At 37.9% G+C, this 72,089-nt stretch overlaps 2 pseudogenes; both read right to left on the minus strand.

Annotated features, from left to right (window-relative positions):
* Nucleotides 1-4,493: 4,493 nt before the first annotated feature.
* On the minus strand, nucleotides 4,494-32,374 carry LOC127673766 (formyl peptide receptor 2-like; annotated as a pseudogene).
* A 1,028-nt stretch (nucleotides 32,375-33,402) lies between these two features.
* On the minus strand, nucleotides 33,403-34,382 carry LOC127674007 (vomeronasal type-1 receptor 4-like; annotated as a pseudogene).
* Nucleotides 34,383-72,089: the final 37,707 nt, after the last annotated feature.

Genomic DNA, 72,089 nt, shown 5'->3' on the forward strand with positions numbered 1-72,089 from the left:
GTAGTACTATATATGTTTTCTGTTGACAAAAATTATAGTCATTAACCTCCATATATGCCTCTATAGCATGAGCTTGTAGGCAAATTTATAGACCATGTTTTTGATTTTATATTGATGTGAGAGGACACATCTCACTGTGGTCAGTGCCACTCCTGTATTGATACTCCTAAGTGATATAAGAAATCAGGCTCAGTAAGCAATGGAGAAAAAGCTAGAATGAAGCACTCATCCAATTCTTCAGCTTCAATTCCTGCAATATTTGAGTTCCTTCCCTGACTTCTCTCAATGATGGCCTTTTATCTACAAGTGTAAGACAACACAAGCCCTTTCTCTCTTGAGAATCTTATGGTCTTGGTATTTTACCACATCAACAGAACCCTATAGGACAAGGCCTCAAACACTTCATAAAAGTGTATTACTAATAGTTAAATCCACAGATTTTTCTCTATATTCATAAGATCCACTCACAACTGATTGGTTCTGGTACAACCAAACCATTAAAAACAGTTTTCTTTAAGTCCAATTGATAGGGTTGATAGAAATGAAAGAATGTAAAGATCTCAGATAATATTTGCTCATTTACTATATTCTAGAAGACTGACACAAAGGTCAAACCATTCCCATCTACCCTTGTCAATTTGATATCTATATACATCTCTGTAAATCATATTTTAATATGATTTATATTTTACATATTTAAAATTTTGAATTTATTTTAAAAGATAATATCCATGCATCCCTCCACCTCCATACAATCAAATGAATCCACTGTCTTTTATCCAGAAGTGAATACAGAGTCCTATTGACAATCACAATTGCCCTTGATATTCTCAAATATAAATGCATGTAAAATTGCCTATTATCTATGTTGTTCTCCTTCCAACATTTATTGTAGTAAGGAGACAAAATAAGAAAGAAAATAAAAATATTTCACATACATAAATATGTCTGCAAGATTGAAAGAAGAAATATTTCTTTAAAATTAGAGATAAATGTAACTAGTTACATGTTAAAGGTCCTTATTTATAATTGTTATGCTGTTTTTCAAATTTCACATATCACTTTCCCTCAGATATTTATAAGTTTGGCCCAGGATGGCTGAGAAAAACCTGAATTATTGAAAAATCTGAGCAACTAGCAGATCTGTCTGACTTGAGTTCTTACACATTTATTGCATATAAATGAAAATATACATTCTTCATAACGTGCCCTAGGAGGTATCCTACATTTTAAAAATGATCTTCCTTCTCCACTATATAGTACCATTTCAGTGTAATCAGGATAAATTACCCTAGCTAGTTCAGTAACTCTGACTCTACCTCCAGATTCAGACAAAAGTGTAGTCTGGAGTTGTGTGCTCTCACTGGGAAAGGTAGATTACTCCTGTAGTCCCTCTGAGGGAAGTTTATCCAGGAAAATGGCTGGATCACAGGAGTTCAGAGCCAAAAGAGGAAGCACAGAAAGACCATATTGAAAAAGACTTAAAGAGAAAAACAATGCAAGAAAATATGGTATACTGCTTGAAATAACTAAATGATAAAAAGTGGTAATATAGGAAGAAGGAATGAGAGATTTCTTTCATAAGAACAAAGACCACTACACCAACAGAGAATGAATTCATGGATGTGGGAAGTGGATATTTTACTAGTGAATACAAAGGGCTAATGGTAAGCTTTGGCTCCTTCATTTCTGGGCCTATGAATAGTTCAAAAAGTAGAGGCAGTACCACAGAGTCGAGCTGTAGCAAAGAATAAACAACTTCTCAAAGGACATTTCTCTAGCTCAGAGAAGTACTGATATCTATGTGATGCCATAACTGATTCTCCAAAATACCAAGCCACCTGACTCATTGATTGTGAAAAATAGCTGAGGTTTGATGTGATTCTCCTGACTCTATCTACTAACTCCTGAGATTACACCCTGGTATTGCACAGTAATTAAACTCAATGCAACATACATGCTAAGCACTCTTTCAACTGAGCTACACATCCAAGCCCCAGAACCAGATATTTTTAATCACATCCCCCATACTTTAGTATCCTCATCAATGGTTGAAAAAAGTTTAAGATAGAAAAGGGAAAAGGCCTGCCCCATGGTTGTGTTTTCCCTGAAGCATCTGTTGTACATCAGCCTCTGAGAAACTAGAACTCTGGTGGAATATGGAGTTGGGCAAGAGACAGAAGAGTTAGATGTGTGAGGGAATCCCAGCAGAGGTTCAAGATGATGCATCTCTGGGAATGTTTTTTTTTAAAAAAAAAAAAAAAAAGAAATACAGAATAGTGCATGGCTTGGGGTGAGTGAAACAAGAAGCCAACCCCAAAAGTACCTCCTGAAGAGATGGGGGGTCCTGGTTTAATCAGCAACAAAGGGGTTGAAAAAAAAAGCAGTTCTAAGATCTGGGCAGAAAGGCCGACTTGTTTTCATGCTTTGTGTCTCGACAACCACAAGATGGTACACAGAATCCAGTAAATTGCTTTACATCTACTTGTGAAACAAATTAAAACACCCAGAGGCATTAGTTTTCTGCCTTTGATACCTCCATCTCCTTCTAGATTCAAGATTGGAAAACATCTGCTTCTATATGAAGGGGTTTTCTTTATTAAAGTACCCTGATTCCAGGCAAATGAAATGAAAATCAAGTTTAATGCTCCTATTTTAAAAACAAAAACAAAAAACAAAATGTATGCTTAGTTATTCAGCGCATGGTCATGTACCCAAAAGACTCCATAGCCTATCATAGACAACTGCTCATACATGTTTATTGCTGCTGTATTCACAATAGCAAGTAAATTAATTTGTCCTACATATATGTAACAACAATTAATAAAAAAAAAAAATAAAAAGACACCATGGATTTGAAAAAGACAAGAAAGAGTATATGGAAATTTTGGAAAAAGGAAAAGCAAGAATGAAATGATGTGACTCTATTATAATCTCAAAATAAAGATAGAGAAGAAAATGTGGCAAAGGGACATGTGGAGAGATAGAAGGGTCAAGGTGATGATTGTCCAATGAATTTAATCAGCATATACATATATACTGGCAATGATTAAAGAAAATTCTAAAATTTTCTTTTTTTTTAGAATTTTTTTATTCGATATATTTTTATTTACATTTCAAATGATTTCCCTTTTTCTAGCCCCCCACTCCCCAAAAGTCCCATAAGCCCCCTTCTCTCTCCCTGTCCTCCCACACACCCCTTCCCATTTCCCTGTTCTGGTTTTGCCCTAAACTGCTTCACTGAGTCTTTTTAGAACAAGGGGCCACGCCTCCTTTCTTCTTGTACCTCATTTGATGTGTGGATTATGTTTTGGGTGTTCCAGTTTTCTAGGTTAATATCCACTTATTAGTGAGTGCATACCATGATTCACCTTTTGAGTCTGGGTTACCTCACTTAGGATGATGTTCTCTAGCTCCATCCATTTGCCTAAGAATTTCATGAATTCATTGTTTCTAATAGCTGAACAGTACTCCATTGTGTATATATACCACATTTTTTGCATCCACTCTTCTGTTGAAGGATACCTGGGTTCTTTCCAGCTTCTGGCAATTATAAATCGGGCTGCTATGAACATAGTGGAACATGTATCCTTATTACATGCTGGGGAATCTTCTGGGTATATGCCCAGGAGTGGTATAGCAGGATCTTCTGGAAGTGAGGTGCCCAGTTTTTGGAGGAACCGCCAGACTGATTTCCAGAGTGGTTGTACCAATTTGCAACCCCACCAGCAGTGGAGGAGTGGTCCTCTTTCTCCACATCCTCGCCAACATCTGCTGTCTCCTGAATTTTTAATCTTAGCCATTCTGACTGGTGTAAGGTGAAATCTCAGGGTTGTTTTGATTTGCATTTTTCTTTTTATTGACTCTTTTTCACTATCAAAGAAATATTTTAAACCCATTTAATTTTTGGTATTTTAGAAATCTTTCCTATAGCAGTCCCCTTAAACTGACTTATACAATATTTCTTATTAGTTATGAAATATTGGATAGTTCCATATCTCAGCCTCTCTTTTACCTTTGTTGCTAAAATTGCTTCCCAGGGGGCAAGATAAGCAATTTCTACCTTTTCTCTTCAGGTCCCACAGAAAACCCAGTATTTGACTCATCATTTTGGAGAACTAATGAATTTTGTGTCAAATTCATTTTTGAGCTACTTAATAGACCATAGATGATGAGGCCCTTACAGTAATATCATCACTCCTTGTACAACCAACAACACACACACACACACACACACACACACACACACACACACACACACATACAAAACTAACCTAGAAAGTCTAAGGCCTTCCCCTATGCTGTATATATAGAGCCCACATTCTAGGTTTTCCCATGCTCTGTATATTCTAGGCCCCTTTTACTTTACTTCTTTTCCCAAATTCAGGAGACACAGAAGCACTTTTTCAGAATAATAATGCTCTCTGCACAGCATAAGGTAAAACAAAACTGGAATGGAACTAAGGTGGGACAAAAAGCACCCACAGCCCCCCTCATATTGCCTTCATCTCGATGTCTGCCGGAAGTGAAGCCAAATTGGTGTGTGCACCACTGATCTGGCCAGAGTTCTCACTCAGGGCTCTCTCCAGACTAGAAGACAGGGAATGAATCAGTCTTTCTTGAAAGTCCTGGCCCATGAAAACATAGAGAATTGGATTGATGCAGCTATTGAAAAAGGCCAGTGAGCTGGTTGGATTAACCAACCTATCAAGAATTTTATAATCAGCACTAAACAGCATCTCTTTGAGCCAGACTATGCCTAAAAGGGCCACCAATTGAAAAGGAAACCAACAGATAAAGAAGGAAGCCACAACTGCTGTAAGAACTCGGAAGGGACGGCTGGAACAAACAATGGCTTTTTTGTGGATCTAGGTAGTGATGAGTCCATAGCATATCGCAATGATGGACATGGGCATGCTGAAGCCAATAATAAACCTGATGATCCCTCTAGTTGTTAAAAACGTGAAAACTGTGTTCAACTTTTCTACATCAGTTTTAGCCCAGGATCCAAAGTTGAATGTACAGTACACATCCACTCCAGGAACTCTGACTGTAGTCATGAAAATAAAAATGGGCAGAGTGAGAATCAGAGCTATAATCCAGGGCCCAACAACCACCTTCCTAGCCAGACTCACAGTGCGGTGGTTCTGAGCCCAAACTGGATGCAGGACACAAATACACCGGTCCAAGGCAATGACAGCAATCAGGAAGACACTTCCAAATAGATTTATGTCTACCACAATGTGCACTAATTTACACAGGAGCCAGCCAAAAGGCCATTTATCTTTCATAGCCATTTTGACAAGGAGGAATGGTAGAGTCACTGTGAAAGAGAAGTCAACCAAAGCTAGATTCAGATAACAGACAGTGGTGACAGTGTGTGGCATCTGAAATCCAGCTACCCAGATCACTAGTCCATTGCCCAGCACACCAAGGAAAAAGGTGATGGAGACAACCACCATCGAGAGGATCCACAGAACTCTGGAGATTGTAGAATCATACACGACCAGTTCTGATCCATGCAGAGGGATGGAGTAGTTGGTTTCAATTTTGTCTGCACCTGAAAATTTTCAAAAACAACCATTTCTCAGATGTGGTTCCCTCTGACATGACCCCTATTTTGAATGTTCACCATATTCTCCCAGAGGAAAACCATTTTACCAGTAATATTCCAAAACTACCTTTTTACTGGATGCCTTTCTCAGATAGCATAGCTCTCCAGATCCTGTTTATTCCTAAAAAATTCAAGCTTGCAGATTGATTATCAAACACTAATAAGCCCTCATGTCCCAAGAGTGATACTGAACTGAGGGTGAACAGAAAGCAAAATACTTCAAGGAAAGTGGTGTGATCAATAGACTATACTTTGGTGAAGACTTTTTTTCAGTTCTCATGTTCACAAGAGAAATAATTCAGAGGAGATATGCCAAAAGTTCAATCAAAAATTTGTTTAGTAAAGCAATGAACTGTAAACTCCAAAGATAGAGGAAAAGACACAGACAGACAGACAGACAGACAAGAGATATTCAGTGGTATGACCCAAAGCAGTACATTATACTCTGCACTCTAGATTTCAAAGGCATTTTTGTGAAGATTTATGAGGTGAGTGATATACATAAGGAAATAAGGTGATCCTTTATTCTTCAAACTTGTAGTAGACCACATGCTGTTTTTGAGTATTGATTACTATGATCCTCTTGAAATTTTATAAGGATAAGAGGTTAAAACTACCACAGATAGTGGTAGGATGTTATAACAAAACTAGGGTCACATGCAGAATTTTTGATAATGTATAAATATCATTATTAGTGATGCCTCTTGGTGTCTTGGTTTCTTGTATAACACAAAGACTCTAACTGCATCATAAAGAATGTTTAAACATGAAGGAAATTTCTGGAAACAGCTGGACACAGTGACAGGTAGGTACCATCTCTATATTCAATCCAGTGCCATCCATTTTCCCTGCTTGAGAAGAAGTTCCTCACACCTTGGTTTACAAAAGTATACATGTCTGCACAGTTTAGTGTTATGTGGGTTAGAGGGTGATGTCTAATGTAGACTTCACCAAAAGTCTACAAACATGCATTCTGTAATTATTATATATGGAACTTATATTGAACTATAAATATAACTCTAAAAGGTTCATTATTTCTCATTTTTGTAAGACTAGAATAAGGTTAATAGAAAATACGTCCCAGAAAGCTACCTAAATCGTGGATAGACTTTTACTTGGCTGCATCTGAGTCTTTCTACCATACCAAATGTGACACATGTTGCTAAATATGCCCTGCGACCTCCCCCAAGAATCTGATCACTTGCTCTCTGCTAGGCAAACCACAGTTTTATTGATGTATGTTGTCTCTCCATCTATTTTTTAGTATAATTCCTAATCAGACTAGAGAGTATCTTGAATTTTCTTTGCTTCTTAAGGTATTAATGGAGTCATGCATATAACACAATTTTGGATGATAACACTAGAAGTAGAATTTCTCAGGGAGCTTCTATGATTACTTTTTTAGCTTCTTGAGAATAAGACTCACTTTTACTGTGTTTCCTGGTTTAGAGTTAGCTCATAACTGCATCTAGTGTAGCAAGTTAAACCAAGAAGTCTTTGTGAACAACCCAGGATAAAGAAACTTGAAACATTTTCTTATGCTATAATGTGTGGCCTATATCAACTGCATACAGGCTATCTTTTTGGAATTTATTCATAGGCCTGATGTTGTTAATAATAATTATGTTAATAATAATAATGTTGTTAATAATTAATAATAGAGTGTGTGTCTAAAATCCTGTGAGGGGATGGGAAATGGGTCAAAGGTAAAACATATACTAGCCTATAATACACTTGTAAGCAGACAGGGCTGCCATACAAAAAATACTAAAAGGAAAACTGTAACCCAACAAGGATAACTACTCACTTCACTCTCACCAAAAAACAACATAGAAAATAAATAATTCCATAAGAACAAAAACAAGTCACTCAAACACACACAAAGTAATACTGCCAACATCAAAATAATGGGAAATAGCAACCACTGTTCATTAATATATTTCAAAATCAATGGACTCAATTCTCCCAATTAAAACTCTCAGGATAAAAGAATGGATGCAAAAACAACATTCATCATTCTGCTGCATACAAGAAACATATATTAGCAATAAAAATAGACATTACCTCAGAGTAAAGTGCTAGATAAAGGATTTCCAAGCAAATGATCCCAAGAAGCAAACTGGAGTAGCCATAGGAATATCCAATAAAATACACTTTCAACCAAAATTAATGAAAAGAGACAGAGAGTGTTACTTCATACTCATCAAAGGAACAATCTGCAAAGATGACAGCTTCGTTCTCAGTAACTACACCCCAAACATATGAACACCAATATTGGTAAAAGAAATGTTGCCAAGGGAGACAACCACGAAGATGGAAGACCTAAGAAAGAGATCGGTAGACACAGCATAACCAACAGAATACAAGAGATCGAAGAGGGAATTTCAGGTATAGAAGATACCATAGAAGATATTGACACAACAGTCAAAGAAAAAAACTACAAAAAGCTCCTAACCCAAAATGTCCAAGAAATTCAGGACTCAGTGAAAAGATCAAACCTAAGAATAACAGGTATATAATGGAGTGAAGATTCTCAATTCAGATGGCCAGTAAACATCTTCAATAAAATCATAGAAGAAAACATCCCTAACCTAAAGAAAGAGCTTCCCATAAATGTTCAGGAAGATTAGAGTACACCAACTAGATTGGCACAGAAAAGAAATTCCTTCAATCACATAATAATCAAAACACCAAATTAACAGAACAAAGAAAGAATATCAAAAGCAGCAAGGGAAAATGGTCAAGGAACAAATAAAGGCAGACTTATCAGAATTACAACAGATTACTCAAAACAGAAACTCTAAAAGTCAGAAAATCTTGAGCAGATGTCATACAGACCCTAAGAGAACAAAAATGTCAGCCCAGACAAACTCTCAATTCCCATAGATGGAGAAACCAAGATATTCCATAACAAAACCAAAGTTAAACAATATATTTCCAGTATAGAGGATAATAGAAGGGTAACTCCAACACAAGAAAAGAAACTACACCCAAGAAAAAAGCCAAGAAATTAATGTTCTTACAATAAACCCAAGAAAACAGCACAAACATAATTCTACCTGTAACAACAAAAATAACAGGAAGCAACAACCACTGGTCTTTAATATCTCTCAACATCAGTGCATTCAAATCCCCAATAAAAAGACATAGGATAACAGACAAGATACATATACAGGACCCAGTATTTTGCTGCACAGAGGAAACACACTGCAATTACATAGACATACACTACCTCAGAGTAAAAGACTGGGAAAAAACTTTCCAAACAAATAGTTCCAAGAAACAAGCATGAGTAGCCATTCTAATTACCAATCAAATAGACTTTCAAATAAAAGTTACTAAAAAAATTTGGGGAAGAACACTTCATACTCATCAAAGAAAAATCCACCAAGATGAACTCTCAGTTTTGAATATCAATGTCCCAAATGCAAAAGCACCCACATTTGTAAAAGAAACATTACTGAAGCTCAAATCTCACACAATAATAGAGGGACACTTCAACACCCCATTCTCATTAATGGACAGATTCATTTAGTTTCTGGAAACAGAAACTAAACAGAGACACAATGAAGCTAACAGAAGTTATGAACCAAATGGATTTAGTAAATATCTACAGAACATTTCACCCTAAAACAAGAATATACCTTGTTCTCAGCAACTCATGGTACCCTCTCCAAAATTGATCATGTAATCAGTCACAAACAAGCTTCAACAGACAGAAGAATACTGAACTAATTCCATGCACTCTATCAGAACACGATGGACTAAAGCTGGTCTTCAATAACAAGAACAACAGAAACCCCACATACTCATGGATAGTCAACAGCTCGCAATTCAATGGTAACTTTGTCAGAAAAGAATTAAAGAAAGAAAATAAAGACTTTTTAGAATTTAATGAAAATGAAGGCATAGCACACAAAATACATGGGACACAACAAAAGCAGTCAGAAGGAAAACACAAAGCTCTGAGTGTTATCATAAAGAAATTGGTGAGGGACTAAAGAGATGGCACAGTGGTTAAGAACACTGACTGTTCTTCCAGAGGTCCTGAGTTCAAATCCCAACAATCACATGGTGATTCATAGCCATCTTCATTCAGTGCACTCTTCTGAAGGCAGCTAAAGTATACTCATATACATAAAATAAATAAAATATTAAAAAATAAATAAATAAATTGGTGAGATCCCACATTAGAAGCTTAACAGAACTTATGAAAACTCTAGAACAAAAAAAGCAAATACACCCAAGAGGAGTAGAAAAAAAGAAATACTCAAACTCAGGACTGAAATCAATGAAATAAAAATAAGCAGAAGTGTACAAAGAATCAAAACTAAGAGCTGGTTTTCTAAGAAAATCAACAAGATAGATAAACTATTAGCCAAACTAACTAGAGGGCTCAGAGACAGTACCCAAATCAACAAAATCAGAAATGAAAAGACATAACAATAGAATATGCGGGAATTAAAAAAAAATGCCAGATCCTATTACCATAGCCGATATTCAACAAAATGAGAAAATCTAGATTAAATGGATAATTTTCTGGAAAGATACAAGGTACCAAAATTAAGTCAGGATCAGATATGAATTTAAACAGAATCATATCCCCTAAGGAATTAGAAGCAGTCATTAAAAGCCTCTCAACAACAACAACAAAAAAATCCCAGGGCCAGATAATTTTTGTGGAGAATTCTATCAGACCTTCAAAGAAGACCTAATACGAATACTTCTGAAACTATTCCACAAAATACAAACAGGGGTCACACTATCTAATTTATTCTATGAAGCCACAGGTAAGTTGATACACCAAGACCCAACAAAGAAAGAAAACTTAAGACCAATTTCCTTATGAATATTGATGCAAAAATACTCAATAAAACTCTGACAAACAGAATCCAAGAACACATCAAAATGATCATTCACCATAATCAAGTAGACTTCATCCACAGGATACAGGATTAGTTCAGTATATGGAAATCCACCTATATAATCTATTACACAAAAAACTCAAAAAATACCACAGTATTATTTCATCAGATACTGAAAATGACTATGATAAAATGCAAAACCCCATCATGTTGAAAGTCTTGGAAATATCAGAAAGCTAAGGCATATAACTAAACATAATAAAAGCAATATACAGCAACACCCTTCACAATAGTTAGCAATAACATAAAATAACTTACTGTAACTCTTACCAAGCAAGTTGAAGATGTTTATGAAAAGAACTTCAAGTCTCTGGAGAAAGAAAATAAAGAAGACTTCAGAAAATGCAAAAATCTACCTTGCTCATGGATTGGTAAGATTAATGTAGGAAAAATGACTAATAAGCAGCTTCAACAATATAGATGAATATAAAATTACCTCTAACAAATCAGTAGCCTTCTTCTACCCAAAGGATCAATGTCCCTTCCCCCACAGCATTGAGCTGGACTTCTCAGCACATTCAAGCTACAAAATTCCTGGCTGGCAGCCTCCACCCTTCCACTGGTGTTATCTCAGGCCCTAGTTCCTTTGAGAACAATACAGCTGCTTTCACCTTGACAACCAAGGCTGCCTCAGGGCAGTCTCACCTGGAGACCAGCAGAGACCTGCAAGACTTGAAGCAGGAGACCCTCTGAGAAGAGGAGCCAAGGAATAGGAGCCAAGGAATTCGCAGCTGCCTTCTCCTTGATCTGGGGGGAGGGCAGGGTTGTTTTCTAAAGACTATATTTATTGGCTAAATAATAGTAAAATCAGTCTCCATTGGCAAAATGTCATCCTGACTCATTTCCCTTTCATCCCCTTCCCGTTTATTCCCAGAATTCTCTTCCAGGTCTCCAGTTCTCATGTGGCCACAGGCGGCTACAGATCAATGGATGAGAAAGAAAATACAGAAACAATACCCTTCACAATAAACACAATAAATACATAATATCTTTGGGTAACTCTAACCAAACATGTAAAAGATCTGTATGACAAGAATTTTAAGTCTCACAAGAAAGAAATCTCAGAAAATGGCGAGATCTCCCATGCTCACGGATTGGCAAGATTAGCATAGTAAAAATGCCCATCCTACCAAAAGCAATCTTTAGATTTAACACAATCCCTATCAAAATCCCAACACAATTCTTCAAAGGCATGGAAAAAGCAATATCTTTCCCAAAATCCAGCCCTACAAAGGATAATAGATGGAACATTTCAAAGAAAGTAATGTTTTTTTAAGAAACCCAAAAGAAGATAGCCACACAAACATAACTTTACCTCTAACAACAAAAATAACAGGAAGCAACAATCATTTTTCCTTAATAACTCTTAACATCAATGGACTCAGTTCAGCAATTGAAAAACATAGACTAAGAGACTGGATATGTAACATTCAACATTTTGCTCCATAAAGCAAACGGCACTGAGTGACAAAGACAGACACTACCTCAGAGCAAAAGGCTGGAAAAAAAATTCCAAACAAGAGGACCCAAGAAATAAAGTGAAGTAGCTATTCTAACATTAAATAAGCCAGAAGTTATCAAAAACATAAAGAAGGACACTTCATAATCATCAAAGGAAAAAAATCTACCAAGATGAACTCTCAATTCTGAACATCTATGCTCCAACTGCAAGGGCAACCACATTCATAAAAGAAACTTTAATAAAGCTCAAAGCACACATTGCACCTCACACAATAATAGTGGAAGACTTTAATACCCAACACTTAGCAATGGACAGATCATGAAAACAAAAACTAAAGGGAGATGCAGTGAAATTAATAGAAGGTATGAAACAAATTGTGTGTGTGTGTGTGTGTGTGTGTATGTGTGTGTGTGTATCACTTCATCGTAAAGCAAAAGAACATACTATCTTCTCAGTGCCTCATAGTACCTTCTCCAGAACTGACCATATAATTAATTAATCACAAACCAGTCCTCAGCAGATACAAGAACATTTAAATAATCCCATGCACCCTAAAAGATCACCAAGGACTAAGGCTGGTCTTCAATAACAACAGAAAGCCCACATACACTGGGAAGCTGAACTATTCTCTACTCAATGATAACTTGGTCAAGAAAGAAATTAAGAAATTAAAGACTTTTTAGAATTTAATGAAAATGAAGGTAGAACATGCCCAAACCTATGGGACACAAAGAAAGCAGTGCTAAGAGGAAAACTCATAGCTCTAAGTGGCTCCAAAAAGAAACTGCAAAGAGCATACACTAGCAGTTTGACAGTACACATGAATGGTCTAGAAAAAAAGAAGCAAATACACCCAAGAGGAGCAGACGGTAGGAAATAATCAAACTCAGAACTGAAATCAACCAAGTAGAAACAAAAAGGAGTATACAATGAATCAAGAAAACTAGGAGCTTGGTTTTTGAGAAAATTCATCAAAATAGATAAACACTTAGCCAGCCTAAGCAGAGGGCACAGAGACAGTATCCAAATTAACAAAATCAGAAATAAAAAGGGAGACATAACAACAGAAACTCCCCCCAAAAAATCAGAGCTTACTACAAAAATACGTACTCAGCAAAACTGAAAATTTAAATGAAATAGATAATTTTCTATACAGATACCAGGTACCAAAGTTAAGTCAGGATCAGATAAAGAATCTAAACAGTTCCATAATCCTTAAAGAAATAGGAGCAGTCATTAAAAGTCTGCCATCCAAAAAATGCCCAGAACCAGATAGGTTTAATGCAGAATTCTATGAGACCTTCAAAGAAGACCTAATACCAATACTCTCCAAACTATTCCACAAAATAGAAACAGAAAAAACACTATCCAATTCATTCTATGAAGCCACAATTTGGCTTATCCTTAAACCACACAAAATCCCAACAAAAAAGAGAAGTTCAGACCAATTTCCCTTATGAATATCGATGCAAAAATACTCAATGAAATTCTGTGAAAACAAATCCAAGAAACATCAAAATAATCATCCATCATGATCAAGTAGGCTTCATCCTGGAAATACTAGGATGCTTCAGTATATGAAAATTCATCAACACAGTCCACTATATAATTGAACTCAAAGAATAAAAAAGACATGTAACTTAGGTGCTAAGAAAGGATTTGACAGAATTCAACACCACTTCAAAGTAAAGGTCTTGGAAAAATCAGGAATTCAAGGTCCATACCTAAGCAAAGTAAAAGCAATATACAGCAAACCAGTAGTCAGCATCAGGCTAAATAAAGAGAAACTTAAAGCAATACCACTAAAATCAGGGACTAGACAAGGCTGACTGCTGTATCCCTATCTATTCAATATAATACTTGAAATCCTAGCCAGAGCAATTAAACAGCAAAAGGAGGTCAAAGGGATACAAATTGGAAAGGAAGAAGTCAAAGTATCACTATTTGTAGATGATATGATAATATACTTAAGTGACCCAAAAAAATTCACTGGAGAACTCCTAAGCCTGATAAACAACTTCAGCAAAGTGGCTGGATATAGAATTAACTCAAATAAATCAGTTGCCTTCCTCTACTCAAAAGAAAAAGAGGCTGAGAAAGAAAGTAGGGAAATGATACCCTTCATAATAGTAACATATAATATAAAATACCTTGATGTGACTCTAGCCAAGCAAGTGAAAGATATGTATTTCAAGAACTTCAAGTCTTTGGAGAAAAATATTGAATAAGATCTCAGAAGATGGAAAGATCTCCCATGCTCATAGATTGGCAGGACTAATATAATAAAAAAAAATGGCCATCTTACCAAAAGCAATTTACAGATTCAATCCAATACCCAACAAAATTCCAGCTCAATTCCTCATAGAGTTAGAAAGAGCAATTTGCAAATTCATTAGGAATAATGAAAAAACAAGGACAGCAAAAATTATTCTATACAATAAAAGAACTTCTGGAGGAATCACGATCCCTGACCTCAAGCTATATTACAGAGTAATAGTGATAAGAAACTATATAGTATTGGTACAGAGACAGGCAGATAGAGCAATGGAACAGTATTGAAGACCCACAAATGAACCCAAACACCTATGGTCACTTGATTTTTGGCAGAGGAGCTAAAACCATCTAGTGGGAAAAAGGCAACATTTTCAACGCTTGGTGCTAGTTCAACTGGTGATCAGCATGTAGAAAAATACAAATTGATACATTCTTTTTTTCTCTAATAATTCTCTTATACAGTATATTAGGTTCTTTTTTATTAGATATATCCTTTATTTACATTTCAAATGTTCTCCCCTTTCCTGTCCTCCCAAAAAGTCCAATAAGCTATCTCCCCTCCCCCTGCTCCCCAATCAAGCCCCTCTCGCTTCCCTATCCTGGTATTTCCCTCCACTGCTGCATCGAGCCTTCCAGGACCAGGGGCCTCTCCTCCCTTTGATGTCCAACAAGCACATCTGCTGCCTATGCATCTGGAGCCATGGGTAACACCATGTGTGCTATCTGGTTGATGTTTTTGTCCCTAGGAGCTCTGGGAGTACTGGGTGGCTCATATTGTCATTTGATACATTCTTATCTCCTTGTACAAAACTCAAGTACAAGTGGATCAAGGACTTCTACATAAAACCATATACACTGAAGCTAATAGAAGAGAGAGTAGGGAAGAGCCTCAAATGCATAGGCAGAGGGGACATTTTCCTGAGCAGAACACCAGCTCTAAGATCAACGATTGACAAATCAGACCTCGCAAAATTGCAAAGTTTCTATAAGGCAAAGGACACTGTCAATAGGACATAGCAGCAACAAACAGATTAGAAAAAGTTCTTTGTCAATCTTACATTAGATAGAGGGCTAATATCCAATGTATACAAAGAACTCGATAAGTTAGATTCCCTATTAAAAATGGGATACAGAGCTAAACCAAGAATTCTCAACTGAGAAATATTGAATGGCTGAGAAGCGCCCAAGGAAATGTTCAACAGGCTTAGTCATCAGGGAAATGAAATCAAAAACCCCTGAGATTCCACCTCACACCAATCAGAATGACTAAGATCAAAAACTCAGGTGTAAGAAGATGCTGGCAAGGATGTGGAGAAAGGACACTCCTTTATTGCTGGTGGGATTGCAAGCTGATACAATGACTCAGGAAATCAGTCTGGCAGTTCCTCAGAAAATTGGACATAGTACTACCTGAGAAGCCAGCTATAACACTCCCAGGCATATACCCAGAAAATGCCCCAACATGTAATAGGAACACATACACATGCTCTACTATGTCCATAGGAGCCTTATATATAATAGCCAGAAGTTGGAAAGAACCCAGATGTCCCTTGACAGAGGAATGGATACAGAAAATGTGGTACATTTACACAATGGAGTACTATTCAGCTATTAAAAACGATGCCTTCACGAAATTCATAGGCAAATGGATGGAACATGAAAATATTATCCTGAGTGAAGTAACCCAGCAACAAAAGAACACACATGGCTGTACTCACTGATAAGTAGACATCAGTCCAAAGTTTGAAATATCCAAGATACAATTCACAGACCATATGAAGCTCAAGAAGAAGGAAAACCAAAGTGTGAATACTTCAGTCCTTGTTAGGGGGAACAAAATACTAGTGGAGGAAATAAGAAGAAAACCTGTGGAGCAGAGACTGAAGGAAAGGCCATCCAGAGTCTGTCCACCTTGGAATCCATCCCATATACAGTCACCAAACTCAAGTACTATTGAAGGAAAATTGATGGAGATATATATTTTAAATGGGCAAACATAAAGAAAACTCTCTGAAAATCAAAAAATAAGCAAAAAAACACATATGTTTAACAAAATGACATAAGACATAGATATGGGTAGAGCAGAAAACTGTTTCCAAAGTTTAATGGTGACAGATCTGCTCTATAATCACCAGCTTGTAACATAGGCAAGACTTATCACTCTAGCAATATTCCAGACAATCAGAAGACTCTGGACTCAATAGCATTGTCTCTTCTCATTAGAGGACATCTGGGTTTAAGGAAATCTCAGAAGTACCAGAGAATACTGATATTAAATTATTACTTTGAAATTATAACACTGAAATTATTCAAACCATGGGGAATTACAGCTATGATAAAGGAAGATAATGCAGTTTCAATATCATATAAGAAAAGCAAAATAAATAATATCAAACTTATCACGTTTTATTTTAAGGGGAAAAGAAACACACATAAAACTATAATTGAAGAGATTTATGATTACAAAAAGCATTTGTGAAAAACACAAGGAAGTTTTAGCAAATACATCCATGAAGTCACAGGAACTCTTATCTCTCAAAATCAATAATGGTACATACTATAGGAAAATGTCCTGGAAATGGTGTGGCAGATTTACATGAGGAACTTTGCTGACTGTGTAAAAAAATATAAAGAGGAAAAAATGTACCAATCATCACATCTCCTTTTTTGGTCTTCCATGATTGTTACATAGCATTCAATGTCAGTAAAGGCACACACAGATTTAGGACTATACAGGAGCCCAAATATAAAAATCAAGACTTCCTATTTACATGTGTATCTGCCCAGCCATAAGACTGATAAATATTGATCTAAGAGTGTCCAGAAGGTATATATGCAGCTCATGTGTCTTATCATCAGATGTACTTATTACTTAAGCTGTCACAATAATCACCCCAAGGTCTTCCTGACACCACCTGCCACTGAGAATTCTGGAAATATTTCTTCATTTAGGCTCTGTAGCTGGGGACTCATGCTCTGATTAAAAACAAGTTGGAAAATATGTTTTTGGACCTTCTCTAGCTTCAGGCACCAAGATTTCAGCCAAAAAAGTAGACAGCAAGAGGTCATGTATCTATTTTCTAACTGGATTCTTTCTGGCCTGAACAGGTTCCTGGCAGACATTGAGAGACCACTCACATCAGCCAAGACTATTATACCAAGAAAAATTTCAATCACCAAACATGGAGAAAATAAGATATTCCATAAAAATTATAGACAAATTTAAATATTCTCTTCCAGTAATCCAGACTTCCGGAGAATACTAAAATAAAACCATCAGCCACTGTGGATAACTGCACTCAAGGAGCACAAGAAATAAATAATTTCACAATGGTAAAACCACAATAAGAGAAACCCACACACACACACACTACCCTGACGAACACCAAAAAAGTAGGAATTAACAATCACTGGTCATTAAATATGTCTAAATATCAATAGACTCGATAACTCAATAAAAAGCACATGCTAACACATGTGTAAACAGGATCCATCAGATACAATGATAAGCATTATCTCAAAGTAAAAGACTGGAAAAAAGGTTTTCCAAGCAAATGGACACAAGAAACAAGCTACAGTACACATTCTGATAGCTAATAAAATAGACTTTCAAACATAATTAATCAAAATAGGTAAGAACACTTCATATTCATCAAAGGAAATGCACCAAGATGTCATCTCAATTTTGAATGTATATTGCCAAATACACAGGCACTCACATTCATAAAAGTAATATTACTGAAGCTTAAGTCACACAGTGAAATTCACACATTAATAATGGGAGACATTAGTACTTCATTCTCACCAATGGACAGGTCATGGAGACAGAAACTAAACTAAGAAATAATGAACCTAACAGACATTATGAATCAAATTAGTTAAACAAAAATCTTAGAATATTTTACAAAAACACAAAAGAATACAGTTTCTTATCAGTGCCTCACAAAATCTTCAAAAATTGGTCATATATACTGTTCACAAAGCAAGCGTCAAAAGATAAATCAAGACTGAAATACTACCTTGGCCCCTGTCAGAGACAAAGAGGAGAGGATATTAAAGTGAGAGTCTTTACTACCCCACTCTTAATAATGAGCAGATCATCAAAACAGAAATGAAACAGTGACATGGCAAAGCTAACAGAAGTTATAAAGTGAAAGTTTTTAACAGATATCTACAGAACACTTTACCCCAAAACAAAGACATATACCTTCTCAGCTCCTTTCAAACCTTCTCCAAAGATGCCCATAAAATCAGATCCAAACCAAGGCTCAACAGATACAAGAAGATTGAAATAACCCCTAGCAATCTATCAGATCAACACAGACTAAAACTGGGTGTCTAAAGAAACAAAAACTACAGAAAGACCACATATGCATGTAATCTCAACAACTCTCTACACAATCATAATGTGGTCAGGGAAGAAATAAAGAAATTAAACACTTTCTAGAATTCATTGAAAACAAAGTATCTAAACCCTGAAGCTGGGGTTGTCACTAATGTCCACTTGTCAGTGACTGCATTCCATGTGTGTTCTTTTGTGATTGGATTACCTCACTTAGGATTATATTTTCCTGTTCCAACCATCTGCCTAAGAACTTCATGAATTCATTGTTTCCATTGTGTAAATATATCACATTTTCTATATCCATTCCTCCATTGAGGGACATCTGGGTTATTTCCAGCTTCTGGCTATTACAAATAAGGCTGCTATGAACATAGTGGAAAATGTGTCCTTATTACATGCTGGGGAATTCTCTCAGTGTATACCCAGGAGTGGTATAGCAGGGTCCTCTGGAAGTATCATGCCCAGTTTTCTGAGAAATGACTAGACTGATTTCCAGAGTGGTTGCAACAACTTGCATGCCCAGCAGAAGTGGAGGAGTGTTCCTCTTTCTCCACATCCTTGCCAGGACCTGCTGTCTCCTGAGTTTTTAATCTTAGCCATTCTGACTGGTGTGAGGTGAAATCTCAGGGTTGTTTTGATTTGCATTTCCCTAATCATTGATGATGCTGAACAATTCTTAAAGTGCTTCTCAGTCATTCTAAGTTCTTCAGGTAAAAATTCTTTGTTTAGCTCTGTACCCCATTTTTCATAGGGTTATTTGGCTCTCTAGAGTCTAACTTCTTGGGTTCCTTTTTATATTGGATATTAGCCCTCTGTTGGATGTAGGGTTGGTGATGAGTTTTTCCCAATTTGTTGGTTGCCATTTTGTCCTTTTTACAGTGTCCTTTGCCTTACAGAAACTTTGTAATTTTTTGAGGTCCTATTTGTCAATTCTTGATCTTAGAGCATAAGCTATATATGTATAAATATATATGTACACGCACACACACACACACACACACACATGATAGGCAACACAACCACCATATTCTCCTAAAATCCAGATAAGGAACAGAAAACAAAGATAAAACCATGAATACAATAAAGATAAAACCAAATCTCAGCCTACAGAACTAAAATCTTCCTAATTCCATATTTCTAGATGCCAAAGTGAAAACACATGAGTAACACTAAGAACAATATGTCTCCACTGGAACCCAACAACCCTATCACAGAACCTTTCATATTCTAACATAGCCAGAGCTATTAAAAGACCTTAAAAGCAGCCTGTATGAATATGATAATTCTTAAAGAGGATGTGGAAAAGTCCTTATTAGAAATCTAGAAAAACAAGCAAAAAGTAGGGAAGAAAACAAACAAACAAACATCTGAACACCTGGAAATGTAGGAAATTCCCTCAATACAGAAAACTCAAACTGAGGGAATTTTGGAAATGAAAAATTAAAGGCTTCAAGAAGAAACTACAGAGGCAATATTCACCATCAGAATACAGAGGATAGAAGAGAGAATGCCTGTCATTGAAGATATGATAGAGGAAATAGATACTTTGGTCAAAGAAAATGTTAAATTCAAAATACTTATGATAAAAAAAATCCTGAAAATCTGGGACATTATGAAATGATAAAAGCAAAGAATAATAGGAATAGAGGAAGGTGAAGACACCCAGATCAAAGGTCCAGAAAATATTTTTGATAGTATCATAGAAGAAACTTTTCTTATCCTAAAGAAGGCAATGCTTATAATGTATATGAAGCATGCAGAACACCAAATATCAAAGAAGATCCCCTTGGTATGTTAATAGTGAAAACACTAGACATACAAATGAAAGAATATTAAAAGCCACAAATAGAAAAAGATGAAATAACATATAAAGGCAGACCTATAATGACTACACCTGAATTCTCAATGGGTACTGTGAAAGCCAAAAGAGCATGGGCAGAAGTACTGAAGACTATAAGAAACATACGCCAGCGCAGCATCTGGGTTACAGTATCCAGTAAAATGTACAGTCGCTTTACTTTCAATTCTGCCGTTTTGTGACATCTACCCTGTTTCCAATTTCTGCCTATTATGAATAGAGCAGCAATGAACATGATTGAACAAGTACCTGTCTGTTAGGAGAAACATGTTTTGGGTATATACCTAAGAGTAGTATGGCTGGATCCTGATGAAGATTGCTTCTTATTCTTCTCAAGAGTTCCCACAATGGTTTTCAAGGTGGCTGTACAAGGTTCATTACCATTAGCAATGGAGCAGTGTTTGTACCAACAGAAAGCTAAATGGTGGCAGGGTTTTGCATTGTCATTTCTTTGACACATCACTGGTTACCTATTTGTACATGCCTGTCCTTCCACACCTGCACAAAAGATAAGGGTCAGTCAATACTTAACTGCCTTTAATTACCTAAGAGTTGTTCTGGAGTTGTTTAATGCTGATTGGTTATAAATATCTGACAGCCAATAGCTGGTGCAGAAGCAAGGGGTGGAGCTTCATGGTAGGCCTCTAGATAGGAAGGATGAAAGTAAAGGTGGGAGATTAGAGAAAGACATCATATGAGCAGGATGGAGGGGGAAAGAAGCAGGTAGTTAAAGAACTAGTCATGTGTCAGCAGCAGGCCTGGAAGTCAGATTAGGGAGTGACTACACCAACAAAAGGCCTAGAGTTTTATACTATGCAGAAGTCTTCTTGTCTTTGTGAATGGCAAGTGAGATTTGAGAAAGCCCTTCAATAAATGTTACTGAATTTTTGAATAATTTTGCATCCAGGTATTTTGCTGATTTTTTTCAGCTGTAGAAAAGTTTTCATGGGATGTTAAGAGCCACCTGTGTATGCTATTATACTATGTACAAATGAGAAGATTTTGAGCTTTTCTTTGGCAATTTGTATTCTTTCATCTCCTTCAGGTGTCTTATAAGCCTCACTAAGACTTCAACTACTATGTTATATATTTATGGACAGAATAGACAACATTTTTTATTTATTTCTGTATAATTGCTTTGATTTTCTCTCAACTTCAATCTCAAGTTGATCTGGGTATGGGCTATAAACTATATTTTTTATATTTAGATTTGCCCATGTGTCCCTATGTTTTTCAGGATCTTAAACTTGAAAAGCTGTTGGATTTAGCAAAGTGGCATTCTCTATCTAATGAGATGGTCATGTGGTTTTTGTCTTTCAGTTTGTTTATATGGTGGGTTACAATTACTGATTTATATCCATGAACTTCTGGGATGAAGTATATTTATCAGGGTTTCCTGTTCCACCTTTCTTTTTTGGGTTTTTATGTAGTTTATTTATCAACATAATAGTGGCTTAAGAAAACAAATTTGGTGATGTTCTTTTTCTATTATGTGAAATAATTTGAAGAGTGCTTGTCTTGTTTATTTTTGAAAGTCTGGCATAATTGAATGCTAAAACCATTTGCCCTAGGACTATTTTCGTGTGGTAGGATTCTCATTACTGCTTTCATTTTTTCTTGCTAGGGGTTTAGATCTCTTTAAACTGCTTATTTGATCTTGATTTAATATTTGTTCTGGTATGTATTGAGAAAATGAACATTTCGTATAGATTTTTCAATCTGATGGAGGGCAGAATTTTAACGTGTGTTCTTCTGATTTTCCTGAATAACTTGGTTTCTTTTTTATGTTTTTTAATGTTATTTTATGTTTTTAATGTTATTTTATGTTTTTAATGTTATTTTATGTTTTTTAATGGTTTCTATTTTTATGTTTCTATTTTCATATATAATTTATTAATTTGAATATTTACTCTTTGCTATTTACTTAATTTGACTATGGGTTTGTCAATATTACTTTTTTTTAACTGTGTTTCATTTATTGTTTTCTATTATTTTCAATTATTATCATCTACTCTCTTGGGAATGACCTGTTCTTTAGTTTTATTCTTTTAGTTCTATGAACTTTCCTCATATAACTGACTGTATAGTATTAGATAAGGTTGGGATTGTAGTGTTTCCATTTTTCTTCATTTTACCTTCTTTTATTTCTTTCTTAATTACTTCCTTAACACATTTTTCCAGTAGAGTGTTGTTTAGTTTCCATGAGTTTGTGATCTTTATGCTGTGTTGATGCTTATATCCATATTTAATTGGTGGTGGACCGAATGCAGGCTGTTATTTCAATTTCCTCTTATTTCAATTTTCTCTTATTTGCTGAGATATTTCAGATTGTAGTCAATTTAAAAAAAATCTGCATGCTTCTCAGAAGATATATTATTTTGTGTTTGTGTAAAATGTTCAGTAAATATCTGTTTGGATATTTTGTTTTATATATCAGGTAGTTTTCTTTTTATTTAATATTTTTAACCTATATGGCATGCCTTTTAATGAGAACAGTGTAATGAAGTTTCCCTATTTCTGAGCATCAATATATGATTAAATCTGTAGCAGTGTTTGATGTATTTATAAAAAGATAAAGTGGGGAGTGTATATTCTATGGTTCTATAGATGTGTAGTAAGGTATGGGGGAAGGGGGTGCATCATCAGTTCCATGCTGAAGCGTCCCTTTCCTGAGGGACCAGCGACACAACAGTATAGAGTAGAACAAAGTTTATTCAGGACATGGGGAGATGTGTTAAGAAGGTAGTAGAGGCAGAGGCAGAGAGAGAGGGAGAGAGGGAGAGAGAGAGAGAGAGAGAGCGAGAGCGAGACAGAGACAGACAGAGAGGGACAAAGAGAGACAGAGAAAGAGACAGAGAGAGAGAGACAGAGAGACAGAGAGAGGTGAAGGGGAGGGAAGGAGAGGAGAGGGCATGGGGAGAGGAGTTAAGAGGGTAGTAGAGGCAAAGAGCGAGAGAGAGAGAGAGAGAGAGAGAGAGAGAGAGAGAGAGAGAGAGAAGAAGAAGGAGGAGGAGGAGGAGAAGGGGGAGGGGAGAGGGGAGGAGAGGAGAGGAGGGAAGGGAAGGGAAGGGAAGGGAAGGGGAGGGGAGGGGAGGGGAGGGGAGGGAAGGGAAGGGAAGGGGAGAGAAGGGAAGGGAAAGAGGCTGACCATGAGCATGGGGAAGGTACTAGAGAACAGAGCAGGAAAAGGAAAGCGAGAGAGAGAGAGAGAGAGAGAGAGAGAGAGAGAGAGAGAGAGAGAGAGAGAGAGAGAGAGAGAGGAAGGCAAGCAGCCCCTTTTACAGTGAGTCAGGCCTATCTGTAGGGTGGAGCACACCTGGCTATTGCCAGGTAACTGTTGGGCAGAGCTTAGATAAAATGTGAACAGTGTTTCTTTTATGCAGTTTGAGGATACTTAATACACAGAAGCTTAGAATTGGAATATCTGTTTAGTGGGTATTGTACTAAACTTTTCATGGAATTCTCATTTTGTGAATAATTAGTATAATTCCCAATTCTTGTTTCTTTATTTTGAACTTTTGGGCTGATATCCACTTATCAGTGAGAGCATACCATGTGTGTTCTTTTGTGATTGTGTTTCCTCACTCAGGATGACACTTTCTAGTTCCCTCCATTTGCCTAAGAATTTTAAGAATTCATTGTTTCTAATAGTTGAATGGTATTCCATTCTGTAGATATGCCACATTTTCTGTATCCATTCCTCTGTTGAAGGACATCTAGGGTCTTTCTGGCTTCTGACTATTATAAATAATGCTGTTACTAACATAGTGGAGCATATGTCCTTATTACATGTTGGAGCATCTTCTGGGTATATGCCCAGGAGTGGTATAGAGCTGCCAAACTGATTTCCAGAGTGGTTTTACCAGCTTGCACTCCCACCAGCAATGGAGGAGTGTTCCTCTTTATCCACATCCTCTCCAGTATCTGCTGTCCCCTGAATTTTTGATCTTAGCCATTCTGACTAGTGTGAGGTAGAATCTCAAGGTGGTTTTTATTTGCATTTCCCTGATAACTAGGGATATTGAACATTTCTTTCGGTCCTTCAGAACCAGTTGAGTTTTTTCAGTTGAGAATTCTCCATTTAGCACTTTACCCAATTTTTTTATAGGGTTATTTGACTCTCTGGAGTCTAACTTCTTGAGTTCTTTGTATACATTGGATATTAGTCCTCTATCAGATGTAGGGTTGGTAAAGATCTTTTTCCAAATTGCCGGTTGCCTCTTGACAGTGTCCTTTGCCTTACAGAAGCTTTACCGATATATCAGGTCCCATTTGTCGATTCATGTTCTTAGAGCATAAGCCATTGATGTTCTATTCAGGAAAATTTCCCCTGTGCCCATGTGTTCAAGGCTCTTCCCCATTTTCTCCTCTATAAGCTTCACTGTGTCTGGTTTTATGTGTAGGTCCTTGATCCACTTGGACTTGAGCTTTGGACAAGGAGATAAGAATGGGTCAATTAGCATTTTTCCAGTTGATTCAGCACTATTTGCTAAAAATGCTCTCTTTTTTCCACTGGATGTTTTTAGCTCCTTTGTCAAATATCAAGTGACCTATGTGTGTGGGTTCATTTCTGGGTCTTCAATTCTATTCCATTGATCTTCCTCCTTGTCTCTGTACCAATACCATACAGTTTTTTTCTCACTATTGCTCTGTAGTAGAAGAGCTTGAGGTCATGGATGGATATTCCCCCAGGAGATTTTTTTTTTAATTCCAAATGAATTTTCAGATTGCTCTTTCTAGCTCAATGAAGAAATGATTTGGAATTTTGATGGGGATTGCATTGAATCTGTAGATTGAATTCAACTAGATGATTATTTTTACTATATTAATACTGCCAATTCATGAGCATAGGAGATCATTCCATCTTCTGAGATCTTTAATTTCTTTCTTCAGTGGATTGAAGTTCTTTCATACAGATCTTTCACTTGCTTGGTTAGAGTCACACCAAGGTATGAAATATTATTTGTGACTATTGTGAAGGGTGTCATTTACCCAATTTCTTTCTCAGCTTGTTTATCTTTTGAGTAGAGAAAGACTACTGATTTGCATTAATTTTATATACAGCCACTTTGCTGAAGGTCTTTATCAGCCTTAGAAGTTCTCTGGTGGATTTTTTGCTGTCACTTAAGCATACAATCATATCACCTGCAAATAGTGATATTTTGACTTCTTTATTTCCAATTTGTATACCTTTGACCTGCTTTTGTTGTCTAATTGCTCTGGCTAGGACTTCAAGTACTATATTGAATAAATAGAAAGAGAATGGGAAGCCTTGTCTGGTCCCTGATTCTAGTGGGATTGCTTCAAGTTTCTCTCCATTTACTTTGATATTGGCTACTATTGCTTTCACTATTTTTAGGGCCTTGAATTCCTGATGTCCCCAATGCTTTTATCGTGAGGGATTGCTGAATTTTGTCAAAAGCTTTTTCAGCATCTAATGAAATGACAATATGTTTTTTTTTCTTTGAGTTTGTTCATGGAGTGGATTACATTGATGGATTTCTGTACATTGAACCATGGTGAGCGATCATTTTGATGCATTCTTGGATTAGGTCGGCCAGAGTTTTGTTGAGTATTTTTTGCATCAATGTTAATTAAGGAAATTGGTCTGAAGTTCTCTTTTTTTGTTTCGCCTTTGTTTGTTTTATGTGTAAGTGTTATTGTGGCTTCATAGAATAAATTGGTTAGTGTTTACTGTGTTTCTCTTTTGTGGAATAGTTTGAAGATTGTCTGAAGATTATCAGTATTAGCTCTTCTTTAAAGATCTGATACATTTCCCCACTAAACCCATCTGGTCCTGGGCTTTTTTTGGCGTGTGGGGGGGGGGGGGAGATTCTTATTGCTTCTATTTCCTCAGGACATATGGGACTATTTAGATGGTTTATCTGATCCTATTTTAACGTTGGCACCTAGCATGTGTCTAGAAAATTTTCCATTTCATCCAGATTTTCCAATTTTGTTGAGCATAACTCTTGTAGTAGGATCTGATGATTTTTTGAATTTCCACAATTTCTGTTGTCTCCTTTTTCATTTTTGATTTTATTAATTTGTATAGTTTCTCTGTGCCCGCTGGTTAGTCTGGCTAAGGGTTTTTCTATCTTGTTGGTTTTCTCAAAGAACCAGAACCTGATTTTGTTCATTCTTTGTATAGTTCTTTTTGTTTCTATTTGGTTGGTTTTGCCCCTGAGTTTGGTGATTTCCTGCCATCTACTCTCTTGGGTGCATTTGCTTCTTTTTGTTCTAGAGCTTTCAGGTGTGTTGTCAAGTTACTAGTGTAAGCTCTCTCCATTTTCTTTTTGGAGTCACTTAGAGCTATGAGTTTTTCTCTTAGCACTGCTTTCATTGTGTTCCATATGTTTTGTTATGATGTGTCCTCATTTTCATGGAATTCTAAAAAGTCTTTAATTTCTTTATTTCTTCCTTGGCCAAGCTATCATTGAGTAAAGAATTATTCAATGTCCACGTGTATGTGTGTTTTCCATTGTTTTTGTTTTAACTTAATACCAGCCTTAGGCCGTGGTGATCTGATAGTGTGTATGGAATTAATTCAATATTCTTCTATCTTTTGAGGTCTGTTTTGTGACTAATTATATGGTCAATTTTAGAGAAGGTACCATGAGGTACTGAGAGGAAGGTATATTCTTTCACTTTAGGATGGAATATTCTATAAATATCTGCTAGATCCATTTGGTCCATAATTTCAGTTAGTTTTACTATATTTCTGTTTACTTTCTTTTTGCATGATTTATCCGGTTTTGAGAGTGGGGTGTAGAAGTTTTCAACTATTATCGTGTGGGGTGCAATGTGTGCTTTGAGCTTTAATAAAGTTTCTTTTATGAATGTGGGTGTGCTTGCATTTGGCACATATATGTTCAGAATTGAGTTCATCTTGGTAGATTTTTCCTTTGACCAGTATGAAGTGTACTTTCTTATCTTTTTTGACTTTTGTTTGAAAGTCGATTTTATCCAATATAAAAATGGCCACCCCTGCTTGTTTTTTGGGAACATTTGCTTGGAAAATTGTTTTCCAACTTTTGATGTTGAGGTAGAGATTGTCCTTGTCACTGAGGTGGGTTTCTTGTATCCAGCAAAGTGTTGGGTCCTGTTTACACACCCAGTCTGTTAGTCTATGTTTTTTGGGGGAAGAAATTGAGTCCATTGATGTTAAGAGATATTAAGAAAAAGTGATTGTTGCTTCCTGTTATTTTAGTTGTTTAAGGTGGAATTCCGTTTGCATGGCTATCTCCTTTTGGGTTTGTTGAAAGATTACTTCATTGCTTTTTCTCAGTTGTCATTTTCCAACTTGTGTTGGTGTTTGCCATGTAGAGCTGGGTTTGTGGAAAGATATTGTGTAAATTTGCTATTGCCATGGAATATCTTGTTTCTTCCTTCTATGGTAATTGTGAGTTTTGTTGGGTATAGTAGCCTGGGCTGACATTTATGTTCTCCTAGCGTCCATAGGACATCTCTCTGGTATCTTTGAGCTTTCATAGTTTCTGGTGAGATGTCTGGTGTAATTCTGATAGGTTTACCTATATATGTTACTTGACCTTTTCCCTTTACTGCTTTTAATATTCTTTCTTTGTTTAGTGCATTTGGTGTTTTGATTATTATGTGACAGGAGGAATTTCTGTTCTGGTCCAGTCTGTTTGGAGTTCTGTAGGCCTCTTTTATGTTCATGGGCATCTCTTTCTTTAGGCTAGGTAAGTTTTCTTCTATAATTTTGTTGAAGATGTTTACTGGCCCTTTAAGTTGTATATCCTTGCTCTCTTCTATACCTATAATCTCTGGGGTTGGTCTTCTCATTGTGTTCTGGATTTCCTGCATTACAAGCATTTTGCATTTTGCATTTTCTTTAACTACTGAGTCAATGTTTTCTATGGTATCTTCAGCACTTGAGATTCTTACTTCTATCTCTTGTATACTGTTGTTGATGCTTGTGTCTTTGACTCCTGAATTCTTTCCAAGGTTTTCTATCTCCAGAATTTTCTTACTTTGTGATTTTTTTATTGTTTATACATCCATTTTTAGATCCTGGATGGTTTTGTTCAGTTCCTTTACTTGTTTGTGTTTTCCTGAAAAATTTTAAGGGATTTTTACATTTCCTTTTTAAGGACTTCTACTTGTTGACCAATGTTCTCCCATATTTCTTTAAGTGATTTTTGTCTTTCTTCTTAAAAGGCTTCTACCTGTTGACACAAGTTCTCTTATATTTTGTAAGGGAGTTATTTATGACCTTCTTGAAGTCCTCTATCAACATCATGAGATGTGATTTTAAATCCAGCTCTTGCTTTTCTGGTGTGTTGGGGTATCCAGGATTTGCTGTTGTGGGAGAACTGGGTTCTGATGATACCATGTTTCCTTGGTATAGGTTGGTAATGATTTTGCATTTGCCTTTTGCTATCTAGGTATCTCTGGTGTTAGCTGGTCTTGCTGTCTCTGGAGGTGTCTTATCTGTCCTTCAAGCATTTGTATCTGTACTTCTGGGATTGCAGTTCTCTCTGTGCACACATGTATGTAGGAACCCCTTGGAGACCAGCTCTCCTGTGGGTTCTCCACACTCCAAATGGTCTGAGTATCGCTGGTTCTTAAATGCCCTGTGTGCAGCTGGTTCTCTAGGAAGGATCAGGAGATGGTGTCTTCACTGTGGCAGACCTGGGAGAGTCTGTTCCAGTTAAAGGGCAGGCAGCAGCAGAAGGAATGGAAGGGGAGTGCTATTCAGGAGGGCAGTGGTTTTGGTGGTTGCTGTGTAGTGAGTCCTGCTGGATCCCTGGCAGCAGCTCTGGGCCTCCAGAGGTGGGAGGGGGTTCTTACCAAATGCCCTGAGTACAGCTTATTCTCTAGGAAGTATCAGGAGATGGTGTCTTCACTGTGGCAGACTTGGCAAAAATCTGCTCCAGCAGAAAGGGCAGGTGGCTGCAGAAGGGGCAGAAGGAATGCCTGAATTTCTTTTCTATTAAATATTCCTATTATGTTTTGACTTTTAATTTTGTTAGTGCTCCATATTTCCTGGATATTTTGTTCCTTAAGTTTTTAGATTTAACAATTTTTAAATCATCTATTATGCTTTCTCTTTATTTCTTATTTTCTGTTGGCTTCCTCTTTTCATTCCTAAATTTTCCGATTATCCCTTTCCAGTGGACCCACTAATCCCAAGTCCATCCCCATGGAGCTTCAGATTCAGCTCCCAATAACTAGAAACATATTATAGTCAGAACTCCCTATGGCCACTCCTCATAAGATCACGGAAGAAACATTTACCTTTGCCAGGCAAAACATGGACATGAAATGCTGCTGAGAAAGAGAAAGTGCAGCATAATACAGGCAAGCAACAAAGGCAAGACCAGATATAATTTCTCAGACTTTCAATCTTCCTAAATACTGAAGAATACACAACAACGTACACAAAGATTATAACTGGTTCTTAAATAATGGTACTGATAATTCTTGACATTGATATAACAGGGGTCCATGCATTTGTAAGACTATAAATATGTAGAATTATAATCTCTGTATCACAGATTATTGTCTTTACAGTGGTATAATCAAATTGTTTATCTTGTAGAAATTAATACTTTTTTTCCCAGATATTCTTTCTATCCTGCTTACCTTCTGAGCACAGGCTGAATATTTCCTGAAGAGATAGGATAACCTGCTGCCTTTTGCCCCTTGATGCATTAGAAGCATCAAGTTTTATGAGTTTCTGGTGAATAGAGAAAATGAAGGAGCATCTCATAGAGTTTACAGAATGGAGGGCATAACACAAATGAGAAGGGTCAGATAGTTGTAACAAATTATGGAAGTATTTGTATTTCTAAAGATGATATGAGTAAGGAGGTGGGAAATAGGTGGATTGAACAGTTTATTCAACAGGCATTTGATTACCCTACACAGGACACTTAACAAGGTGAATCTATAAGATTGTCTCGTGAACTAACTCCTGAAACAACAAGCCTTATCCCTTCACTGGACCAGATGAACTAGAACCTAGCAGTAACTCTAGTGATTTGGTTCACATATCAGCTTGTAAGATTAGGGACACAAATTCTAATTTCCTTGCTGGAAAAGAATCAGTGGAAGAAGAAACATAGAAAAGAGCTCATATTTGGAGCAGAGACTATTGTGGAAGGTGAGGGGTATGTGAAAGATTAAAACTGAGGTTTTGTTCAGGAAATTTTCCCCTGTGGCCATGTACTTGAGGCTCTTCCCCACTGTCTTTTCTATTAGTTTCAGTGTATCTGGTTTTATGTGAAGGTCCTCGATCCACTTGGACTTGAGGTATGTACAAGGAGATTAGAATGGATTGATTTGCATCCTTCTCTATCCTAACTGCCAGTTGAACCAGAACTATTTATTGAAAAGGCTGTTTTTTCCCCACTGGATGGTTTTAGTTCCACCAGTAGCTTATGCTCTATGATCAAGAATTGACAAATGGGACCTCATAAAATTGCAATGATTCTGTAAGACAAAGGATACTGTCAATAGAAAATGGCAACCAACAGATTGGGAAAAGAACTTTACAAATCCTACATCTGATAGAGCGCTAATATCCAATATATAAAAAGAACTCAATAAGCTAGGCTCCAGAGAACCACATAACTCTATTAAAAATGGGGAACAGAGCTAAACAAAGGATTCTTACCTGAGGAATACTGAATGTCTGAGAAGAACTTAAGAAATGTTCAACATCCTTAATCATCAGGGAAATGCAAATCAAATCAATCCTGAGATTCTACCTCACACATGTCAGAATGGCTAAGATCAAAAACTTAGGTGACTGCAGATGCTGGCAAGGATGTGAAGAAAGAACAGCATTCCTACATTGCTGGTGGGATTGTGAACTGGTACAAACACTCTAGAAATCAGTCTGGCATTTCCTTAAAAAATTGAACATTGAACTTCCTGAAGACCCTGCTATAGCAGTCCTGGGCGTATACCCAGAAGGTCCTCCAACATGTAATAAGGACAAAGCTCAACTATGTTACTAACATCCTTATTTATAATAGCCAGAAGCTGGAATAAATCCAAATGTCCGTCAACAGAGGAATGGATACAAATAATGCGGTACATTTACACAATGGGATACCACTAAGCTATTAAAAACAATGACTTTATGAAATAACAAGGCAAATGGATGGATCTAGAAAATATCATCCTGAGTGAGGTAACCAAGTACAAAAGAACACACATGGTATGTATTCACTAATAAGTGGATATTAGGCAAAAAAGTGTGGAGTACCCATGATATAACTCAGAGACCACATGAAGCTCAAGAGGAAGAAAGACCAAAGAGTAGATGATTCAGTCCTACTTAGAAGGGGGAAAAATAATCAGGGGAAGTAGAGAGTAGGAGGGCTTGGGAGGAAGGGTGTAAAAGGGAAAGAATCAGGTTTTGGAGGAAGTGGGGGAGAGGTACAGAATGTTAGGAAATTGAACAGAGGTAAATAGCAATGGGAGATGGGAAACTGAGAGTAGCAACCAGAAAGTCCTAGATGTCAGGAAAGCAAGCGCCTCCCAGGACCCCACAGGGACGACATTAGATGAAAGCCCAGACCCCCCCCCCCCCGATTGACAGATGGAGCTACCCACACATCTACAAACTTTTAACCAAGAATTGCTCCTGTCTAAAGTAAATACAGGCTCAGAGTGAAGCAGAGACTGAAGGAAAGGCCATTCAGAGACTGCTCCACATGGGCATCCATCCTACAGGCAGACAACAAACCCAGACACTGCCAAGAAGTGCTTCCTGACAGGAGCCATATACAGCCGTTTCTTGAGAGACTCTGCCAGATCCTGACCAATACAGATGTGGATTCTTGCAGGCAACTATTGGAATGAGCACAGGGACCCCAGTGGACGAGTTAGGGACTGGGACTGATGGAGCTGAAGGGTCCATATTAGGCATCAATGGGAGGGGAGGCCCTTGGTCCTCTGAAGGCTTGATGCTGCACTGTAGAGGAATGCTAGGGTGGTGAAGTGGGAGTGGGTAGGTGGGTGGGTGGGGCAGCTCCCTCACTGAAGCAGGGTAAGGGGGCATGGGAGAGTGGGTTTGCAGAGGAGAAACCAGGAAAGGGGATAACATTTGAAATGTAAATAAATATAGATATGTGTATATATACGCACACATACTGTATCTTGTTAAAAGTCAACCTCTCTTCCACATTCTCTGAGATCTGCTTTGTACTTCAAATTATCTTATTTTAAATCCCATTAAGTTTACTTCCTGTTGCCCACATACTCCTGGCTGTAATGCTTACCACTGAATGTGACTAACAAGTAGTCCCATCATATCTGAAAAATGAATCTTTGTCTTTATTTCCAATGCTACTAGAATTTCAAGTAGTGCTCAAAATGCATGCCTATTTTCCCCTTCTACTAGTGTTGGAATATTGTCTGACTTCGGATTGCATATGTCTTGTGCATGCTGTCACACACTAACTGTGCAGACATATAAAACTAGAAAATACTAGAGGCATTAAGCATGAAGAAACCAAGCAGTTACATTTATCTCTTTTTATTAGCTTTCATAGTATTGGTAGTCATAATGCCCTCTCCTAGAGGAAGAAAAGAATCAATTGTAAACTGTGAGGACAACAACAAAAAACACTGGCCTGACAAGTGGTCCTATTTAAGCAATGGTGAGAAAAATAAAACACCAGTAGCCAACCACATTTTAAGAAAAGTCATAGACTTACTCAATGAAATGTAGTCTCTAGTATGCACTATTAATTTGGCTAAGAATCTGGGATTATCCAGGGTGTAAGTTATAAGAGAGAACATAGTATTATTCTGCTGCAAAATAATTACTAAGTGGGTATGACCTCCTCATATATTATTTCACTATTACACTAATATTTTGAATAGCACAAGAGAAAAAGATTAGATATTCATCATTAAATGTACAATTTCAGATTCATTACAAGATTAAGGAAGTTTTATATTTCTTATATAGGTAAAGTAGAATCTGAAAACAGTGAAATCACGACTCATCACAAATGGGCCTGTAGTTGGAAAACACATAGAAATGATGGCTGTGATATTCATTACCCACCAACTGGGATCATGTGAAAGTACAATATAGCCTTGTAAAATTGAAGAGAGAGTGTAAAGTGCTAGAAAGGTGAAAACCAGGATCAGAATGGTTTCCACCAGGATCTGTGTGGCTCTGTTTTCTGCAGAGGTTCTGGGGGAAGTATGAGTGCGGAGAATGTGTTGAACTCTCTTCTTGTGTCCATAAATTATGACAATCATGGTGGTGCTGGAACATACAATGAGCAAAGAAAACAGGACTTCAGGAAACACACAAAATGCTGTATACATTAAATCTACAACTTCATCACGGCCTATAGAGTGGCAGAATTCAGTATCTTTTTCTTGTGTTTTATTTTTGCTATTTCTATGGGTTGATGCATATACAGGGAAAAGTATGTTTACTAACATGAACAGGATCCAGCAGAGAGAAATGAACAGGCCCATAAACTTTGCTTTTTTGCACTTTAAATTCCTTCCAGCAGGAGTTTCTGGTGCTGATGGTTATTGCCTGAAAGACACTCAAGAGACAGGTCATGCTGATTGACATACTCCTAGAAACTCTTTGAACATACAAAATCAGTTTACATCCAACATCATCAAATAACTCATTCCATCCAAAAACTGAAAATACCTCTGGAAGTCCTTTGGAGAGAATAAACAAGGTGTTTGATGTGAATACATGTATAAGTATTATATCTATGATCTTTAATGTGCATTCTTTGTTACAAAGGATTAAATAGTAAAGGAGAACAGAGAAATTTCCCAGAATACCAAGTGCACTCTGAAGTGAGAGTACAAGTCCTATTGCCATGTTCCTAAAATCCATTATGTCATTCAGCAATTTTTCCTTCAAATTATGGCAATAATCACATCTCTGCGCCAAGTCATGCATTGAAATTTTCTAAGTTATGATCTCTGTGTGTACAAGAATCACTGGAATTTATATTTTCAAGGTCATTGTGTACCATGCAGCAAGTATCTGTTCCAAATGAAATACTTTATCATCATTAATAATTTTCAGTGAAAAAATTTGAGATTGATAAATTGCCATATTAATGGACAGAAGTTCCACTACACTTCATAAAAATGTAAACATTAAGAATAATGGTGCTCCACCTTTTGAGAAGCAATAGTTAGTGTGTTCAAGTGGAATGAATTCTCACTTTGAAAATCAACATTGAACTGCTTACGACTCATACTAGAAGGAAACAGACTTTAGTAACTATTTTCAACGTGAAAGAAATCCATACACTCCAAATGTTTCACTGAAGCCATAACATTCTAATTATACTATGGAATACATGTGTACTATTTGAGAAGATGATTATTATAGGGGTAGAAGACTGTAACCATACATTCACATTAAAAATTAGAACATGGTACACTGAGGAAGAGCAATCATTAAATTTCACAAAACCTTACATGTAATGATACATCCATGCTAGCTCATTTGGCATCAGACTGTGGAAGACTATCTATCCTAAGTGGTAAACTCTTAACAAATAATAGCAAAACTATCCTAAGTGGTAAACTCTTAACAAATAATAATACAGTAAAAATTGCAATTCAAAGGTACAGGTCATTGTACTAAAAACAAACACAGATTTTTTTTTCTAATAGAAACACACAGTATAGTTATATTTACCACACCAAATTAAATCCAGAAATCTCAATGAAGAGTACATATTTAAGATACCTTTCAAATTTAATAAAAAAGGCTTTTCATTTATTGAAAACTACAACGAGGAGTAAAAATGATTCAAAAGTAACTTGGGGCAGTTTGGTGACATAAGAAATGGGAACATTAGCTGGCTGATTATACACACAGCCACATAATTTTGTGCTCAATGATGCTATGCCAGCTACATTTTGAAATGGTCAATTGACAGACAGTTTATTTCCATTGTATCCGAAAGTGCATGAATCATATAAAATACAGTTTTTAATACAGTCTAATCAACCAAAATACCTGTCTCACTTGAATTTGAGAGGTTAAGATTGAACAAATATTTTTATATTGAAATAATTTCATAATTTCAGAATGTAACCAGGGTTGGCCAATCTCAAATGAAGATTAGAATAATATTACTTTCATGATATTGATTCAAAACTAGTAATCAGCTATGAAAGAAGAAAACTAGTATGTGAATAACACTGTGGCAAAGATCATTATTGAGATGAACAGGAAGCTTAGTTGCTAAACTGATTGCATCACAGTTGGAAAGTGGATATTCAATCTTTAGAACTCACATAAAATAAAGAACTAGTGTGCTGACATATAATCTTAAAACTTATTTTTAATTTAGTTTTTGATCATAACATAATTATCGCATTTCCCCTCCCCCTTTCTTATTCCAAAGCCTCTCACTCACTCCTCCTTGCTCACAGTTACATCATGACATCCTTTTTCAATAAGTTCTCTCTCTCTCTCTCTCTCTCTCTCTCTCTCTCTCTCTCTCTCTCTTTCCCCTCTCTCTCTCTCTCTGTGTGTGTGTGTGTGTGTATGTGTTTGTGTGCATGTGTGTGTATATATATAAAACACATATATTTATATATAAATATATGTATATGGATATATTCATATAATTTAGACATATACATATGTGAATATATTCCTAATACATAAATAAAATCTGATATAATGCTATCTGTATTGTTATCAGCATCGATCAGTTTATATAGAAAACCACACTGAACTGAATGCAGATTTTGGAGCCCTGTTCTTATTAAGAGATCAACAATTCAGTGCTTGCACATGAGGCTCACAGAGCATTTCAAAAAGAAAAGAGTACATTTGTAAGATCCATAGAAAATGATAATTTGCTTTGAGGCTTTATCTCCTTGGAGCATCAGAAGATATACCCATAAATCTTTGCCAATATGACTCTAAACAAGAACAGAGTAGGAATGACAATGGACATGTTACTGTCATTCACATTTATTCAAAGCACTGGAGAGTCAGACACAGGAATTTACTTGTGATCACTGAACAGCCCATAGTGTAATAAGAGTAACAGGCAATTGGGAGATCATGACTCAAAAACAAAACATGAATTTTGTCTAAAGAAGGCCAACTGAGATTGTCTTCTGAATAAACTAGCAGTTAATGGAGATTGCATCTAGACTTATATGGAACCTACACATAAATACAAGCATACATACAAAAGATATTATTATATTAGCAATTTGAAATTAAAGGGTTCTATTTATGATTTCACAGGTTTAACTAAAATTTTTAGTAATGAAGTTTGGAAAGGTCATTTAACTATGTTACATAAACAGAATCTGAAAAAAAATTCATTTTACAAATTTAAACAATATAAAAAACTATTTGCTGTGGACATAGGGCTATCATTAAATCTTTTCCTGCTATGACCAAAACTATAAGTACAAACCACAACTATGAAAATTTGGAAACATCTTATTGTAGGGACAATCCAGTATCACCACACAAGGAACCAGGATGTGATAAGCATGATATCCATCCTAGATGAACATTGTACAAAACTGCCCATTACAACGTCATCTTCCCTTCAGTATGCGGCCAACTTCAAATAGGAAAATATCCTTGACATTTACAACATCACTGATTCGTAGGGCCTTTCCCAGTCATACATGTTATGTCTCTGTATAACAGATTTTTAACTGTAGAAGCTATTTTGGATTTGAGATTTTTGTTACAGAATTACATGATCACCAGTTTATTTTAATCCTTTTTAAAAACATGAAGCTTTTCTCCAAGCATCTCAATTATCATACTTTAAATTTTATTTATAATTTATAAAATATGAAAATATGCTTCATATAATATATGAAATACATAATATCTATGCCCGCTAAGCAACTTTGCCATCAGATACAATGTATCAGTTGGATGATTCACAAATCAAATCAGACATGATGTTATCACATATCATGGATTACCAACAGGTCAGGACAATCTTCTATTTAGCAAATTTATATATAACCAAAATGTTTCCTCTTCCTTAGCTGAAATCTGACTGTGGGTATTTTCACCCCCAAATACCTTCTCCAGACATGAACACTTACCAGACCTACCTTATTTTCTCTTCTTACCGAACTCATTACAAATTGCATACCTTACTCTTCCTCAGCAGAAGCTACATCTCAGTATACAGCTCCTGGCTTAGCTGTCAGAAGTGTATGTGAGAGAGGGAGAGAAATCATGAGATAAAGGTTCATAATTCCATGAAATTACCTCCCTCAGAATGATAATTTTCATCTCACCTGCACTGACAATGACAGCTTTTGCTTTGGGAGTAAATACATTTTCTGTCACCTTTTCCTATGGATAATCACCAAAGCCCATTTCTTTTCTCTTGTGAGTGTCTCAAAAGACAACATGTTTGGAAAGTATCCTAGAATTTCATTATCACTGAAGGTTGACAGGGAGGGAAGGTACAGAGAATATCAAGAATTGATTTGTAAGAATCTTACAAAGAAGCCTCCATGTCTCATTGGAGTTCAACCTTCTCTGTGTTCTACATAAAGTATTAATTTTCATAACCCATAGCTGTACCCCTTTATTTTTTCTTTCTTGTTTTTTTATTCGATATATTTTTTATTTACATTTCAAATGATATCCCCTTTTCTGGCCCTCCACTCCAAGAAAGTCCTATAAGCCCACTTCCCTTGCCCTGTTCTCCCACCCATCATTCCCACTTCTCTGTTCTAGTTTTGCCCTATACTGCTTCACTGAGTCTTTCCAGAACCAGGGGCCACTCCTCCGATCTTCTTGTACCTCATTTGATGTGTGGATTATGTTTTGGGTATTCCAGTTTTCTAGGCTAATATCCACTTATTAGTGAGTGCATTCCATGATTGATCTTTTGAGACTGGGTTACCTCACTTAGTATGATGCTCTCCAGCTCCATCCATTTGCCTATGAATTTCATGATTTCATTGTTTCTAATGGGTGAATAGTACTCCATTGTGTATATATACCGCATTTTTTGCATCCATTCTTCTGTTCAGGAATACCTGAGTTCTTTCCAGCTTCTTGCTATTGTAAATAGGGCTGCTATGAACATAGTGGAGCATGTATCCTTATTACATGCTGGGAAATCCTCTGGGTATATGCCCAGGTGTGGTATAGCAGGATCTTCTGGAAGTGAGGTGCTCAGTTTTCTGGGTAACCGCCAGACTGATTTCCAGAGTTGTCATACCAATTTGCAAACCGACCAGCAGTGGAGGAGTATTCCTCTTTCTCCACATCCTTGCCAACACCTGCTGTCTCCTGAATTTTTAATCTTAGCCATTCTGACTGGTATATGGTGAAGTTTCAGGGTTGTTTTGATTTGCATTTCCCTAATGACTAATGATGCTGAGCATTTTTTAAGATGCTTCTCTGCCATCCAAAGTTCTTCAGGTGAAAATTCATTGTTTAACTCTGTACCCCATTTTTAATAGGGTTATTTGGTTTTCTGGGGTCTAACTTCTTGAGTTCTTTGTATATATTGGATATTAGTCCCCTATCAGATGTAGGGTTAGTGAAGATCTTTTTCCAATTTGTTGGTTGCCAATTTGTCCTTTTTTTTTTTTTTTTTTTTATTTATTTATTTATTTATTTATTTTTTTATTATTCGATATAATTTATTTACATTTCAAATGATTTCCCCTTTTCTAGCCCCCCCACTCCCCGAAAGTCCCGCAAGCCCCCTTCTCTTCCCCTGTCCTCCCACCCACCCCTTCCCACTTCCCCGTTCTGGTTTTGCTGAATACTGTTTCACTGAGTCTTTCCAGAACCAGGGGCCACTCCTCCTTTCTTCTTCTACCTCATTTGATGTGTGGATTATGTTTTGGGTATTCCAGTTTTCTAGGTTAATATCCACTTATTAGTGAGTGCATACCATGATTCACCTTTTGAGTCTGGGTTACCTCACTTAGTATGATATTCTCTAGCTCCATCCATTTGCCTAAGAATTTCATGAATTCATTGTTTCTAATGGCTGAATAGTACTCCATTGTGTAGATATACCACATTTTTTGCATCCACTCTTCTGTTGAGGGATACCTGGGTTCTTTCCAGCATCTGGCAATTACAAATAGGGCTGCTATGAACATAGTAGAACATGTATCCTTATTACATGGTGGGGAGTCTTCTGGGTATATGCCCAGGAGTGGTATAGCAGGATCTTCTGGAAGTAAGGTGCCCAGTTTTCGGAGGAACCGCCAGACTGATTTCCAGAGTGGTTGTACCAATTTGCAACCCCACCAGCAGTGGAGGAGTGTTCCTCTTTCTCCACACCCTCTCCAACACCTGCTGTCTCCTGAATTTTTAATCTTAGCCATTCTGACTGGTGTAAGATGAAATCTTAGGGTTGTTTTGATTTGCATTTCCCTAATGACTAATGAAGTTGAGCATTTTTTAAGATGCTTCTCCGCCATCCGAAGTTCTTCAGGTGAGAATTCTTTGTTTAACTCTGTACCCCATTTTTTAATAGGGTTGTTTGGTTTTCTGGAGTCTAGCTTCTTGAGTTCTTTATATATATTGGATATTAGCCCTCTATCTGATGTAGGATTGGTGAAGATCTTTTCCCAATTTGTTGGTTGCCGATTTGTCCTCTTGATGGTGTCCTTTGCCTTACAGAAACTTTGTAATTTTATGAGGTCCCATTTGTCAATTCTTGCTCTTAGAGCATACGCTATTGGTGTTCTGTTCAGAAACTTTCTCCCTGTACCGATGTCCTCAAGGGTCTTCCCCAGTTTTTTTTCTATTAGCTTCAGAGTGTCTGGCTTTATGTGGAGGTCCTTGATCCATTTGGATTTGAGCTTAGTACAAGGAGACAAGGATGGATCAATTCGCATTCTTCTGCATGCTGACCTCCAGTTGAACCAGCACCATTTGTTGAAAAGGCTATCTTTTTTCCATTGGATGTTTTCAGCCTCTTTGTCGAGGATCAAGTGGCCATAGGTGTGTGGGTTCATTTCTGGATCTTCAATCCTGTTCCATTGATCCTCCTGTCTGTCACTGTACCAATACCATGCAGTTTTTAACACTATTGCTCTGTAGTATTGCTTGAGGTCAGGGATACTGATTCCCCCAGATTTCCTTTTGTTGCTGAGAATAGTTTTAGCTATCCTGGGTTTTTTGTTGTTCCAGATGAATTTGATAATTGCTCTTTCTAGCTCTGTGAAGAATTGAGTTGGGATTTTGATGGGTATTGCATTGAATCTGTATAGTGCTTTAGGCAAAATGGCCATTTTAACTATATTGATTCTGCCGATCCATGAGCATGGGAGGTTTTCCCATTTTTTGAGGTCTTCTTCCATTTCCTTCTTCAGAGTCTTGAAGTTCTTGTCATACAGATCTTTCACATGTTTGGTAAGAGTCACCCCAAGATACTTTATACTGTTTGTGGCTATTGTGAAGGGGGTCATTTCCCTAATTTCTTTCTCAGCCTGCTTATCCTTTGAGTATAGGAAGGCCACTGATTTGCTTGAGTTGACTTTATAACCTGCCACTTTGCTGAAGTTGTTTATCAGCTGTAGGAGCTCTCTAGTGGAGTTCTTTGGGTCACTTAGGTAGACGATCATGTCGTCTGCAAATAATGATAGTTTGACTTCTTCCTTTCCAATTTGTATCCCTTTGACCTCCTTATGTTGTCGAATTGCCCGAGCTAGTACCTCAAGTACAATATTGAAAAGATAAGGAGAAAGGGGGCAGCCTTGTCTGGTCCCTGATTTCAGTGGGATTGCTTCAAGTTTCTCTCCATTTAGTTTGATGCTGGCTACCGGTTTGCTGTATATTGCTTTTACTATGTTTAGGTATGGGCCTTGAATTCCTGTTCTCTCCAAGACTTTAAGCATGAAGGGATGCTGAATTTTGTCAAATGCTTTTTCAGCATCCAATGAAATGACCATGTGGTTTTGTTCTTTGAGTTTGTTTATGTAGTGGATTGTATTGATGGATTTCCGTATATTGAACCAACCCTGCATTCCTGGGATAAAGCCTACTTGATCATGGTGGATGATCGTTTTGATGTGTTCTTGGATTCGGTTGGCAAGAATTTTATTGAGTATTTTTGCATCGATGTTCATAAGGGAAATTGGTCTGAAGTTCTCTTTCTTTGTTGGATCTTTGTGTGGCTTTGGTATCAGCGTAATTGTGGCTTCGTAGAAGGAATTGGGTAGTGTTCCTTCTGTTTCTATTTTGTGGAATAGTTTGAAGAGTATTGGTGTTAACTCTTCTTTGAAGGTCTGATAGAATTCTGCACTGAAGCCATCTGGTCCTGTGCTTTTTTTGGTTGGAAGACTTTCTATGACTCCTTCTATTTCTTTAGGCATTATGGGACTGTTTAGATGGTCTAGTTGGTCCTGATTTAATTTTGGTATTTGGTATCTGTCAAGGAAATTGTCCATTTCCTCCAGATTCTCCAGTTGTGTTGAGTATAGGCTCTTGTAGTAGGATCTGATGATTTTTTGGATTTCCTCAGTTTCCGTTGTTATATCTCCCTTTTCATTTCTAAGTTTGTTAATTTGGATACTTTCTCTGTGCCCTTTGGTCATTCTGGCTAAGGGTTTATCTATCTTGTTGATTTTCTCAAAGAACCAGCTCCTGGTATTGTTGATTTTTTGTATGGTTCTCTTTGTTTCTACTTGATTGATTTCGGCCCTGAGTTTGATGATTTCCTGCCTTCTACTCCTCCTGGGCGAAATAGCTTCTTTTTGTTCCAGGGCTTTCAGGTGTGTCATTAAGCTGGTAATGTATGCTCTCTCCATTTTCTTTTTGGAGGCACTCAGGGCTATGAGTTTTCCTCTTAGCACTGCTTTCATTGTGTCCCATAGATTTGGGTATGTTGTGTTTTCATTTTCATTGTGTTCTAAAAAGTCTTTAATTTCTTTCTTTATTTCTTCCTTGACCAAGGTATCATTGAGTAGAGTATTGTTCAGTTTCCACGTGTATGTGGGCTTTCTGTTGTTTCTGTTGCTATTGAAGACCACTTTTACTCCATAGTGATCAGATAGGAGGCATGGGATTAGTTCGATCTTCTTATATTTGTTGAGGTCTGTCTTGTGGCCAATTATATGGTCGATTTTGGAGAAGGTACCATGAGGTGCTGAGAAAAAGGTATATTCTTTTGTTTTAGGATAGAATGTTCTATATATATCTGTTAAATCTAATTGGTCCAAAGCTTCAATTAGTTTCATTGTGTCCCTGTTTAGTTTCTGTTTTCCTGATCGGTCCATTGAGGAAAGTGCAGTGTTGAAGTCACCCACAATTATTGTGTTAGGTGCAATGTGTGCTTTTAGTTTTAATAAAGTTTCTTTTACAAAAGAGGGTGCCCTTACATTTGGGGCATAGATGTTCAGGATTGTCAGTTCTTCTTTTTGTATTTTTCCTTTGACCAGCAAGAAGTGTCCCTCAGGGTCTCTTTTGATGACTTTGGGTTGAAAGTCAATTTTATCTGATATTAAAATGGCTACTCCAGCTTGTTTCCTGAGACCATTTGCTTGTAAAATTGTCTTCCAGCCTTTTACTCTAAGGTAGTGTTTGTCTTTGACCCTGAGGTGTGTTTCCTGTAAGCAGCAAAATGTAGGGTCCTGTTTACGTATCCATTCAGTTAGTCTGTGTCTTTTTATTGGGGCATTAAGTCCATTGATGTTAAGAGATATTAAGGAATAGTGATTGCTACTTCCTATCATTTTTGACGTTATTTTTTAAATTTGAATGCTTAACTTCTTTTGGGTTTGATGAAAGGTTACTATCTTGCTTTTTCCAGGGTGAAGTTTCCCTCCTTGTATTGGTGTTGTCCTCCTATTATCCTTTTTAGGGCCGGGTTTGTGGATAGATATTGGGTAAACTTGGTTTTGTCATGAAATATCTTAGTTTCTCCATCTATGGTGATTGAGAGTTTTGCTGGATATAGTAGTTTTGGTTGGCATTTGTGTTCTCTTAGAGTCTGCATGAGATCTGCCCAGGACCTTCTAGCCTTCATAGTCTCAGGTGAAAAGTCTGCTGTGATTCTGATAGGTCTTCCTTTATATGTTACTTGGCCTTTTTCTCTTACTGCCTTTAGTATTCTTTCTTTGTTTAGAACATTTGGTGTTTTGATTATTATGTGACGGGAAGTATTCCTGTTCTGGTCCAGTCTGTTTGGAGTTCTGTAGGCTTCTTGTATATTCATGGGCATCTCTCTCTTTAGGTTAGGGAAGTTTTCTTCCATAATTTTATTGAAGATATTTGCTGGCCCTTTAAGTTGTAAATCTTCACTCTCCTCTATGCCTATAATCCTTAGGTTTGGTCTTCTCATTGTGTCCTGGATTTCCTGGATATTTTGGGTTACAAGCTTTTTGCATTTTGCATTTTCTTTAACTGTTGAGTCCATGGTTTCTATGGAATCTTCAGCATCTGAGATTCTTTCTTCTATCTCTTGTATTCTGTTGTTGATATTTGTATCTCTGTCCCCTGATTTCTTCCCAAGGCTTTCTATCTCCAAAGTTGTCTCCCTTTGAGTTTTCTTAGTTGTTTCTACTTCTGATTTTAGATCCTGGATGGTTTTGCTTAGCTCCTTCACTTGCATGTTTGTGTTTTCCTGTAATTCTTTAAGAGATTTTTGTGTTTTCTCATTCATGAGCTCAGCCTGTTGACCAAAGTTCTCCTGTATTTCTTTAAGAGATTTTTGTGTTTCGTCTTTCATGACCTCAGCCTGTTGAGCAAAGTTCTCCTGTATTTCTTTAAGTGTTTTTTGCATTTCCTCCTTGTTGGCTTTTGTATTCTCCTGGATTTCTTTCAATGATTTTTGTGTTTCCCTTGCAAGGGCTTCTACCTTTTGATCCATTGTCTCCTGAATTTCTTTACGTATGACCTTCATGTGTTCCTGTACCAGCATCATGACCAGTGATTTTAAATCCAGATCTTGTTTTACTGGTGTGATGGGGTATCCAGGACATGTTGGTAGAGGAGAATTGGGTTCAGATGTTGCCATATTGCCTTGATTTCTGTTAGTGACGTTCCTGCGTTTGCCTTTTGCCATCTAGATCTCACTGGTGTTAGCTTATCTTGTCAGTGCTGGACTCACCAGTGCAAGCTGCCCCTTCCCAGTTGGCCTCTGGTGCACAGCTTACCTCCTGCACTGCTTGTAGACAGTGTGCTGCTGCCCAGGCTGTTCAGATCCCAAAGCAGGCACCCGAAGGCTCCCGCTGGGGCCCGCTGGATTCACTGGAGCACACTGACTTCTCCCAGCTGGCCGCCCGGAAGCCCAGCTAGCCTCTTGCAGGACTTGGAGATGTAATGCTGCCGCCCAGACTGATCTCAGTCTGTCCGATTCCTGGAGTACGGAACCAAGATGGATCCTCCTCTCCTGACTGGTGGGAGGCCGAGTTCTGAAGTGGCCTCCGTGCAGGAAAGGCGCCGCACAACTGCAGCTGCTTGCTGTCCGGCTGGTCAGCGAAGGTCAGTGGTCGTGGGCGCAGGGCCTAACTGGACCCTGTGACGCCTTGGTTCCACTGCTGATGGCCCTTCAGCTGGAGCAGCCACTGCTGCCGCTGCTGCCGCCGCCGCCGCCGCCGCCGCCGCCTCACCCAATTTGTCCTTTTGATGGTGTCCTTTGCCTTACAGAAACTTTGTAATTTTATGAGGTCCCATTTGTCAATTCTTGATCTTGGCACATACACTATTGGTGATCTGTTCAGAACATTTCTCCCTGTACCGATGTCCTCAAGGGTCTTCCCCAGTTTCTTTTCTATTAGCTTCAGAGTGTCTGGCTTTATGTGGAGGTCCTTGATCCATTTGGAGTTGAGCTTAGTACAAGGAGACAAGGAAGGATCAATCCTCATTCTTCTGCATGCTGACCTCCAGTTGAACCAGCACCATTTGTTGAAAAGGCTATCTTTTTTCCATTGGATGTTTTCAGCCCCTTTGTGGAGGATCAAGTGGCCAAAGGTGTGTGGGTTCATTTCTGGATCTTTAATCCTGTTCCATTGATCCTCCTGCCTGTCACTGTACAAAAGCCATGCAGTTTTAAACACCTTTGCTCTGTAGTATTGCTTGAGGTCAGGGATATTGATTCCCCCAGAATTTCTTTTGTTGTTGAGAATAGTTTTAGCTATCCTGGGTTTTTTGTTATTCCAGATGAATTTGAGAATTGCTCTTTCTAACTCTGTGAAGAATTGAGTTGGGATTTTGATGGGTATTGCGTTGAATCTATATATTGCTTTTGGCAAAATGGCCATTTTAACTATATTAATCCTGCCATTTCATGAGCATGGGAGGTTTTCCCATTTTCTGAAGTCTTCTTCCATTTCCTTCTTCAGAGTCTTGAAGTTCTTGTCATACAGATCTTTCACATGTTTGGTAAGAGTCACCCCAAGGTACTTTATACTGTTTGTGGCTATTGTGAAGGGGGTCATTTCCCTAATTTCTTTCTCAGCCTGCTTATCCTTTGAGTATAGGAGGCTACTTATTTGCTTGAGTTGATTGTATAACCTGCCACGTTGCTGAAGCTATTTATCAGCTGTACGAGTTCTCTAGTGGAGTTTTTTGGGTCACTTAGGTAGACTATCATATTATGTGCAAATAATGATTATTCGACTTCTTCCTTTCCAATTTGTATCCCTTTGACCTCCTTATGTTGTCGAATTGCCCGAGCTAGTACCTCAAGTACAATATTGAAAAGATAAGGAGAAAGGGGGCAGCCCTGTCTAGTCCCTGATTTTAGTGGCATTGCTTCAAGTTTCTCTCCATTTAGTTTGATGCTGGCTACCGGTTTTTTGTATATTGCTTTTACTATGTTAAGGTATGGGCCTTGAATTCCTGTTCTTTCAAGACTTTAAGCATGAAAGGATGCTGAATTTGTCAAATGCTTTTTCAGCATCCAATGAAATGGCAATGTGTTTTTTTTGTTTTTGAGTTTGTATATGTAGTGGATTGCATTGATGGATTTCTGTATATTGGACCAACCCAGTGTCCCTGAGATAAAGCCTACTTGATCATGGTGGATGGTTCTTGGATTCGGTTGGCAAGGATTTTATTGAATATTTTTGCATTGATGTTCATAAGGGAAATTGGTCTGAAGTGCTCTTTCTTTGTTGGATCTTTGTGTGGTTTTGGTATCAGCGTAAATGTGGCTTCGTAGAAGAAATTGGGTAGTGTTCCTTCTGTTTCTATTTTGTGGAATAGTTTGAAGAGTATTTGTGTTAGGTCTTCTTTGAAGGTCTGATAGAATTCCGCACTGAAACCATCTGGTCCTGTGCTTTTTTTGGTTGGAAGACTTTCTATGACCCCTTCTAATTCTTTAGGGGTTATGGGACTGTTTAGATGATCTATTTGGTCCTGATTTAATTTTGGTATTTGGCATCTGTCTAGGAAATTGTCCATTTCCTACAGATTCTCCAGTTGTGTTGAGTATAATCTTTTGTAGTAGGATCTGATGGTTCTTTGGATTTCCTCAGTTTATGTTGTTATATCCCCTTTTCATTTCTAATTTTGTTAATTTGGATACTTTCTCTGTGCCCTTTGGTCAGTCTGGCTAAGGGTTTATCTATCTTGTTGATTTTCTCAAAGAGCCAGCTCCTGGATTCGTTCATTCTTTGTATGGTTATCTTTGTTTCCAATTGATTGATTTCAGCCCTGAGTTTGATGATTTTCTGTCCTCTACTCCTCCTGGGTGAATTGGCTTCTTTTTGCTCCAGGGCTTTCAGGTGTGTTGTTAAGCTGCTAGTGTATACTCTCTCCATTTTCTTTTTGGAGGTACTCAGGGCTATGAGTTTTCCTTAGCACTGCTAAAAATTGTGTCCCCAAGATTTGGGTATGTTGTGCCTTAATTTTCATTAAATTCTAAAATGTCTCTGATTTTTTTCTTTATTTCTTCTTTGGCCAAGGTGTGTCATTGAGTAGAGTATTGTTCAGCCTCCATGTGTATGTGGGCTTTCTATTGTTTTTGTTGCTATTGAAAACCACTCTAACTCCATAGTGATCCAATAGGAGGCATGGGATTAGTTCTATCTTCTTATATTTGTTGAGGTCTGTCTTGTGACACAATTATATGGTCGAGTTTGGAGAAGGTACCATGAGGTGCTGAGAAAAAGGTATATTCTTTTGCTTTAGGGTGAAATGTTCTATAAATATCAGTCAAATCCAATTGGTCCAAAGCTTCAATTAGTTTTACTGTGTCCTTGTTTAGTTTCTGTTTTCCTGATCGGTCCATTGAGGAGATTTGAAGGCACCCACAATTATTGTGTTAGGTGCAATGTGTGCTTTCAGCTTTAGTAGTGTTTCTTTTATGAATGAGGGTGCCCTTGCATTTGGTGCATAGATGTTCAGGATTGAAAGTTCTTCTTGGTGGTTTTTTCCTTTGACCAGCAAGAAGTGTCCTTCTGTGTCTCTTTTGATGACTTTAGGTTGAAAGTCAATTTTATCTGATATTAGAATGGCTACTCCGGCTCATTTCCTGAGACCATTGGCTTGTAAAATTATCTTCCAGCCTTTTAGTCTAATGTAGTTTTTGTCTTTGACATTGAGGTGTGTCTCCTGTATGCAGCAAAATGTAGGATCCTCTTTCCTTATCCAGTCTGGTAGTCTATGTCTTTTTATTGGGGAATTGTGTCCATTGACATTATGAGATATTAAGGAATAGTGATTATTACTTCCTGCCATTTTTGATGTTATTTTTATATTTGAGTAGTTATCTTCTTTTGGGTTTGATGAAAGAAGGTAACTATCTTGCTTTTTCCAGGGTGTAGTTTCCCTCCTTGTGTTGGAGTTTTCCTCCTATTATTCTTTGCAGAGCTGGGTTTGTGGAAAGATATTGTGCAAATTTGTTTTTGTCATGGAATATCTTGGTTTCTCCATCTATGGTGACTGAGAGTTTTGCTGGGTATAGTAGTCTTGGCTGGCATTTGTGTTCTCTCAGAGTCTGCCTGATATCTGCCCAGGATCTTCTAGCTTTCATGGTCTCTGGTGAGAAGTCTGGTGTGATTCTGATAGGTCTTCCTTTATATGTTACTTGGCCTTTTTCTCTTACTGCCTTTAATATTCTTTCTTTGTTTAGTGCATTTGGGTGATTATTATGTGACGGGTGGTATTTCTGCTCAGGTCCAGTCTGTTTGGAGTTCTGTAGTCTTCTTGTATATTCATGGGCACCTCTCTCTTTAATTGGGAAAGTTTTCTTCCATAATTTTGTTGAAGATATTTGCTGGCCCTTTCAGTTGTAAATCTTCACTCTCATCTATACCTATAATCCTTAGGTTTGGTCTTCTCATTGTGTCTTGGATTTCCTGGATGTTCTGGGATACAAGCTTTTTGCATTTTGCATTTTCTTTGACTGTTGAGTCAATGGTTTCTATGGTATCTTCGGCATCTGAGATTCTTTCTTCCATCTCTTGTACTCTGTTGTTGATATTTGCATCTAAGGCCCCTGATTTCTTCTCAAGGTTTTCTATCTCCAAAGTTGTCTCCCTTTGTGATTTCCTAGTTGTTTCTACTTCTGTTTTTAGATCCAGGATGGCTTTGCTCAGTTCCATCATTTGTTTGTTTGTGTTTTCCTTTAATTCTTTAAGAGATGTTTGTGTTTCCTCTTTCATGACTTCTGCCTGTTGACTCAAGTTCTCCTGCATTTCTTTAAGGTTTTTTTTTTTTTCTCCGTTTCTTCTTTATTGGCTTTTGTGTCTTGAGCCTTATTCTCCTGAATTTTTTAAGTGATTTCTGTGCTTCCATTATACAGGTTTCTAGCTTATTCATGGTCCCCTGTATTTCTTTAAGAGATTCATTTATGTCCTTTTTGTGTTCTTCTAGCAGCATCATGACCAGTGATTTTTAAATCCAAATCTTGTTGGGCAGCTGATCTCCCAACCAGGTTGGTGCACACAAGGCTAGCCTAGCTGCTCAGGCCAGAGTCTAGGCAAAAGCCTGACAGGCCAACAAGGTCTGAGGAAAGTTCTCCTTGGCCTATGAGTGTTAACTGGTTTTGTCAGGTGGCCAGGATGGCAGCATGCCCAAGCTCCCTGAAAATGCCAGGAGAGTCTGCTAGGCTAACAACCTCCTGGCTGGGTTGGCACACAGATGGCCCACTGAGCAGCCCAGGTCTTGGGGGTAGTCCAGGGCCTGTCGGGCCTAGACCCTACTATGTTAGCCTCTGGCTATGATTGTTTCCAGGTTTGCCTGCTAGAACTCTCTGGCATCCAGTAGCCAAAATGGCGGTGCATGCCGTGCTGGGCAAACAACCTCCTGGCTGGGTTGGCACACCGATGCCCCCTCCCCTGAACAGCCCTGGGCCTCAGTGCAGGCCAATGCCTGTCGGGCTTAGACCCCCCGCAATGTTGTCCTCAGGTTATGTTTGTGTACCTCAGGCTGTCTGATCTCTCTGGCTTCTGAGAACCAAGATGGAAGTGAGTCTCTAGTAACTGACTGGTAGGAGGCAGATTTCTCACTCTCCCCCTTTATAACACTCATCAAAAAAATCAGGAATTCATGGATAGATACTTAAATATCAGTAAGAGGAAAATGTGATGTCATAATCTCCCCAGAAACTCTGGATCTATTTGTACAGGTAGATGAAAATTAGCTAGAAATGTGGGTATATCACAATTCTAGGAAATGTTACAAATCATCTCAGTTTATACATAAAAGCCCTAACATAGCCTTATTCTGATAAAACTTTACATTTCTAACTATTCCACATAAAACACGTCATTAGTATTCATAATATATCACATATCTCACTCTTAGTTTTAGACATATACTTCATAATATTCATTATTTTGATACACATAACTGAGGGAAACAGAATGGTAATTCAGTGTAGGTATCCAATGTGTAATGAGAAAATCAATGTAGTTAGCACTTCCTTATTCTTTTCCTTCATTAATTTTTTTCATTTTTTTAATATTTTGTTTATTTACTTTCCCATCTTAGTACGCTTCTCATTTCTTTCTCCCACAGTTCCTCATTCCATTCTCCCTCATCCTTGCCTCTAAGAGGGTGCTCGAGCTCACCAGGCCTCCCCCTACCCTGGGGCCTCAAGTATCTCAAGGATTAAGCACACCCTCTCCCACTAAGGCCTGACCAGGCAGACCTCTGGAATATTTGTGCTAGGAGGTTTGGCCCATGTATACTCCTGGTTGGTGGTTCAGTCTCTGGGAGCTCTGAGGGTCTGGGTGAGTTGAGACTGCTGTTATTCCTATGGGGTCACTCTTCTTTAGGTTCTGCAGTTCTTTCCCTAGTTTGACCATAGGAGTCGCTGACTTCAGTCCAATGATTAGGAGTAAGTATCTGCTTCTGTCTTATTTGGCTGCTTGTATGTCTTCTGAGAGGACAGCAAAACTAGGTTTCTGTTTGTATGTACATCACAGCATCAGTAATAGTGTCTGGCCTTGGTGCCCTCCTATGAGATGAATACTAAATTGACCTGTCGTTGGGTCACCTTTCCTTCATTCTATTCTCCATTTTTGTCTCTGTAGTTCTTTTAGTCAGGAACTGTACTGGGTCAGAAATACTGGTGGTTAGTAACGCTATCCCTCTGCATAAGGACTTGCCTATCTACTGGAGGTTGGCTTGTCAATTTTCCTCTCCCCAATGATGGGAAATTTAGGTAAGGTCACCCCAACTGAGTCCCAAGAATCTCTTACCTCCCAGGTCTCTGGTATTCTCCAAGGAGCCCCCAAACCTGATCCTACTTAACTTTTCCTCTTCCCCTCACCTCTTCCACCCAGATCCCTCTGTATTTCTGCCTTGCTTAATACCCCTTCCAAGTGGGATTAAAATATCCTTGCTTGGGCATTTCTGTTTGTTACACTTCTTATGGTTGGTGGGTTGTATCCTAAATATTTTGCAATTTTTGACTAATATCAACTTATCAGTAAGTACATAACATGCATGTTCTTTTGGGTTTGAGTTACCTCACCCAGGATGATATTTTCTGGTTCCATCCATTAGCCTGAAAAATTCATGATGTCCTCATTTTTAATAACTGAATAGTATTCCATTGTGTAAATGAACCACATTTGCTGCATCCATTCTTCTACTGAGAAACATCTGGGTTGTTTCCAGCTTCTTGTTATTATAAGTAATGCAGCTATGAACATGGTGCAGCACATGTACTTGTGGTATGGTAGGACATCTTTTATGTGTATGCCAAAGAGTGATATAGCTAGCTCTGCAGGTGGAACTATTTTCAATTTTCTGAGGAATCACCAGATTGATTTACAGAGTGATTGTACCAGCTTGCACTCCCAACTGCAAAGGAGGAGTGCTTCTCATTCTCCACATCCTCACCAGCATGTGCTGTCACTTGAGTTTTTGGTCTTAGTCATTCTGATTGGTGTGGGATGAAATTTCAGTGTTTTGATTTACATTTCACTGATGATGAAAAACTTTGAACATTTAAGTGTTTCTTGGCCATTCGAGATTCTTCTGTTGTGAAATCTCTGTACACCTCTGTAGCCCAATTTTTAATTTGTTGTTTGTATTTTTGGAGGTTAACTCTTTGAGTTCTATACATATTTTGGATATTAGCCCTATGTCAAATGCAGTGTTAGTGAAGATTATTTCTCAACCTGTAGGTTGCTGATGTATCCTATTGATGGTGTCTTTTGCCTTACAGAAGCTTTTCAGTGTAATGTGGTCCCATTTATTTACCTTTTTAAAGAGTTATTTATATATTTTATGTATATGAATATACTACTGTACCTATCTTAAGACACACCAGATGAGGTCATCAGATTCCATTACAGGTGGTTGTGAGCCACCATATGGTTGCTGGGAATTGAACTTAGGACCTCTGGAAGAGCAGTCAGTGCTCTTTACCACTGAGCTATCTCTCCAGCCCCAGTCCCCTTTATTGATTGATGCAATTACAGCCTGAACAATTGGTATTCTGTTCAGGAAATTTTCCCCTGTACCAGTGAGTTTGGGGCTCTTCCTCACTTTAAATTAAATTAGAATCAGTGTATCTGGTTTTATGTTGAGTTCCCTTATCCACTTGGACTTTAGTTTTGTGCAGGGTGATAAATAAGGACTTATTTTCATTCTCCTACCTATAGACCATAAGTTAGGCTGGAACCATTGACTGAAGATGCCTTCTTTTTTCCACTGTATGATTTTTGCTTCTTTAATCAAAGACCAAGTGTCTATAGGTATGTGGGTTTCCTGCTGGGTCTTTGATTCTATTCAATTGATTGGTCTCTGTACCTATACAAATACCATGTGATTTTATCACTATTGATTTTTAGGACAGCTTGAAGTCAAGGATGTTGATTTCCCCAGAAGTTCTTTTATTGTTGAGAATTGTTTTGGCTCTCCTGGGATTTTTGTTTTTCCATATGAAATTGAGAATTGTTCTTTCCATGTCTGTGAAGAATGGTGTTAAAATTTTGATAGGGATTGCATTGAATCTGTAGATTGCTTTTAGTAAGATGACATTTTCACTATGTTAATCCTACCAATCCATGAGCCTGGGAGATTTTTCCATCTTCTGATGTCTTCATCAGTTTCTTTTTTTCAGTGATTTGTAGTTCTTGCAGTACACATCTTTCAATTGCTTGGTACAATTTACACCAAGATATTTTATGCTATTTTTAGCTACTCTGAAGAGTGTTGTTTCCCTAATTTCTTTTCTAGTCTGTTTATCCTATGTGTGTAGTGAAAGCTACTTATTTGTTTCAGTTAATTTTATATCCTGCCACTTTGCCAAAATTGTTTTTAGGTGTAGGAGTTTTCTAGTAGACTTTTTGGAGTGTTATGTATACTATCATATCTTCTGCAAATACTGATACTTTGAATTTTTACTCTCCAAGTTACCTCCCTTGATCTTTTGTTGTCTAATTGCTCTAGCTAGAATTTCTAGTACTATATTGAAGATAGGGAGTGAGTCGGCAACCTTGTTTTGTCTCAGATTTTTATGGGATTGCTTCTAGTGTCTCTCCATTTTGTTTGATGTTGGCTGTTAGTTTGCTATACATTGGTTTTATTATGTTTAGGTAATACTTGCCAAGATTTCCTGATCTTTCCAAGACATTTTAGCATGATGTAGTGCTGTATTTTGTCAAAGGCTTTTTCCACATCTAATGAGATGATTATGTGGCTTTTTTCCCTAAGTTTCTTTATACAGTGTATTAGGTTGATAGACTTTTGCATATTTAAACATCCCTGTATCCCTAGGATGAAGCCTATTTTATGATGATGAATGATGGTTTTGATGTATTCTTGGTTTAGATTGTGAGAATTTTATTGAGTGTTTTTGCATCAGTATTCATAATTGAAATTGGTCTGAAGTTCTCTTTCTTGGATCTTTGTGTGGTTTAAGTATCAGAGCAACTATGGCTTTATAGGATGAATTAGGTAGTGTTCCTTCTGTTTCTAGTTCCTTTAATAGTTTGAGTAGCAAGCATATTAACTCTTCTTTGAATGTCTATTAGAACCTGTCCTAAAGCCATAGGTAGATTTTTGGAAGGTTTTTGATAACTATTTCTATTTCCTTCGGGATTATGAGACTCCTTAGATAGCTTACCTGATCTTGATTTAACTTTAGTACATGGTATCTGCCTAGAAAGCATCCTTTTCATCTAGTTTTTCCATGCCTTTATTGTAGGTTCTGATGATTTTTTTTTAAATCCTACTTTTCTGTTGTTATTTTTTCTTTTTCCTTTCTTATTTGGTTAATTTGGATACTGTTTCTGTGCCCTTTACTTAATTTGGCTAAAGGTTTAGTATCTTGCTGATTTTTTTCAAAGGTCCAGCTTTTGCTTTTGGTGATTCATTGTATAGTTTTGTTTGTTTGTACCTGGTTGATTTAAGCTCTGAGTTTGACTATTTCCTGCCGTGTACTCATCTTGAATATGTTTGGTTCTTTCTGTTCTAGAGCTTTCAGGTGTGCTGTTAAGTTTCTTATTCCAATTTCTTTATGAAGGCACTTAGTACTCTGAATTTTCCTCTTAACACTGCTTTCATGGTGTGCCATAAGTTTGGGTATGACTTGTCCTCATTTTTATTTAATTCTATAAAGTCCTTTATTTCTCTCCTTATTCCTTCTTTGTTATCATTGAGCAGAGAGTTGTTTAGTTTCCATGAGTACATGGGCCTTTAGTTGTTTCTGTTGTTACTGAAGTCTAGCTTTAATCTGTGATGATCTGATAGGATACATGGGATTATTTCAATCTTCTTGTATCTTTAAAGCTTGTTTTTTGTCTGATTACATGGTCAGTTTTAGACAAGGTCTCATGAGGTGTTGAAAAGAAGGTGTATTCTCTTGTTTTGGGGTGAAATGTTCTGTAGCTATCTGTTAATTTCATTTGGGTCATAACTTCTGTTAGTTTGACTCTGTCTCCATTGAGTGCATGTTTCAATGGCGTGTACAATGGCCTGTTCATTAGTGGAGGTGGCATGTTGAAGTCTCCCTCTATTATTGTGTAAGGTTCAATGTGTGTCTTGAGATTTAGTAATGTTTGTTTTATGAATATTGGTGCCCTTGCATTTGGGGCATTGATGTTCAAAATTGAGATTTTCTCTTGTTTGAATTTTCCTTTAATGATTATTGGGAAGTGTCCTTCCCAATCTTGTTTGATGACTTTTGAAAATCTAGTTCATTGTATATTTGAATGGCATCTCTGGCTTCTTTCCTGGAACTGTATGCTTGGAAAACTTTTTTTTGGCCTTAACTCTGACGTAGGGTCTGTCTTTGGTCCTGAGGTATGTTTCTGATATGCAGCAAAATGCTCCATCCTGTTTATATATCGAGTCTGTTATTGGGAAGTTGAGTCCATTGATGTTGAGAGATGTTAAAGCAGATGATTGTTAATTCCTGTTGTTATTGTTGCTGTAGGTGGTATTATGTGTGCATGTTTCTCTTTTGGGGGCTTTGTTGTGGAATGTTTATTTTCTTGTTATTTTTTGGTGTAGTTACCCTCCAGGTATTGGAGATTTTGTTCCACTGTCCTCTATGGAGCTTGATTTCTAGAGCGAGATTATTTAAATATGGTTTTCTCATGAAATATCTTGGTTTCTCTAGCTGTGATAATTGAGAGTTTTGTTGAATATGTTATCCTGGGAGTTTCCTTTGTCCTAGCTTTGCAGTCCTTTTTGAAGGTACCTCTCATCAATTTCAGCTCTCTCTCTAGTTGTCACTCCATCTGCTCTCTCAGTACTTGGTTCGTCGTACTCACTTCCACAACCCCATGTCTGACTAGTTCTCTCTATCCACCTACCTCTAGTGTCTATTTTATTTTCCATTCTGCATGAGATTTGAGCATTCTTCCTTGTGCAGTACTTGTTACTTAGCTGTTTGAGGTCTGCAGTTGTTAATTATGATTGTCCTTTATTTTATGGCTAATGTCCAATTATAATTGAGCATATACCATATGTGTTAATCTGGGTCTGGGTTACCTCATATAGGATGGATGACATTTTCTAAATCCGTTCATTTACCTACAAATTCCATGATGCCTTTGTGTTTAATAGGTGAAAATCATTCCATTGTATAAATGTACAACAAATTCTTTTTCCATTCTTTGGTTGAGGGACATATAGTTTATTTCAATATTTGTGCTATTACAAGTAAAGTTGCAATGAACATAGTTGAGCAAGTGATCTTGTGGTATGGTTGAACATCTTTGAGTACATACCCAGTGGTGTTATAGCTTGGTCATGTGGAGAAATATTCTCATCTTTCTGAGAAACTGGCACACATTGATTTTCAAAGTTGAGGCTATACAGCTTTGAAGCCCCATGAGCAAAGGGAAATTATTCCCCTTCTTTCACATCCTAACTACCATAGGCTGTCACTTGACTTTTTGATAATAGCCATACTGACAGGTATAAGATGGAATCTCACTGTTGTCTTCATTAGCATTTCCCTGATGACTAGGGACTTTGAAGATTTCTCTTTTTTTAATTTTATTTAATCTTTTTCTTTATACTTCAGATTTTATCCTGTTCCCAGTCCACCCTCTGACTGTTCCACATCCTATGTCTTCTTTCCCCTCAGTCTGTCACCACAAGGATGTCCCTATCCTCCTACCCCCTCCCCATTAGACCTCCCCACACTCTGGGACCTCTAATCTCTTGAGGATTAGGAGCATCTTCTTTGACTGAACCCAGACCTGGCAGTCCTCTGCTGTATATGTGTTGGGGGCCTCATATAAGCTAGTGTATGTTGCATGGTTGGTGGTCCAGTGTCTGAGAGATCTCAGAGGTTCAGGTTAATTGAGACGGCTGGTCCTCCTAAAGGGTCATACATCTCCTCATCTTCCAGATTTTCCCAAATTCAACCACAAGGTTTACCAGCTTCTGTTCACTGGTTGAATATAAATATCAGCATCTGACTCTTTCAAGTACTTGTTGGGTCTTTAGAATGGCAGTAATGATAGGCCCCTTTTTGTGCGCACTCCATATCCTCAGTAGTAATATCAGGCCTTGGGGCCTCCCCTTGACCTGAATCCCCTTTGGGCCTCTCATTGGATGTCCTTTTCCTCAGGCTTTTTTCCATTTTTGTCCCTGTAGTTCTTTCACACAGGAAAAATTCTGGGTCAGAGTTTTTGACTGGGATAGCATCCCCATCCATTACTTTCTTCTGGAAGTGAGCTCTACAAGTTCCCTCCAACCACTGTAGGGAATTTCATCTGAGATCCCTCCTTTTGAATCCTGAGAGTCTGTCCCCTCCCAGGTTTCCTGTATATTCTGGAAGGTAACCATACCTCCTACCTCCTGAGGTTGCCTGTTTCCATTCTTTCTGCTGGCCCTCAGGGCTTCAGTCCTTTCCCTGACCCAATACCTGATTATGTTCACCTCTTCTCCTTTCTGTCTCCTTTCCCATACAACAACTTCCCGCCAACTCCTGTGATTGTTTTCTTGTCCCTCTCAAGTGAGTTTGGGGCATCCTTACTTGGGCCCTTATACTTGTTAAACTTTTTGAGTTCTGTGGACTGTATGCTGGATATTCTGTGCCTTTTTTGGCTAATATCTGCTTCTTAGTAAGTACATACCATGCAGGTCCTTTTGGGTCTTAATTGCCTCACTCAGGATATTTTCTAGCTTTATCCATTTGCTTGCAAATCTCAGATCATCTTCATTCTTTTGTTTTTTAATTTTCTATATTCTTTGTTTACATTCCAAATGATTTCCCCTTTCCCAGTTCCTCCCTTCCCATAAGTCCTATAAGACCTCTTCCCTCCATCCATTCCCTGATCAACCCCCTGCCACTTCTCCTTCCTGGTCATCTCCTACAATGCTGCATCAAGCCTTTCCAGGACCAGGGCCCTCTCCTTCCTTCTTCTTGGGAAGGATTTAATATGTGAGTTGTGTCTTGGGTATTTCCAGAGTGGTTGTGCCAGCTTGCAACCCCACCAGCAGTGGAGGAGTGTTCCTCTTTCTCCACATCCTCAATAGCACCTGGTTTCTCCTGAGTTTTTGATCTTAACCATTCTGACATTCTAAGATCAAGAATTGACCAATGGGACATTATAAAATTGCAAAGTTTCTGTAAGGCAAAGGACACTTCCAAAAGCACAAAATGGTAACCCACAAATTGGGAAAAGATCTTCACCAACCCTATATCTGATAGAGGACTAATATCCAATATATACAAAGAACTCAAGAAGTTAGACTCCAGAGAACCAAATAACCCTATTAAAAATGGGGTACACTTGGAGTTGAACTTAGTACAAGGAGATAAGAATGGATCAATTCGCATTCTGCATGCTGACCTCCAGTTGAACCAGCACCATTTTTTGAAAAGGCTATCCTATTTTCACTTCTCAACTGTATTAGTCAGGGTTCTCTAGAGTCACAGAACTTATGGGTAGTCTCTATATAGTAAAGGAATTTTTTGACTACAGACAGCAATATCAGGCTCCTGTCAGTTAGCACTTGTTGGCCTCCATAATAGTGTCTGGGTTTAGTAACTGTATATGGGATGGATCTCCATGTGGGGCAGTCCCTAAATGCCCTTTCCTTCAGTCTCTGCTCCATGCTTTGTCTCAGAATCTCCTCCCATGGGGATTAACATCCCCCTTCTAAGAAGGGCAGAAGAATCCACACATTGGTTTTCCTTCTTCTTGAGCTTCACATGGTCTGTGAATTGTATCTTGGGTATTCCAAGCTTTTGGGCTAATTGAGTCCATTGATATTAAAAGATATTTAGGAGAAGATATTGTTGCTTCCTATTATTATTATTGTTATTATTATTATTGTTATTATAGGTAGAGTTATGCTTATATGGCTATCTTCTTTTTGATTTGTTAAAAGATTATTTTCTAGCTTTATCTAGGGTATGGTTTGTCTCCTTTTATTGGAGTTTTCTTTTTATTATCCTTTGAAGGGCTGTATTTTTGGGAAAATATTGTGTAAATTTGTTTTTGTCATGGAATACCTTTGCTTCCCTATCTATGATTATTGAGAGTTTTGCTGAGTATAGTAGCCTGGCTTGGCTTGTGTGTTCTGTATGATCTCTGCCCAGGAGCCTCTGACTTTCATAGTCTCTGTTGAAAAGTCTGGTTCTGATAAGCCTTCCTTTATATGTTACATGCCCTTTTTTCTTACTACTTTTAATATTTTTTTATTTGCTTAGTGCATTTGGTGTTTTGATTATTATGTCGTGGGAGGATTTTCTTTTCTTGTACAATCTATTTGGCATTCTGTAGGCTTCTTATGGGCATCTCTTTCTTTAGGGTAGGGAAGTTTTCTTCTATAATTTTGTTGAAGATATTTACTTGCCCTTTAAGCTGGAAATCTTTGTTCTTCTCTATACCTATAATCTTTAAGTTTGGTCTTTGTATTGTGCCCTGGATTTTCTTTTTGTTCTGGGTTAGGAGCTTTTTGCATTTTTCATTTTCTTTCACTGTTGTGTCAATGTTTTCTATGGTATCTTCTGCACCTGAGATTCTATCTTCTATCTTTTGTATTCTGTTGTTGGTGCTTCCATCTATGACTCCTGATTTCTTTTCTAGGTTTTCTATCTCCAGAATTGTCTCCCTTTGTGATTTGTTTATTGTTTCTACTTCCATTTTTCCATCCTGGATGATTTTCCTCAATACCTTCTCTTGTTTGGTTGTGCTTTCCTGTAATTCTTTAAAGGAATTTTATGTTCTATCCTTAAGGGCTTCTACCTGTCTACCTGTGTTCTTCTGTATTTGTTTAATGGAGTTATTTATGTCCTTCTTAAAGTCCTCTAACAGCATCACAGAATGTGATTTTAAATCCAAGTTTTGTTTCTCCAGTGTGTTGGGGTATCCAGCACTTGCTGTTTTGGGAGAGCTAGGTTCGGATGTTGCCATGTCCACTCGGTTTCTGTTGTTAACCTTCTTGCATTTGCCTTTTGTTATCTGGTTATCTCTGTTGTTACTTGGTCCCACTGTTTCTGGATGGAGATTCTCCCTCCTGTGTGCCTGCAATCCTGTCTCAGCACTGCTGGGAGATGAGCCCTTCCCTGCCTTAGAGTGACCCGTCCAGCAGGTCCAGTTATTCCCGGGTCCCGAAGGGGCACTACCTGAGGGTCAAAAATGGGGGGAAGAGAGAAAGGAAGCCAAGCATGCTAACAAAGACAGAGTCAGTCTGGGTTGTGTCATGGCTTCATTTAATGTCAGGGAGGTAAGTGGGTTTTAAGGCTTACAGAGAAGGAAATAACCTTCACACCAGACAAAGGAGGGAAGGGCAGTGACACCCCTAGGGGTCGAAGCAGAAAGCAAGCAAGGAGTTCATCTGGTCATCTGGAGAAGACACCTGGAGTTAATGCAGGGAGGTACATTCTGTGGTTAGGGCAGGAACATCTTGTGGTATTCTCGGAATCTTCTCACACTGATAGCTCAAGGAGAAGGCTCTAGTTAATTGTTCTTATATTTTAGCAGCCACCATCTTAGGGCCATGAGTAAGCATTAGTCTGAATAGCTCAGGATGGCTTCCCACATCTCCTCCTTTTTTCTTTCTTATGTTGGGGGGTGGCTATGGAAAAAGGGTCGGTGGAGAGCCTGTTTTAGGCTATGTGGTTTTGCCCCCATGTCCAGCACCACAGTAACTAGGCCTTTTTAGATCCTAGTAGGGCAGGGCCTCTGCCTTAGGCTATGTAAGTTGCATCCATTCCTGGCATCACATCCCACTCCAATGGCTTAATCAGGCCCTTGGTGGGTGTGATGGACATCCAGGTAGGGGACTCACAATAATTTCATCATGGAGTCACCCTGCAGCCAATAGGCAGTGTGCATCTGGCTCGTGGCACCACAATATTTCCCGTCATTGGCTACTCCACAGCTTATGGCCCTTGGAGCCAGAGGTCACCCTCCCTGGCATTGATGTTTCTACTGCTTAAGGAACCAAGAAAGCTCTGTGCCTGCAGCAAGGGTGGAGAACTGAGAGTTGCTACCTCCAAGTATGTCAAGGCAGAATAGATCTGTGATTTAAGAAAACTGGTTAATCGGTCAAATGACAAAAGCAACAAAAGACCCAGGAGGAGCCCCAAAAGGCTAGGGAACAAGGTGGAAATCCAGGGAAAAGTCTCAGCATCAGCATACTCTGGCAGCTAGCATGTTCCTTCAGCATACTGTAGAAAGAACACAAACATGCCTCTTCTCTACACTTAGAGTTCCCTGGCATTAAAATTTTTTAATTTTTTGGTATAGAGATGTGATTCTCCCTTCTTTTATTATAAAAATATTATAGTAAAGTTCTATGGGCCTGTTCCATAATATCTTGCCTCTGTGAATTATGAGGAATCTCAGTAATATGACTAATATTAAATTATTAATAAAACATCTCAAATGACTGACTATAATAATCAGTTATAATATCTGTCTTAATCTGATTTGGAACATTCAGTATAAAAAATAACATGTAAAAACAGTTATAACTAGAAAGCTTGAAAAGCTGTCAATGGTCATATGTATGTTTTGATTAATTTTTTGAATTGCATTTGTATTGTAAAAGTTAAGAATTCATAGCATTAAAAAGGGAACAATTTCAAGCAATTGTAAGCCATGAGTTATACATATATATATTATTAATACATAAATCAAAATTTGATTTTTAATATTTTAAAAAGAACAGCTACAGCACCCAATTCGATTATCTGTGCTGAAGCAAGGGGACACTCAAAAGGATAAACATGTGATCTAATTATATGAGCTTTACTCCCATAGTAGATGCATTTTTATAGGATGCATGTATAAATCTATAACAATAAAAAATATGTATAGAGGCATATTTTAACAATTTATCTTTTAGATAACAATTATTAATTTTGCCTAAAAAAGGCTTGCCATGTAATAGATCAACCATCAATGTTTTGTAATAACCAATTTGATTGCTGTTTGAAACAAGGAACAAACGTTTTTTACCTTGAAAACAGGGGTTTAGGTCTTCCACGGGCAAGCTTAAGATGAGGTTAATATAAGATAAAGCTAAATAATATATCCTAACAACCTTTAAAAATCATTTATGTAAAAATTCTAAAAGCCTATAGTCAGGAGAAAAGCCTATAACAAACATTCCATGAACATCATACACTGAAGAATTTAAGATCCTAGCTTCTTGTATTGAGATAGAGACAAAATATCTTTTCTCACTTAAGGTAAGGCTACTCGCCATTCCTTAAAAGAAAAAAAACTTCTAATGAAATTGTTTTATTGCTTCTTTAAAGTTAGAAGTGAATGCTTTTATAATTGTCAGACTGTAAAGCAAAAAACACCCTATAAATTTTGTATGGGGTAGAAAGGCCAAATGTTAATGCCCTATTGACCTTTTATAGATTTGAACTGCATTTTAAACCACACCTGGATATTTCAAGAATGTTCTTTTAGTCAAACACTCCCTAGTTGAGGCCTGCAAGGCAAAAACACAAGCTTCCTTACTAACTTCCACTGAGGCAGCCCCAAGCCTTGCATTAATTCAAATGTAAATTCCTTTTTTTTTTTTTTTTTTTTGTAGCCCAAGGACCCACTTTGAGTCCTTGGCAAGGACCTTACAAGTAGTTCCTCAGATTTAACCACCTTCTAATCTGAACTTTTTATCTAAGACCAGACCCAAACCCGCTGGTCCAGTCCAGCAAGAACACCCTGAGGATAGACTAACAAAAGGAACCTGTAATTCCAGGATTTCGGGAAAGATCCTAGTTTCATAGTAGTCAAAGGAGCGAGTTTGATATCAAATAAATTTCCACTGAGATATCCCTTTTAATTTTGGAGGGTTAAATTTTGCTCCTACCATTGTAGCTTATAAACTTATGGAAAAGTGGCAATTTTCATTGTACCTCTTTTTCTTAAAATATTAGAGCACAACTGCAACTTTGGAAGCAAGTCCCAATTTTAAACAATCTATTTTCTTTAAAATCAATGGCAAATGTATTATCTTTACAGCACAAGGTTTGTCTGCCTGTTCTTATGTTCAAGTGTATGACAGTGTAACTTATTAAAGAGACATTATTTTAAATCATATTTCTTATAAGTCCAATCTCCAGGCCAAGATTCACACAAAACACCATGCCAATTTAGAAGCATCTTAGAGGTCTGTATTTCCTGGGTTGTGTCATGCTAGTTAAGATGGCTCTGACACTGAATCACCAGTTTTAAACTAACCTTTTCTTAATAACACTATACCTTTTAAATCATAGCCAATTAATTCATAACTTTATAGTCAAGATATGTAAAACCTTATACCATTAAGACCTAATGAAAAACAAGAAAAAAGTGATTACACAAATCTTATGAGTTAAACCAGAGTTTTCCCAAACTGGAGGTTATTGGTTCTTTAAGAGAAAAAGTTGAGCACGTTGCCACTACCAGGTCTACCGGCTTGTGGCCCGCAGTGTTCTGGGGTCCCTCCAAGCCAGAGCAAGGCCAAGTAACTTTGAGGCACTAGCACTCTGCCTCTAGCCCCCAGGGCCAATTGCTCTTGGCCCGCAGAGTTCCAGGCTCTCTCTGGCCGCCATTATTGCCTGTGCCCCTTGCGCCATGCGCCGCCCTGCGCTCTGCCTCCCAAGTGCTGGGATTAAAGGCGTGTGCCACCATTGTCGCTGCTGCACATAGCTTTTTTTTTTTTTTCTTTAGCTGTGTTTTACTCCTACTTATGAATGTGAGGCACCTCAAATTAGCCCCCTCTGTGTAAACTGCAATTGGCAGGACTGCCAGCAAGATAAAGCTTTTTTACCATTTTTTTTTCTTTTTAACATAAAACATAAAAACGACCAATCATTCAGCCAAACAAAACAATGCACAACACAAATTGCCACACATATAGACAAGTTTTGGTGCACCAAAAGACAAACAACAGACAGCAAGGGAACTTGATGTCCCAAAGAGATCCAAATATCTTAACCTGAACTAAAGAACTCTCCAGTAGGTTTCAGAGAGAAAACAGAACGTCTCCTGCTTTCCTGTCCTCACCAGGAGAGTTTTGAAACAGCTTCCAACCATTCTTTTTTTATATACCGTGTCCTACACATGGAAAAACTGCTTTTCTGAAACCTGCTTTTTCTCTTGTTTAAGATTTAACAAGGGGGAAGGAGGATGCCTAGTCGAACACACACACCTGTGGAGAGGGAAGGAGAGCCCAGGAATTTCTCTGCAGTCCAGGTCTTACATTCTGCCTGCGAGAGGCTTTTCTCTGGCCGCCTCAGCAGCAGTCTCTGAGTACTACCTGCATGGGTCTCCCCTGTCCATTTTTGCCTAGTCCCTGTCCAGGGAGATAGCCCTGGGAGAGCATTTGTTGAGCAATAACATTGGGACTACACATAAGGACTTTCATTTGAGAGAGAATGTCTCTTCCCCAGAGGTTAGCAGGCAGACCAGGGACCATGAAGGGCTGAGTAGAGCCAGTATTTCCCTCACTGTCCTCCCAAGTCGGCAACTGTGAGCTCTAGAGAGTATTTTTTGATTGTCCAATCCCCTGCAGATGGGTCAGAGAGGCTTGCAGAAAGTTGTCAGCAACAGCTGACAGGCACTCTCTCCTCCATTCTCAGCATCTATTATTATGTCCCGTATAAGGCCCCAGTAACTAAAAATTGCATCAGACACTGGTTTACTGGTTTTCAGAAACTTATTAATTTCCTTACCAACCTTATCTCAAGTTAGCGGGTGAATATCAGGCCCACTTAAAACCAACCAAGGGCATTTTTCATGACAAAACAAAACAACTTAATTAAATCTTTTTTCTTAACTCTTACTCCTCTCGCCCTGAATGATTGCTTGATTTCTCCTATGAAACAAACTTCTTTAGCCTCTTTAGCCTCTTTTTTTTTCCCCCAATGACAATTGGACGACAATGTTTGGCCACTCACCTGCCCCTCCAGCAACGCACGAGTGATGTGGTCTGTGGGGTCCTTCAGTCCTTTTCCCGGGGTTTCTCCTCCGTCGTCCAGTAGTTGACCTTACTTCGGGTCCCTGTTCAGGTGCCACTATGACCCGTCCAGCAGGTCCAGTTATTCCCGGGTCCCAAAGGGGTACTACCTGAGGGTCAAAAATGGGGGAAAGAGAGAAAGGAAGCCAAGCAGGCTAACAAAGTCAGAGTCAGTCTGGGTTGTGTCATGGCTTCATTTAATGTTGAGGAGGTAAGTGGGTTTTAAGGCTTACAGAGAAGGAATTAACCTTCACACCAGACAAAGCAGGGAAGGGCAGAGACACCCCTAGGGGTCAAAGCACAAAGCAAGCAAGGAGGTCATCTGGTCATCTGGAGAGGTTAACCGGAGTTAACGCAGGCAGGTACATTCCATGGTTAGGGCAGGAACATCTTGTGGTATTCTTGGAATCTTCTCACAGCGATAGCTCAAGCAGAAGGCTCTAGTTAATTGTTCTTATATTTTAGCAGCCACCACCTTAGGGCCATGATTAAGTATTAGTCCGAATAGCTCAGGATGGCTTCCCACATCAGAAGGCTGTGGTATATCCCAGTTTGTGGTTGCAGATGGACAGTACCCTGTCCCAGTGGCTCTTCCACTTCTGTGCCCTGTGTGCTTCTGGCAAGACCCACCTTGGAGAGTCACCAGAGAGGAAACAGTGACCTCACCTTCATATCCAGGAGTCAAAGCACTCCCTGGAGACCAGAACTCCCCTGACAGGACAGGTATACAGAGGGCTGTGGAACAGCCCAGCTCCTGGATATAGATGGAGGCTGTAATGATCCTGTTCCAGTTTCTCTGCCACTTCTATGCCCCATGTGCTCTTGGTCTGACTTGCCTGGGAAAGCATCTGGAGAGAAATTTGAGATCGCCCTGTCTTAATCTTCTGGGATTCATATCTATTATACCTCAAGAACTCCATATCAAGATCTAGGTCAGAAACTTGTATCTTCCAGCATCCAGATTAGAATCACAGGGAATCTTTTCATTTTTGATTGTAGTTCATTCCAGATATAGTAAAATTGGCTACCAGAAATAGCCACTACAATACACCCCTTGTCAACTTGACAATATCTCATGTACACATGAAACAATAACAAAGTCATGAATATGCCTAGCATGATATAACTATTCCTCATACAATTGAAAACACACTTGTAAATTTACAATGGGTCACTGTCCCTTGGGAACATTCTTTTAGTGTCTCAAATTAAATACAAATTGACATGAAAGAAATTGAAAGAATGACAAATGTATTCTTAACAAAATAAAAGAGAAGCACTCATAATCATTTATAATCCTTGTTTCTGCAACTGGTTATGTGGTCTTAGCTGGTTTCTATAAACATTTCCTCAATTACCCATTCTGTATTTCCTCCACCCTCAACAAGCAGCTCAGCAGGTCTTTGCTCTTTTCTTGGAGGATTGATCCACACCCTCATTCTTGATGGGTCTGTGTCCATTGTCATCCAGCTTGGATTAGGCTGTTGTTTCCCATTGACTTTAATCACAAGACATGGTACTACTAAGAGATATGATAAAGGATCTCCTGTACTCCAGACATAATCTTGCTTACCTTTATTGTAGAGAGGTAATGCAAATTCCCCACAGCAATCTGGATCTATCACCCCACCTCACATTGTTATTCATTCATTAGCCCAGGGACTTAGAAGCCCACAATGACCAAAGGGAGGTCTAAGATTTCAGTTCAAAGGAATGTATATTGTAACTCCTGGGAGGAGCATTCCAGCCTTTTCCCAACTCAACCAGAGAAGTCACAGTTTCTGTCCTTTAGCTGGGTGCAGATATCTGCCTCTGTCTCCTTCCACTGCTTGTTGGGTCTTTTGCAGGGCAGTCATGATAGGTCCCTTTTTGTGAGTGCTCTATATCCTCAGTAGTAGTGTCAGGCCTTGGGTCTTACCTTGAGCTAGATACCACTTTGGGCCTGTTGCTGGACCTTCTTTTCCTCAGGTTTTTTTCCATTTCCATCCCTGCAGTTCTTTCAGACAGGAACAAATATGGTTCAGTGTTTTGACTATGGGATGGCAACCCTATTCCTCACTTGATGCCTTGTCTTTCTGCTGGAGGTGGGCTCTACAAGTTCCCTCTCCTCACTGTACTGCAATTAATCTAAGGTACCTCCCTTTGAGTCCTGAGAGTCTCTCACCTCTCTGATACATTCTAGAGGGTCCCCCAACCTCCTCCATTCTTTCTGCTGGCCCTCAGGACTTCAGTCCTTTTTCCTTACCCAATACCAGATCATGTTAGCCTCCCACCCCTGTCCCCTCTCCCTTCCTCTTGCCTTGAGATTTCTTTCTTCTCCTTCCCAAGTGTGATTGAGGAGTCCTATATTTTTTTTACATATTCAGTTATTTGGAGTATCTTTAAACTTGTAAGAAAATGATTTATTATATTATTATCCCAACTGTTTGGACAAGAGGAATCTGTACTGGGATGTGGATTATTTGCTTTTCCTGATAATAAAACTTAATATAGAGCCCTTCACTTACTATACTTCAGAGATGGGTAAGTGCCACTTATCTTAATTGGGTGCTTATAAATATGCTAAGCATCTTTGGAAGATGAAAATTATGCTGGATCCTTTCAATTGATGTGTGCTGAACTGATAGACATCCCAGAGTAAAAATAAATGTGTTTAGTCCTTGGGAAACAGAAGACAGTATGAACATTCTGATAATAAATTACACCTTCTGCATATCACTTAAAATCTCAATAGAATGATTTCTGTATATACAAGCCTTTTCCAGTTTTAAAATAATGTCCATGATAAATGATAGTTTCATATTGCAGGCAATACTAAAAATTAAACCTGCCAATTACTTGGTGGAGCCAGACCATGCTCCCGCATTCTTGCTACCTATTCTATAGCTATATAGAATATATATATATATAACCTATTCTTGCTATTCTATAACTCTCTCCAGCCTGCCTCAGCAGCATTTGCCTGAGTTGCTAGTTCCCTCTCTGCCATTTGTGGTCCCTAATTCCAGTAGTCAAGTAAATAAAATTCTAGAATCTTACATAATTAGCCAATCATATTTAGTATCAATAAAATAGCAATTTACAAGATTCCAATACAATAATTTCAGAGCCAATTGATAATGATAAAAGCTGTATCCCAATTATTCTAACCTTATGATATCATAACTACCTGTGGCTACTTCCAGCCACAGTGGTTCAGGTCCATTCGACTTTCTCCCTTTCCCTCTGTCATGTTCTCTGTCTCTCCAACTCTTAGCTCAGCCTCCCTTTTCCCATTCAATCACAGGACTCCTGCTACACCAATTTAATTAAACAGGGAAAACCCTGCAGACAGATAATAACAAACAAAACTTTCAAATACGTTGCCTATAAAAAATACTAACCTTGTTTCCTTCTATATTGAATGGTTTTGATTATTAATTGTACAGAGCCATATTGGGGTGTCATGCCACTTGGTAGGAACTCCACATTGATCAAGGTGAACTTCCTCTCCCAGACTTTGTTGATCAGTGATTCCTGTGCTATTCAGGATCCTGCTCTACCTAGGGTGCAGTGCTCAGAGTGAAGGTGAAGTTCATTGTTCCTTCAGGTCTATGAATTCTTGCATTAAGCAGGTGACCCACCCAGCTGCCTGAGCAGTGTAGCCAAGAACTGCCAGAGGACTTACACTGAACTCAGTCCGGAGTCTGGGGGGAGAAGTTGCCCAAACTGTTAAATGGTTTGACCTCAATTAAAGTTGGGGCCTCAATCTGTAAACTATCTTCCTGGCCCTTGTTCTTTTTGCATTCCCCCATCCATTCCTCAGCTTCTGTTCCAGGAACCCAGTTTGCAGTAGCTGCAGGCAGCTACAGAATGCACAATCAATTCCACAAATGGAACTGTAGTTTTTTATACAAATATTTTATTTATACAGCAAGAGTAAAGACAATACAAGTGAAATCTGTATCAGACATAAACACATGTGAGACATAATGAAAATTTATTTCCCCACAATAGTTACCACTTCATTTTCAATATATTAGCCTCCATCAGATTCATCCAATGCATACATATTTTGATCAACTACACTGTGGAAGTTTACTCTGAAAAGCTGAGAGATAACAAATTAATATTTCACTCAGAAACTCCTATATGAGAAAACATGGATATCATTCACCTAGATTACAACATCAACTGTGAAGAGTTCTGCTCTGTTTTGAGCATAGAACCAAAGTATGAGTGCTTTCAGTAAGATGAAAACCCAATACCTGTTAGGGATTATGTTATACAGATTAGAAGCTTGCCTCATCAATATCATGTTGAAATTTGGATGGACAAAAGTGATAAAACACATAATTAACAGCATTAATATTAAAAATATACCATCTGTACACTTGTAAACCAATTATTTGATTTTGACACTATTTATCCATAGTAAACAGCATTTGAGTGGATGGAATTTATAACTCATGAAAAAGGGGCTCAAAGTGGGAAAACACATAGAAGTGATGGCTGTGAGGTTCACTGGCCATAAACTTGGCTTATATGAAGCAGCAACAAAACCTTGCAATATGGAGGAGAAAGTATAAAAAGCTACAAATGTAGTCACAAGAAGAAAGATATTCTTGGTGGCTCTAGACTCAGGAGAGGTTCTACGGGAAATAGACATATTACGAATGTGTTGAATGTGCTGCTGGTGTTTGTAGAGAAAGCCAATCATGGAACCCCTGGACCAGATGATGAGCACAGAACACATGACTTCAGGAAATACCAATAATGCTATGTACAGTAATTCTACGATTTTTATCACGACCCAAAGAGGAGCAGAATAAAAAAATCTCTTCTTTCTGTTATATTATTTTGAATTATTTTATTATGAACAAGCACAGGGAAAATGAAATTTATAGTAATATAAATGACCCAGCAGAGGGATATAGACTGGCCAAAATAGTTTGAGCATGTAACTTTATGATTCTTAGAACAGAATTTCTGGGAACTGATGGTGATGGCCTGGTGGATACTCAAGAGGCACGTGGTGGCCAAAGACATGCTTCTGCCAAGTTGTGAATAAAAAAAAGAAGTTTGCAAATAAAATTATGGATGAACTCTTTCATTCCAAAAGATGCCATTGTGTAAGGCACACCTTTAGAGAGAATTATCAACAGGTTGGCTGTAATCAGATGTGTGCGGAGTATATCTGTAGGCTTTAATGTGAATTCATTATAGTAAATAATTAAATAGTGGGATAGAAGGGAAATATTTCCAAAAATTCCAACCGTACTTTGTGATAAGAATATTATTCCCACTGTCAAATTTCCCAAGAACATTTTGTCATTTAGGTCCCTTTTTATTCATTATGGAAGCACCTATTTTTCTGAGCAAAATGGTAATTCAATGTTTTGTTGTCTAGGAATTTGGTAGGAAAGAATCATGTGAGTTCAATATAACAAACCAAATATGGGTATCATAGCAACATCATGGCACAAATGGCATATATTTTGGCAATCAAAATAACATTCCATAAAATTATTCCAGTCTTAAAGGTACAAATTGCTGAAGAGGACTCCAAATAATCTTAGAATATTCAGCATTAATAATATAGCATTCTACTTGCAGAAAAGGCAGTGAAGAGATATTGCAAATAGAGAAGAGATTAAATTGTTCATTTGCAGGATAACTTATAAACCATTCATATCAATAAAGAAGTAGCTCCATCGCCATCTGCACCAGGAAATAAAACCATACTGAGTATATTTCTCATCTGAAATTTTAGCATAAATAATTAAATGCTATACAAACAATATTCACATTCTCCTATGCTTAAGCAATACAATATTTAATACCTAGCATAAAATTTATCATCATAAGAATAAAAAGCAATTTAGATAATATTATATTGAAAGAAAATACTAATAGTACTAATTCATGCCCTCCTACACACACACACACACACATGCAAATGATGCCTAAAAATAAATGTTTAAATGACAATTGTCACTAAAAATGAATGGAAGTTATCTGAAAGTGACATTGAATGGCTCTCAAGGGCTGCTGGTATTTGTCTAATATAGATGTTAAGGAATGACAAAAGCAAATTATGGACCCCAAAATAAATCTTCCTTGAATAATAATGATGACAATACAATTACAATTTTAAAAAAACATGGTGTTCACTGAATCTTTTGTAATTAGCTACAAATTTTACCATTCGTTATGGTCTCTATTAGATAAAGAAACAAGAATAATGACATTCACCAGAATATATACACTCTGACAGGAAGCAGGTAAATGTCCAGGATGCTTGGTAGCATTGTACTTCATGGAGTTCCTGTTAGAATAATATCTCAAAGAAGGTCACAGTTGAACAGCCCTGTTCAGAGCCTTGATACCCTTTTTTTCTATTGAGATATTCTTCTTCTGTTAAACTTACATCTTTTAAAAGGGAATATTCAATTTTACTCCTTCTATATAAAAATCATTGTGCATCCCTCAAAGAAAAGAAAGAAAATGACACTAAAGCAGGTCTACAATGGCAGAAGGACATATAATGTCTCCATGTTTCCCTCCAGCATTAGGATACATTGTTAAAATATCAACAGATATTTGGTCTTAACCCAAAGTGTGCTTCCTATCCAGGGCCACATTTTTTCAACATCTCAGGAGTGGTTTGCACCCCATTGACATTTGAAATAAGATTCCAGGAGGTATCTTACCCCACCCAGCCCTGTGGGAGGAAACAACATTCCAGCTCAGGCTGGTCATCTGCCTGCTCCTCCCCTCTCTGAGCCAGGACTCCTCACTTACCAGGACCTGTACCTGAGCTTTCTTCAAAGCACTTGTCTTCTTCCCATAATCATGGTGAACAGCTTGCCTAGACCTTTACTCAAGGTGCATTGGCCATATCAATCTGACCCAGGAATTGATGACCCAATGCATCACCCAGGTTACTAATATTAAATATTGATTTTTAGAAACAACAGTTTTAGCCAGGCAGTGGTGGTGCATGCCTGTAATCCTAGCACTTGGGTGGCAGGTAGGTGAATCTATGAGTTTGAGGCCAGCCTGGTCTACAGAGTGATTTCCAGGAGAGCCAGTGTTATACAGAGAAATCCTGTCCCAAAAAAAGAGAGAGAAAGGAAGAAAGGAAGAAAGGAAGAAAGGAAGGAAGGAAGGAAGAAAGAAAGAAAGAAAGAAAGAAAGAAAGAAAGAAAGAAAGAAAGAAAGAAAGAAAGAAAGAAAGAAAGAAAGCCGGGCGTGGTGGCTCACACCTGTAATCCCAGCACTTGGGAGGCAGAGGCAGGCGGATTTCTGAGTTCGAGGCGAGCCTGGT

This window comes from Apodemus sylvaticus, chromosome 23 (assembly GCF_947179515.1).
Source record: "Apodemus sylvaticus chromosome 23, mApoSyl1.1, whole genome shotgun sequence".
Lineage (NCBI taxonomy): Eukaryota > Metazoa > Chordata > Mammalia > Rodentia > Muridae > Apodemus > Apodemus sylvaticus.